Consider the following 67,605-nt stretch of genomic DNA (forward strand, 5'->3'; position numbering starts at 1 on the left):
GACTCCTAACTCTGGGGTGTGAGTGAAATCTCTTCCCTGTTTTAGTCTTTGTGAGAAGTTAGGGTAGAGTCCCAGCAGTAAACATCAGTTTTCTCTGATTCTTATTTTTATTATCTTTTTAAGTTTATTTATTTATTGTGTGCGTGAGAGAGAGATAAAGGATAAATAGCAATACCTCAAGCATTAAGATGAGGAAGAACACTGAAAGCTGAGGAAATAGTACGCCAAGAGTGCAGAGGTAATGGACACTAAAAGGACAGCCAAGAAACCGGGGACAGATCAGCAGCAGTGACATGAAGACTACGTGACAAATTGATGACAGACCCCATGGAGAAGGTTGTCTTGGGCCCACTCAGTACATCCTAAGATGCTGAGGCTCATTCTGTAGGTCACAGATTCTCATTAGAAGAATCCCCATGTGCCCCAGCCCTCCAGGGGAACATCCATGTTCACGTATAATTCCAGGGGCACGTGGGTGGCTCAGTCGGTTAAGCGTCCGACTCCTGCTCAGGTCATGCGTGGTCTCATGGTTAGTGGGTTCAAGCCCTACATCAGGCTCCGCGCTGACATCGCGGAGCCTGCTTCGGATTCTCTCTCTCTTCCTCTTTCTCTGCCCCTCCTCCAAGTGCACACACACATACACACACACACACACTCTCTCTCTCTCAAAATAAATAGACTTTTTAAAAAAGTATAATTGCAGGTGAACTACCTGCAGTTTCATCCCATTTTCTCCTTCCTAGGAAACATGTGTCTGAATCCCAGGGAGTCGAGGTAAACAGAGGGATACCAGAATCCTGTTTTCGTCATCAGAAAGACCCCTCAAAATTCGCCAGTGAGATCTAGCTCTCTGTCTCCATCAGACGACCATGGAATAGCTTTCCTCGTACCACTGTGCCGTGATAGCAAGGTTAAGAACTATTCTGAGAGAACGATAAAAGCAATAAGCTGATAGCATCAAGAGAGGGACGTGCTCGGTTCGCATTCTGGCAAGAGTGGCCGATTGATAATGAGGGGATGGACTGAAGAAGGGGTAGCGTGGAGGTAAGGTGCATCAGAGGTAATTTCAATAATCTAGAAGAGGATCCGCAACTGTGCCAGTCTGAATGGAGAGAAGAGGAAGACGCACGTGGTGTGGAAGGGGAAAGACTCGCTCACCAAGGGGTACAGATGGTGAGGGAGAAGGAGGGTAGGAGCCTGCCTAACTGTCAAAAGGACAGCAGAGGACTATCAGAAATGGGAGGAAGGGGTGTACATTTATTCGAGAAACGTTGAGACTTGGGAAGCCATACGTTCATCTTTTCCAACCTTTGGTTCTCTGGAGACTAATGAAAGAAGGCAGGTAAAGTCTGAGATCAAATAACGTAATCATAAACGCCAGGTTTGCACAGTTTAGGGTTCGCAAACTTTTTCCGCAAAAGGCAAGGTAGTAAGTATTTTAGCCGTTGCAAGCCTTATACTCTCTGTTATAGCTGTTAAAGATTTATAGTTATAAATCTGCCCTTGCAGTGTGAAAGCAGCCATGGACAGTATGTAAATAAATGGGCCTGGCTGTGTTCCAATAAAGCTTTATTTACGAAAGCAGGCAGTGGGTCTGATTTGGCTGACCGTCCATAGTTGGCCAGGCCCTGATATAGAGACACCCTGCTATAAAAAAATGCTATTGCATGAAATGCTTTCTCTTGCGTTTTCCTGTCATTAAATCAGATAATGCTTAAATTGTCTAAATACCAAGGGCATGGTCCAAGTTATCCCCCTCCCCAACTATGTTTTTCGTCAGTGCTGAGTCCTATAACATACATATATATATTTTCCTAATTAAAGACTATGGCAGGCTTCAAAGACATAGCAGTTACCAGTTTACAGCAGGCGTGTATTAAGAAACATGAGAGTAAAAAGGAACAATTGTTTTCCACTGAGAATTACGTATGTATACCCATACGTGTGTGTTTGCATGCGCATGGGTGTGTGTAGGTATGTATGTATGTATAAAATAGCATCCTCTTAAAAAATAGAAAACGCTCAACTACAAATTCTGGTGGAGAATCTTTGTAGGCTAGCTGGCTTCTAATATTCAGAGGCCAAAAATATTAATAAGGTTTTAATGTCTTACAAAAATGATTTCTAATAAAAAGACTGTCAATGAAATCTCCAGAGATGGCAGACAAAACTGTTATTACTCTGTAGTGACTGACATTTACTTTTGAAAGCCCAGAAATCTTTCCTTGTGTACCAGGTAGGAAAAACCTGATTTAGTCATTAAAACAGTACATGAGGCAACCTTTCTTAATAAGTAGCCAAAAATAAGTTGCCTAATGGAATATCATGTTGAAACTATATTCCCACTAGTTACATCCTTAATGGGCTCCTGTCAAAAGATGGAATAAAAATAAAGAGTAGATACCTATATTTCTCTTCTCATCCTTGCATAGCTTTTTATTTTTTTGTAACCAAAAAAAAAAAAAAAGGTGCCATATAAAGTAAAGGAATGCAGAATTGTATGGAGATGTAAGCTGAGCCCATAATTCCAACTTTCATAAGATCCATTTAAAATTATTAAAGCAGAGTGAAGGAAAATGCTAAATAGACCTCCAGTTCACTTTCAGTGATATATTTCACTGCTTTGGTTTTAAAGTTGTTCTTTTGATCTGTTGTTGTATCTGTCGCCATGGCAATGGTGCTCTCCATAAATATCCTTGCTGCTGCTTTATCTGATTTTAGCACGTGCAATTAAAAAGTTTCTCTTGACCATTTATCATTTCTGCCTGGTACAAAACTTTTCCATTTTGTTTCCTTCATCATTAGGAATGTGGTCATTCCAGAGTCTGGTGATGTGTTGGCTTCTTGAGGGAGGTCCTGTTAACCTAGGAGTGTTTTCTTTCTTTCTCCCTCCCTTCCAATGTCTGTTTTCCAGTCCTCTTAACTCACCAGTTTCTTGTTTATTTGAAAATGTCTCACTCAGTTATCTGAAAAAGAGAATTTAACATTAAAACACACACACACACACACACACGCGTGCGCGCACACACACAGTTAATTAGATATAAGATTATTAACTTGGTAACTCAAAGGGTAAAAAGGGATCTCTAAGTCAGAAATCTGCAAATGTTCTCTATAAAGGGCCAGCTTAAATCGTTTGGGTTTTCCAGGTCATCACAATTACTGAACTCTCCTGCAGAAACAAGAAAGCAGCAGCCTCCATACAATGGGTGAGCCTGGGTGTGTCCCAATAAAACTATATTTACGAAACAATTAGCAAAGGATTCAGGATTCAGCCTCCACGCTGTCGTTTGCCAACCCCTGCTGTCAGGTATCATTGCGGTAGTAGCTGCAGGAATCAGCTTCCGGCAGGAGAGAGAGAGGAAGAGGCAAGACTGGATTGTTGCAGTTTGGAAACTTACAAGAGGGGCCTCATGGGCCTGGGACCCAGAGCCCCCAGGATGGGGTACCGGCTGGCTGCTGGGGGCCTGATGACGTTGGTTCTGCAAATATTGGAAAGATGGCACACCGGATCCAACGACACAGAACGGCTGCTCCCCAGCGAGGAGGCGTTGATGGAGTGATGTTCAGGGCGAGCTGTCTGAAAGCCCACAGGCTGCTCAGGGGACACAGACAGGAAGACACAAACTGGTTTTTCCCTCTGTAGCCTTGTGTCTCCCCTTAGCGCCCCCTATTGGCTGCTCAAGCTAGCAAAGCAGAAACCCAGTTTGCAGAGAGCCCCGCGGACATTCCCCAAGTATGGAAGCGCAGTTTGGAGCTGAAAGGCAATAACTTAATTGGCACCTCACATCAAAACCCAAGATTCTCTTTTAGCTGATGTTTTAGGGTTGAATTATGATTGGAAAAGGTTTCACATTATCACCCTATCGGCATATAGGGGACTATTTCAGATCGGGATTATGTCAGACTCCCCTCCCTAGTCTGCTAAATTCTGTCACAATGACTGTTGGTATAGAGTCCATAAAGGAAGAGAACAGTTGTATGTATGTATGTATGTAAGTCTGTGTGTGTCCATGAATAAACACCTAAGTGTAAGGTCCCGACTCTTCATTCTTGAAAAAGACTAGGCTTTAATCTGAAACATATTCATATTTCTTTTTTGGTGTTAAAATACCATTTCTTTTGTTGAGTACTAGTAATAACAAATGGTACTCGTTGTTTCTGTTATTTAAATTCCTGCTTGGAAAAAAAAATGTCAGCAATTCTATGTCAATTCTCAATTTGTAATTTTTTGAAAAATTTCACTGCTTGATGAAATGCAAAAGCCCTGGAGTGATTGTTCACGAGAATCTCCAGTTCCGATGGATTGATTGATTGATCGCGTGATTAACTGATTGACAAGTGGTGACGGATCCATCAGGCAGGCTATTCTCAGCAACATCCTTTGAAGATGTTTTAAAAGTTAGACAGTTACTCGGGAGAAAAACCTCCAGAATGATGCACTGAAGTTCAGTGCTCAGCACTGTCAAAATGCCTCTCTGTGTCGATGACCCCACGTGTTTGTGTATACTTAGACAATAAATAATCTATGACATGTGAGTGACATCGATTTCAGTGTGTAAATATCGACTAGTCTTGCATAAGAATAGAGCTTTTTCTCAGCTCTGCCATCTGTGCTGTATTTTATAGTTTTGACATTTTTCTCCCCCGACAGTTTGTTATTTTAACATCTTGCACACTAGTTGGGTCTTAGCTCTCCCTTGAATAATGTTCTCTTAATGCAGCATACCTGTACGACGTAACTGACACTCACTGTCACGATGGCAGGGGAAATGCCAGAGTTGGACTCCAAAAACACTTCAAGCCCTGTATTATATGATGTGCCGAGTGACGGCTCGCAGGTACCTATTTATATTTCCCTCTAAATATTTCATATCTCCTCTATTACTGATACGAGTTAATCCCTAAGTTTCCTGAGGGCCTTTCACAAGTGTGCATGGGATCTCGCTGCTGGTATTCGGAACCACCCCGCATTAATTTTATTAAAGAAGTCTGGCGGATTCTCAAGAAGTTACCCGGTGAAGAAATAATCAAGAAGATTCATAACGAGCCCTTCGGTGCGACGACACTGAATGACGTTCAGTGAACGACGTTCACTGAATAACGACACGTTATCACTGTGGCCCTTGTGGGAGTGGTGGACCCAGTCTTAGGACACCGGTTCTGACTTCTGGATGTAGAAGGCTCCCAGCTTGTCTGGCCCTAAGGACACTGAGGACATTAATGGCTTAATATTTGCAAGCCACTCTCTATATGTTCACAGCAAGGGACAGCCTCGCTCATTTGTACGACATAGCCTGAAGAAACAGAACTACGTCCAGAACGAGCCAGGCCAAACCTACTTTTTATTTTCTACCATAAGAAAGAGAACATTTTGCATTATTAACTAGCTTCCAGATTGCTGATCGGTACCAACTCGCCGACTGCTTGGCCACGGGAAGACTTTAAAAAGACATTTTGATCCCGGAGTCTCCTTTCGGGAGAAGCCGAGGGCTTCCTCCATGAGTGAGTGGTTTTAAAATCCCACAAAACGGACACATTTTTAGAAGTCTGTTCGACACACGCAAGTGCTCGAAATTGTGAAGATTTGGGAAATCGTGGTTTTCCCAGCCGGGCGAAGCGGAGAGTGGTAAGAGGCCTCATAGATCGTCACGCGTTGTCATTTATTATCATGTTTTAACACTCTACAGAACCCGTGTTTTCAAGACCACTGGGTGGGGTGAGGTATCGGCGAGGATTGGTTATATGACTAATGGCGCAGATGGCTTGAATTTTGGAAGGGGGTCGATTCTGGTCCCTGAGCAAGAAGGACTAACTGCCGAGTTGCCGAGAAACAAAGGGGCCTTCACTTAGCAAAGACTTATTTACCTGCCTCATGTGGACAACATTCCAGAGGTAGTTTTTGTGTCCTTCAAACACATGCTTTAAACTCTCTCTCTCTCTCTCTCTTTTTCTGCCTCTGGAGCAGTGGGCATTTTATGTGTGCGAAATGTTTTCTGCAGCAGAGCTAACTTTTGTCAGCTCTCCCGTGGGACAGTGTGGACCGTGATTCTCTTTAGTTTCTTGCTCCGAGGACCAAAACCGTGACCTTGCCTGCAAGGCTTTTTGCCGCCGAACGTCCAGAGCTCTGACGTTGGCACAGACTTCCAGCGAGTTCCTGTAGGCGAACAGCTGGAAGCCATCACCTACACATGCCCAGCAGGCCCCACGCTCCCCTGCGCAGCAGTGCGGGCACCCGCGGAGAGGCGTTGACCCCCAAGGTGAGACAAAAACAGGACAGACACCAGATTGTCTCACGCACGAAATGACACGGCCTCTCCAGAGCTGATCATGATTATTCAGCAATTCAGATGAGGAGCAAACGAGCCCAGAATAATACACAACTCAATCGTGCCTCTTCTTCCCGGGCGATATATACACATACACGCAGAGGCTTCTCCTCGGACCCTCAATGACAAGCCAGCCAGTCTCTCCTGACGCTCGTTCTGTTCACTCAAAGGTGGGATTCTGGACCCCGGGACCTTGGGCTTTACCATCTTCCATTAACAGCCAGTAATCTTGCACTGGACCCTTTACTCTTAGTGGCTCACGGGTTACAATTAAAGCGTCTAAATATTAATAAAGTGACAGTGACATCCCCTGGGTAGAGGGAGATCAGACTCTAATTTGAAGAAGTCTTGACATATTGTGACGTTTGAGGCTGGCTGCATGTGGTTTGCCCCGAAATATTTTGCTTAAAGCAGTGGGTCACCTATGAACTAAGGATTTATTCTTCAAGTTCATTTATAGAAATAAAGGAAAGCCGTCATAGGTGTGCTGAGTAATTGAAAGTTGGTCTATCACCTGATAAATGTCTTCTTATCAAAGAAAGAACAAAGGGCTCATCTCTATGGATGGACAAAGGACTTGAGAAGTTTCCCTAATGGAGAACATCTCCCTTAATGAACGGGGTTCTACGGGTCTGCTGTTGTACATAATCGTTTTTCTGCACTGATGTCTATTCTGGGCACATTTGCAAGGCTCCACTTAAAAGCTTTTTCTTCTTCTTCTATGCACAACAGGGACGATAAACACACACCTCGCTTTGAAGTAGAGTGAAGGGCGACTATGAAGTCAAGGGGCCCTGCAAAAGAATGCAAAGCCAAAGTTGAAAAACTTGACTCACAACCACTTGGGGATGAAAATGTGTTTCAGTGAGGATTCCATTAACTGATCAAAGAGTGATGTGTGCGCACACACATTTATACAGGCTGTTACACTAGAAGTTTAAATTTGTTTTTCCATGTGCTTTATCAAATGGGCTTGGCCAACATCTTATTGCCACCAGTGCTCCAATGTCACATCAAAGCAGATTTGTTCAATGCATCTCTGTAACTCATTACCTGAATTTCCTATCTTGTACGTTCCATTTGCTCCATGGCTGATGTTTATTTCTTCCTAAGAGAAGCATTCTATTTGAAGAAGGAGCTGACTGGTTCGTTCAGGGTCAGATGTGGACAATCACTTCCATTTCTGAAGCCAGACCAAAAAAAAAAAAAAAAAGTGTTTCTTTCTCAAGGCAAGAGAAGCTGGTCCGCAGACTTGTATCTGAGATCTGGTTCTAGATATTTTTAGTGCTTTATTGAGCTTAAAATCTGGGTCTACTTGACTCAATGTTCACGACTAGCAAAAGACTAGTTATTGTTGAGTAACGTCGTAGCATGTTGGATGGCTTAATGATAATTAATTATTGAACCCCTACCCTCCACCTTTTACTGAGTTAGACTCTATAAATGTAGTGAAAGATGTTGTAGACATAGTGCCTGCCCTTGTGATATTGGAGGTGGTAGGGAGGCATCTATTTGTTCTCAGGTCTCCACATCTAGATATGTTTGTAATCACTCAAGTTGTTTTCCACCTTCAGCCAGCTATATCTACATGGCCCCATATTCAAGATGGGGGTGGGAGAAGAATGAAAGGAGCAGAGGGAAAGATCAATTGGCCTGAAACTATTTCTGATACCCTGCCCCCCGTTTTCATGTCCACTCCTACCCAATGTACACCATTCTATTCTAAATCCTAGCTGAACTACAATCCGTAGCATCACATCTTTTCCGTGGCCCAGGTATCAGTGTTGGAAAAACAGAGGTACATCAATGCCACACTGCCCCTATCGGAGCAGGTGTGTGAGACCACACTCTGGGAGACATGATAGGGTCAGCACAGATGGTGTTTTTCATCACATGACTCGGCGAGCTAAGATACATTTCATTCCCCTAGCACTGTTCCTTTTTGATTTAGGATATAGGTGCCTTTCTTCTACCGTCTGATCAGCTGGAAAAGTAGTTGTTGGTCAAGACATGCTACGTAAATTCTGTAATCGTTTAGAGTCTAAAAGTCAGTGTGTAAACGTGATTATACACCCGATACTTTGCCTCCAAAAAAAGAAAAGAATTTTTTAAAGTTTGTTTCTGTTTTTGCGCCTTCACACATGGGAGCTTTGGGGGTCTTGTTTTATAAGCATAATGAATCAAAAACTGTCAGGGCTCTACTGCAGTGAGGCGCTCATATGGTGAGCATTATCTAGAGACCCGGATCTTTACACCGCGAATTTCAATAGGTGAAATAGAAAATGATCAGCAAGCAATGAGGACTATTATAAGGAAAACATCATTTAAAATGAAGGCTTCGACATCTGTTTCGCTTTCTAATTACAAATGCAACTCTCCCTCCTGACACCCAGTCTCACCAACACTGCCATGAATCACAACCATAAAAAGGCTAAAAAATGAAGTGATTTATGTGGTTTTATGTGTTTTGTATTCAGAACCGCATGCATGCTTCAATTATGTTGCTATCATGCACCAGATGAAATCAGGTGGGATGGAGGGAGGGGAAACAGAGCCCTTACACTAACCATGCAATTCTTTCTTCCATGGATTTTCACTCAAGTCTCATGTAAATAAGAGTGGTCCTGGAAGGGAACGCACGCACACACACGCACACACACACACACACACACACACGAGAAGAAATCAACCTTGGAAAGTTCCTTCAGTCATCTATCAATAAATATTTAATGGGGATCCTGGATGATTCGGTGGGTTAAGCATCCAACTCTTGGTTTTGGCTCAGGTCACGATCTCAATGTTCATGAGCTGGAGCCCACATCGGGCTCTGTGTTGACAGTGTGGAGCCTGCTTGGGATTCTCAAATCTCTCCCTCTCTCTCTGCCCCTCCCCCACTCACACTCTGTCTCTGTCTCTCTCAAAAGTAAATAAACATTAAAAAAAAGAAAAGTTCTCCAAGTGACAACCTAATTGTTGAAGGAGACATTTAAAAAATACAATTGCACGCTTAAGTATATAATTACTATCATGATGTTTCAGTGAAGGCAAATTTCATGGTTCTCTGACAGTGAAATTTTCCACAAAAATCCCAAGAAGATAGCAAAACCCTAAGGAGACAGCAAAAAGACCACGGGAAGCATTCAGCTGACTCTTAGGAAATACAACCAGAGTCCTCTTTCCAGGATTTTTCCGTTTCTGGTCATTCGGCAATTAGAAGACAGCTATGGGTAATTTAAATAGAATATTAAAGATACGATTTATAGGGGCGCCTGGGTGGCGCAGTCGGTTAAGCGTCCGACTTCAGCCAGGTCACGATCTCGCGGTCCGTGAGTTCGAGCCCCGCCTCAGGCTCTGGGCTGATGGCTCGGAGCCTGGAGCCTGTTTCCGATTCTGTGTCTCCCTCTCTCTCTGCCCCTCCCCCGTTCATGCTCTGTCTCTCTCTGTCCCAAAAATAAATAAAAACGTTGAAAAAAAAAATAAATAAAGATACGATTTATAGATTTAAGTTTCCAAAATTAGAGGCTTAAAGAACGAGAACACTATGTAACCCATGTGTCAGCCATTCTCCCAAGAAGTAATAAGTCTAAGGTTGATTAGTACGGAAGAGTCTGGTACGCGGAAATAGAGCTGTGAAGTGTCCTGAACTTGCTGACTACAGAAGTGGGTATAGACAGGAGCCAGGGCAAATACATCCCTGTGCTGACACAGACACGTGCCCAACTTGCAACGGTTCCATTTACGGGTTTTGACTTCACAATGGGGCGAAAGCCATACAACTTCCATAGAAACCGGACACTGAATTTTGAACTTGGAGCTTTGCCAGGGCCAGCGATGTGCCGTAAGATCCCCTCCCGTGATGCTGAGCAGTGGTGGTGGTTCCAGGCAGGCAGTGATAGCGAGGGCAGACAACCTATACCTTACGGCCATTCTGTCCCCATACAACCATTCTGCTGTTCACTTTCGGTACAGTATCCGCTGCCTCACATGAGACATTCAACATTTTATTATCAAACAGGCCTTGTATTGGATGCTTTTTGCCTAGATTTAAGCTAATGTAAGTGTTCCAAGCAAGAAGGCTAGGCTAGGCGAGGCTATGTAGGTCAGGGGTATTAAATGCATTTTTGACTTCCTATACTTTCAACATAAGATAGGTTTCTCAGGTCATAACCCCCTGGTAACTTAAGGATGATCTATATAGGGTTACACCAGTTCCTTGGAGAGAAGAAAATTGCCATTGAATCAGCAATATAGGAGTACGTATACATTGGTGCATATCGTGGCACTTCATGTACGTTTTCAAATACATGCATATTACCTGCTGTCTTGCACTTACTGCCCAACCTAAGCCTATAATATATTAGATTAGTAAAAGAGAGGCTATGTTGCTGTAGCAAACAATTCCTGACTCTTAACGGCTTAAAACTCACTAACGCCACATGTTCATTTTGGTCCCGTGAAAAGCCGGTTCCATATCCTCAAATAAGAACTCACGATTGTGGAATTTGCAACAGCTGAAACATTTGTGATTGCTGTTAAAGTGGAAGGGGCTGATGAGGAGTTGCCCACTGGTTCTCAAATGCTTCCACCTAGATGTTATGTTCTTTTAAATTTCGTTGACTGCAACAGAGCTTATCACTACGCCAATTCTCCCATTTGCCCAAAAGTACAGAGGAAGCAGATCTTCTTTTCTGCCTCATAAAACATATACACTGCATTTAACATACATGCATAATTAAATTATAGAATTATATATAAATATGTAATAAATAAATATATATATAAAACTATATGAGTGTATTTCATTCTGTCATTTTTTCAGTAACATGTTAATTGTTGTTATCTGCCCTGGATTCATCTGATTATTTACAATTGAAATACAGAAACTTGGGGCACCTGGGTGGCCCAGTCTGTTAAGCATCCTACTTCAGCTCAGGTCATGATCTCACAGGTTGTGAGTTCAAGCCCCACGTCAGGCTCTGTGCTGATGGTTCATACCCTGGAGCCTGCTTTGGATTCTGTTTCTCCCTCTCTCTTCGCTCCTCCCCTGATTGCTCTCTCTCTCTCTCTCTCTCTCTCTCTCTCAAAAATAAATAAATGTTAAAAATATTTTAAAATTTTTGAAAAAAAAAACTTTTATGAAAAAATCTGATGAATAACCTTTGCTTTCCACCTCTTTTTTATAAATGGCATCTAAACAAGTGAACTTAGCTTACCTCTACATGAAAACACAAGCCATTATGTCCACTGAGTAGAAGTAGGAATACTAAAGACATCTCTGCAAGAGGGGCAAGGCTCCTAAAAACTCCACTCATGACGGCAAATGAGATTTGACAAATTGTGTGCTTATAAGATGGAGATAGCAATTGGGAACCCGCAGTTACTGAAATTTGAAAGAGCAGAATTAGATGGGAACATAAGCCACACTGGTGAAAATCTAATTAATATAGACCCAGTTTGTTCATTAAAAAAATTTTTTCCCAAGGGGCGCCTGGGTGGCAGTTAAGCGTCTGACTCAGGCTCGGGTCATGATCTAGTCATTTGTGAGGACAAGTCTCACATCGGGGTCTGCTGACAGCAGGGAGCCTACTTGGGATTCTCTCTCCGCCCCCCCTCTTTGACCCATTCACTCTCTCTGTCTTCCTCTCTCTCTCTCTCTCTCTCTCAAAGATAAAATTTATAAGACAATTTTTTCCCTTAAAACTATGTTATGCATGTTATGCAGGAATTAATCAACAGTCAGAAACAAGTATTTGTTCAGTGTGTTATACAAGGAATAAAACATTTTAGCCTTCTTCTTTAAGGAAGTGAAATATTCATTTCACAGAAGAGGTCTTTTATGTATACGAAAACTTTTTTGCTTATAAATCTATATTTTAAAACTGTGCATATCTTGTTGAATGGTTCCTTTTCTCTCCTTCTTCCAAAACATACATACATAATCCATGCTCTAGGAAATCACTAAAGGTTTCATTTCAATAGTAGAGCATAAATATTAAAACAATAGCTAAGTAAACAGGAGGATTTCAAAGACACTGACAATTCCTACTTTTACAGATATCGTAATGTCTTTTTCTGTGATTGCAGGATATGAACCTTGAACATGTTTTTATTTTCCCTGCTTCCAGTCCCTCCCCTGCTTCTAGAACTGTCTCTAAAATAACTAGTATCTTACAGCGTGGATAAGAAACAACAATTGGAAGAGTTCAGTGTCGGCTAAGTATGTTTGAGTATCTTTTTGTTACATTTCCTTAACATCCTAAAAAGTTATCTCATTATCTGATTAAATGAGTGATCAAATTCTTTTCATATACATTTATTTTTTATTGTGGTAAAACATACATAACATAACATTGCTCATTTTAACCAACTTAAAGTGTAAATTCAATGGCACTGAAAACATCCACAATGCTGTGAAACTACCACCACTATCTAGTTCCAGAATAGTTTCATCATCCCAAAAGGAAACCTCATATCCATTCAAGAATCTCCTTCCCTTCCTCCCCATCCACAACCCTTGTTAATCACCAGTCTTCTCTCTGTCCCTATCAGTTCGCCTATTGTGGATATTTCATATTATGAGAATCACAGAATATGTAGCCTCTTGTGTCTACACAACAGCAAAATATTTTCAGTTAGCAAAATATTTTCAAAGCTCATCCATGCTTGTAGCTATATCAGAACCTCATTCCTCTTGATGGCTAACTAATATCCCACTGAATGGATATACCACATTTTGCTTATCCATCATTGATGGACATTGGGTTGTTTTACCTTTTGGCCATCGTGATGAGTGCTGTTATGAACATTTGCATATAACTGCTTCTCTGAACACGCATTTTTAATCCTTTGGGGTAATCCCTAAAAGTGGAATTGGTGAATCATATGGTAGTTCTGGTTTGGCTCTTCAAGGAACTGCCAAACTGTTTTCCTCAGAAGCTGCCCAATTTCACATTCCCACGAGCAATACCTGAAGATTCTAATTTCTCCACATTGTCACCAACACTTGCTATTTGTTCTTAATATTTTTATGGTCACCCCAGTGATATATTTTAATATTTCTGGTCACCCCAGTAGGTCTGAAGTAGCATTGATCTGCATTACTCTGATGACTAATGATGGTGACAGCTTTGCATGAGCTTGGTAGCCATTTGTGCGTCTTCTTTGGAGAAGAAATATCTATTCATGTCTTTTGCCCATGTTTGGTCATTTCTCATTTTGTTGTTGAATTGTCAGAGTTTTTTATATAATCCGGATACTAAACACCTATGATTTCCCTTAGGTGTTTAGGGGTTACTAAACACCTAAATAACTATGATTTCCAAGTATTTTCTTCCACCCCATTTGTTGTCTCTCTACTCTCTTGCTAATGTTCACCAATTAAACAAAATTTTAAATTTTATGAAATTCAGTTTGTTTTCTTTTGTTGCTGGTGCTTTTGATGTCACATCTAAGAAACCACTGTCAAATACAAGGTCATGAAGTTTCCCTCCTATGTTTTCTTCTCACAGTTTTCTAGTTTTCACTTTTATACTTAGCTCTTAGGTCTGTTTTGAGTTTATTTTTGTACATGGTATAAGGTAAGAATCCAGCTTCATTCTTTGGCATCTGGCTATTTCGTTGGCCCAGTATCATTTATTGAAGACACTATTTGTATCCATTGAATGGTCTCAGAACCCTCATCAAAATCACTTGGCCGTAGATGTATAAGCTTATTTATGGATTTTTTTTTTAATTTTTTTTTTCAATGTTTTTTATTTATTTTTGGGACAGAGAGAGACAGAGCATGAACGGGGGAGGGTCAGAGAGAGAGGGAGACACAGAATCGGAAACAGGCTCCAGGCTCCGAGCCATCAGCCCAGAGCCTGACGCGGGGCTCGAACTCATGGACCGCGAGATCCTGACCTGGCTGAAGTCGGACGCTCAACCGACTGCGCCACCCAGGCGCCCCTATTTATGGATTTTCAATTCCATTCCTTTGAATGTATGTCCATCCTTATGCCAACACCACACCTTCTTAAAATTATCACCAGAGCTCTGCATTAAGTTATAAAATCAGGAAGTGTGAGTTCTCCTTTTTTCAAGACTGTTTAGGCTCTTCAGGTTCCCTTGCAATTCCATATGAATTTCAGGATCAGCTTTTTCATTTCTGTAGAAAGAGCCATTAAGATTGTGATAGGGATTGCACCGCATCTGTAGATTGCTTGGAGAGTGTAACCATCCCGATAATATTAACTCTTTCAATCCATGAAGAAAGGATGTCTTTCTCATACCTATTAATTTTTATGTTATATCAAAGATCTTTACTTCCATTGTATTTTAATGATAGATAATATTATTCCTATCATGGACAATACTAGATATTTTGAGTCTTTTTGCTTAATTATCATGTAATTCCTTACATGATGATAAAAGTGATTATAAAAGTAAAAAAATAGTGTATAAAAAGATATGATAAATACGTGAAACATGATCAAAACTGTTACCTACCGTGTATAAATGAATTTAGAAGGTTATCCCTTTTAGAGAATTAAAATAAAGAATCAATTATTGTGATTCAATAAGAGATATAAAGGGAAAAGTACCTTGAGAAACTTCCAAAGAAACAAGTTTCAGAATATCTGATCACAGTTGATTTATGGTGGAATTGTCACTGCTAATGTGTTAGCATTTTAAAAGTGAATAAATACTTCTTTCTTCTCTTTCCAAGTTAAAAAAAAAAGACCTAAGGAAATCAAACTTATAAAGCTCATATTATCAATTTAATTGATAATATAACCTGAGTTAGACAGTCTTTAATGGGTTTCCGATTAATCTCTCTCTGAATAGAATTTATTCCCTAAAATTTCAGATGAACACCCCAAGTAAGACACTGCCCTCCCTGTAGACAGGCAGACGTAAAAGGGAGGGAGAGAGAAAGAGAAAGAGGTCTGAACGCAACACCGCACTCGATTCTTACTCCCAAATTCACCGATCAATCATCATTTCTTCCAGACCCGGGGACCCATGAAGGAACCGAGAGTAACTGATTATCCCATACTGTTTTTTCCTGAGAAGGCAGTGTAAATTCTCTCCTTCCTGTGGAAATATGAGGAGTGGGGAATAAGTGTGACTCTCAACTGTCCCAGTGCTCACACAAAGGGTTAACCAACCAACTTTGACCTTGCATTGACATTGTATTTTAATCTGATAAGTAAGCGTTGCACAAGCATGTAATCAATCCATTTACAGTTAGTGTATCTTCCTTCATATAGGATTATTATTGATTCATTTATGACACAGATCAAATCCTCACAAATGCCAATTTATATCCTTCATTCAAACTTCTAACTTTGGTCTAGAATGATCATATTCTTATATCTCTCTACTTCTCTTCACCTCATTGGTTGCATATAAGAACACGAGATTTTAAAGCATAGCTATTGATTTTGAAATATGGATAAAATGCCCAGATGATAATTCCAATGGCAATCAGATATATGTTCCTCGAGTTCAGAAGAGACAACGAGGGGAGTGGAAAGTTTTAGGAGCCATTGACCTCTCTGTGGCTATTGAGATCAATAGATTGGAAAAGATGACTGAGGACACCATAAGAAGGAAAGGAGAAAGACGAAAACCAAAGACAGAATCTGGAGGTGCCCTAAAATCTAAGAGTAAAGGAGAGAAAAAGGAGCTGAAACTAGAGGCTAATAAAGAGCAGTCTGAGATGTCAGAAACAAATGAGAAAGTGGAATCAGGGAATCCATGTCCCAAAAAGGAAGGAATGTCAAATACCACCGAGAAATCATGCCAGGTGAGGTTTGAAAGTAGCCACCGGATTGGGCATCGAGGAAGATGTTGTTAATGTTAAAATGAATGGTTTCAGTAGATGGACAAGAAAACAACACAGATTACATCGAGCCGAGGTGAGGAGAATGAGAGTGAAGACAGTAGACACAATAAAATAATTTTTGGAAGGTTGATTAAAACAAAAGAGTATTGCTCCGAGAAAGAGAAGCAGTCTTCTAAAGAATAGGGGTGACACTTCACCGTGTTTATGTGCCAAGGGAAAAGAGAAGTGAAGGACGAGGGAATACCTGGTACAATACGGGGTTAGTTGCTAGAGCAAGGTCGCTAATAAGGAAGGCAGTTATGGGATTCCATGCCCAGGCAGAAGGTTCCATTCTAGAGTAGACAAGTGTCACTCTTCCTTGGAGACAAAAGATTCTTGCAAATGCAGATTTAGAGTCTCCAATGTGACTCTTTTATTTTTTAATAAAATCCTTTCCTTTTAAAACCTTATTTATTATTATTCTTTTTAATAAAATCGGGCGAAGGACAGTTATCTGCTCAGAGAGATAAAGTAGCCAGGGTGAGGAAGGAGGCCATCAGAATTGTGTGTGTTTTCAGTAGCAGCCAAGGACAACGAAAGAAGCTGCTTATCAGGGACAATTGGTAATTCTGCTAAGTAACATTAAAGACACCGATGATTCTGGATATGATGTGAGTGTTCGACCTGCATACCAGCAGTACTGATCCAGAGTAGTTCTGGGGGTACTTCAAACTGGTTGCCACAGGAGCAAGGTAATGAAAAACATTAGGAGAGGTGGCTCAATTTTTCAGTAGATTTGTATTCCAAGGGACAAGACTAAGATGAAGGGGATATTAGGAAAGTCACAGGTAAGCCAATGGAAATCAGATGGATGAAGGTTCAGTGCCACTGAAGGCTTGAGTAAGCTCTCTTATGTGATGTGCTGTGACGTGACGCTCATCTTACGTGATATGAACAGACCTGGCAACCATCAACAATTCAGCTGTTAGGTATGCCCTTCGCCCATGCCCGTGGCCTCGTTTCCTTTCAGTTTTACCCAAACAACCTCCCGTAATATTCTTGGGCACTGGCCGCTGGACCTCACACCCTGGGTCCGATTTGCTGAGTTGCTCTGCATTATTTGTCCTGATTCTCTAGCTTGGATTTCTGGCGGGAGGGTGCCCTGGTGCCAAGCACACAAACACAGACTCAAAGCACAGCCTCGGAATGAGGAAGTCTGCGCAATGTGCAATTTGGAACACACGTCTGCACCCTGTATGAGGTGGGCTACCTTATGCTGAGCCCAGGCCCTGGCACACCTCCTACTAGACCTTCTGGGTTCTTCCCAGGAGGGTAGTCAGAACACCATAAAAGTATTGCCAACATCGACAACCATTCCAAGTCTACGTGGGCTCCCAAACTTCACTGACGCTATCCACAGTGTGTACACATATATTTTAGGGGCTTAGCACTTTCCCAATATAAAATATAGTGATATAGTGAAGATCTATATAGCAATTCTAATGTTACACTCCTCTCTCCTCTCTCTCTCTCTCTCTCTCTCTCTCTCTCTCTGATTTACCTACCTTGTATCAGACTCTCAACGTCAGATACAGTCAGATACAGCTGTACAAACCCATAGAAATTTTCATGGCGATGTTACGTGTAGCTTAAATTTACTTAGACCTTGTACAAAGAGGGAATATTGACTTTCAGGGACTTACATAAGAATATCTCTCTGAGCAACTTCATCTGCTTCTATACATTCATGAAGCACTCAAGGCTCTCTTGTTACAGAGCCTGACTCTCAGGACCCGTGCTTCCGATACAGTCCCATCTTCAGTGTCTTCACTGGTAAGGCCAGTAAAAGTCAAGGCAAAGTGACGGGTGGTCATGAAGACTCCAGAGAACACAAGCTGCAACCCCCAGAACCACATGGAACAAGCCACTGGAGTGGGCTCTTCCTCCGTAAGATCACACTTGCCCCTCGGGTCAAGAAAAAAGGCAAAACTACTAACTTCTTTAAATATCCTTTGAGCTACTTATTAGAGTAAATCTGCATTCTAAATTATCGTTGAGACTCCAACTCAACAACATATGAACTGACCTAAACAGGGAAACGGCACAACAGGGGGGAAAGTTGTACATCAAGGTGCTCAGGGACATGGCTTTTAAACTCACATGGACCTCAGTTTGGAAACTGACTCCACTAAATATCCATGGTAGTTAATATCTAAAAGCCTTATTGACCATATCCATAAAATGGGGATAAAAATACAATTCCCAAAAAGTTCATATGAAAATTCAATGACATAGTGTATATAACATGCCCAATATGGTACATGGCCCATAAAAAGAATGTAACAAAGGTTAACATTATTAGTTATTCTTTGGTCAAGTACCCTTGGAAACTACCTTTATGACCTAATCAAATGGTAAGTAACTGCAGTCAACGTTTGGAAACATCAGATAAGAAAACTATTCCCCGCATCTAAAAGGAGTCCTCACGGCTAACACATGAGCACATTTTTCTCTTGATCCTTTCTCACAGGCAATGGAGAATAGTGGGTCACCTTTATCTGTTTAATAACACTTCACGTGATAGAAATCACTATTCACTGACCCCCTCTACTTTGCCTGGCTTAAAAAAAAATCCGTCTCATTTAACCTTTTCAAATTGGGCTTGTTTTCCAACTCCTTAATCTTTGTGGCTCACTTTTGGATGTTTCACATTTTCTCTCTCTCTCTCTCTCTCTCTCTCTTTAACGTTTATTTGTTATTGAGAGACAGACACAGAATGTGAGCAGGGGAGGGGTTGAAAGAGGGGGAGACACAGAATCCGAAGCAGGCTCCAGGCTCTGAGCGGTCAGCACAGAGCCCGATGCGGGGCTCGAACCCACAAACCGTGAGATCATGACCTGAGCTGAAGTCAGATGCTTAACCGACTGAGCCACCCAGGCACCCCTGTAGAGACCATTTCTAACCTATCCCCTCCATGTCTCCTCTGCATGTATTTCCTAAAGACATGTTGCTGCGAATGTTGCTGGAGGAAACATGTATTAAATGCTTGTTCTTTGGCTGTAGGCTAGAGACTACGGTCTTTGATCTGTCTTTGAATATGTATTTGTGTAGTCAGGCTTACTGGTTTCAAGTCCTGCTAACATGTGAGGACATGAGAAAGCATGAGGTCACCACAAAGTCATAAAATACCCCAAATGTTGATCAATATTAACTTACGAGTGCATGTGTAATGCACACATCTCATTTTTCAGCTGGTGATTCCTATCACCAGAAAGAGCCTCATGGAAGAGAATTACACAAGTTCTTTCCCATCAGACTGGAAACGTAAAGCCATGGGAAGCATCCATTTTGAGAAAGAGGTCACTTTTCATTATTGTGCGTGACCCGGGGCACGTGTCTTCATTTCCACCCTGAAGAATAACGCGTTTGAAACATCACGTTGAGACCCTCACGTAACAGATGAGAGCAGTGTCCTATCGAAACCTGAATAAGAAAGAGCTTGAGAATTGATTTTCTATGTTGCTGTGACCAATCTGCTTTTCATTAGTTCCACTACCATCAGTACTGAATATATAAAAATGAGTCGTGTGTGGGCAGGGGATGGCGTGTGTTGTTCTGTTTCTGTTTTATCTTAACATCACCCACAATGCTGTTGCCTTCCGATGAAGGGGAAGAGACAGGCAGCCCTCATCCTTCCCTTATGTGCCTCCAAGACCAAAATCACCCCATTTTCCCAAGTCAGCAAATGCCGCGTACATCCGAAGCACTAAACTGGGTTCCTGAAAACGTTGCCTGCTTGTTACATCACCCACACTGGATAGGCCCTTGATGAGCCGGACACGCCTTGAAATTTACTGCCACGAGTGTATAGATCTTTCTAAGGCCTGCAGTTCTCTGGAGTCTTTTCCCCAGACAAGGCTCCTGCTGTTCATCCCTGCAGAGGGCAACGGAGAGCCACGCTGCCGGCCAGATCCATCCTTGCACCCTGAAGAAACAGTGAGCACGGATTCCATGGCTGGGGCCTTTGTAGCGCCTCAGCAGCTAATCAGAGTCATGTGAATGGCTTTACGCTGACCCATCTTTTCTTTTCAATTTAGCAGTCTGAGCAATGACTTGGGAAAGACCAATTAGGCTGACCCGTCTTTCCTTCAAAGGACCGATTGTTCCACTGCTTGGTCAAGTACACATACTGCACAGAGATAGGCTGGAGAAGCCAGAGTCATAACACAAATCTACAGGATTCCAACTTTTCCTGACTCCAGCCCACTCCTTCTCTTGTGTAGGCAGATGTGGTCTTGTTTGGCACCTCAAAGGTTGGCTCAACCCATCACGCTTCCTTTAGACCATCTCAGAGCAGGCTTGTTTCATTAATTAACCTCCCTTTGTGGAGTCTAACAGCCATAAGCCCGAATGATATTGGCTTGGTAGCAAAGAGTTCCATAGCTACGTAGCGGCGTAAATTCATTTTCCAGTTAAAATTGTCTCGCGTGCTCTCTGCATTACCATTTATAGCACCACAAGTGTGTTTCGAGGCTGACAGTGTCCTGTTCCTCTTCATTACGGTATCCCAGGATTGCACCATTAAGCGTGCATGCAGCGAGAAGACGGGCGGGAGACCCCTACGTGGTTGCCCCAATCTGGCATATCCCACTTCGGTTCAGGGATAAGACTGACCACTTCCATAGTCCCCAAAAGTAAACTCAATGATTATCTGAGAAAACACGAGGTTTAAAATAAAATGTCTTAGAGCCTTGTGGAGCTTATGAGATGGTTTTCTGCTGCTTCGGGATCCCATTTGGTAGGTACTTTATAAAGACCTACACTCCTGGCCAATTTTCAAATTACTCTTACTACACTTTACCTTTACCGATGGCGTCTTGGGGTTTTAGATCCACAAGGAGCCATAGAAAGCAGATGACGACTGAGAAAGTAAAATATTATAACACCTTAGACCAGTGTTCTCAGAGTGTGATCCCGAGAATAGCGACATCAACATCAACAGTACCTGGAAACTTGCTCAAAAAGCAAACTCCCGGTCCCTCCTCCGGGCCTGCTGAATCACAAATCCCGGGGCCAGCAAGCCGTGTTTAATAAGTACTCCAGGTGAGTCTGATGCCAGCTACATTTTGAGAACCACCGCCTTAGACATTTTTGAGGCTTCCGAGGTTTACAAATTATTTTGACATATAGCAGTTTCACTTTGTTTCATAATAACGTCATCCAGTAAGCAGAGCAGATATGAGCGTTTTCAACTCCCTGAAGAAGAAACTGTACTTTAGAAAAGGAATTCGTTCAAGGGCATCCTGTTGCAAATGCTAAAGCCAGACTAGATCGCGGGGTTTCGAGTTCAACATTCATTCCACTGCATCCTGTTACCCAGGTAGTAGCATGTTACGACTGAATGGACGGACCAAGAAGCCAAGGGAGGGTCATCTGGCCCTAGTGACTGTCTTGGCTGGACTGTCCAGGTAGAGCCTTTGATGGCCGAGCACCACAAAAATTAAAAAAATAAAATAAAATAAAATAAAAAGTTAGAAAATAGGATTAAGGGGGACAAAACTAAGGAATGAGGAGACTCCATATACTTCTAAAAAGAGGCATATGAGGTGAGAGCAAGCAATCAGGCCATGAAAAGTAAGAAAGAGAAGGAGAGCCCGTTTAAAACATGGAAGAGAGCATAGCTTGGATATTCTTCTTAGGCCTCGTGGCAGGAGAAAAATCGCTCAGATTCAGAACAATGTCTGCGACAAATATGGAGGCCACAAAAAGTTGTTCTGTCCCCAAACCCTTTCAAGACAATTTTTTTCCCCTTATTTGTCTTTGCATCTTAGTTGCTAACATCAGTGTTTCTAACAGTGACAGTAGACCACCCATAACAGACATATTAAATTGTTTTAAATGCAGATTTCTGAGCAACGCATTTAAATTTACCAGATCTGGAGTTGGGACACAGGATCACTCTCTGCCATGTCTCAGGTGAGCTTTCTAGGTTAAGGTCAATTGCTAGACGAATGAGTTCATGGTCTGCACTAGGGGTGTGTGTGTGTGTGTGTGTGTGTGTGCTTGCATGCACACGTGTGTGTGTTAACTAGCATTTTGTAATTAAAAAGGGGGGCGGGAGGACCGTCCTTCTCAATATCCAAGGAAGACCAAGGGAAAGATCTCTGGTTTGAACACAAAGTGGAAGAAAAAAGTGTGACCCTGGACATAATGGAAAAACCCTTTGTATGAATAATCCCTATCTGAATTGAATAACAAGGAAATAGTATTTATAATGGATCTATGTGGTCATGCCTGCTCTGACACATCACCACATTATGGCAAAAATAAATATTATTTGTTCTCTAAGTACAATATTGCACAAATATACTAGTATATTATATAGAAAATATTCATAGGTGGCATGATTCCGTGGGAAAAATAAAGAGTAATTTATAGGTCCAAAGATACAGTGTCTGGAAATTCATCTTCCATGCCATATCCCAAGCCCTTAATTCTACCCACAGGATACAAAGTGCTTATGCAGAAACACAATTGAATAGATTTCTGTTTGTGTGAGAGGACCTGGCCCTGTTTCCTCATGCCAATTCTCCATTGCTTACAAATTAGGAAGTAAAAAATCATGAAAAAAAAACCGTAAAATAAATAAATGAATTGACCTAACCCATCTCAAGTCAATTCAATCTGCTCCAAGTAATACTCGTTTTTTTTTCTTTGTTCCTAAACCAACGTTCCCCAACATACGCTCCCAGAGATTGTGATTTAATTGGTCTGGGACGTGGTCTGGGCTTTGAAATATGCAAAAGATCCCCAGAGGATTCCAAATGTTCAGATAAATTTGGGAACTGAGACTCTAATCACATCAAGCAAAAGTAAAGTGAGCACTGAGTATAGTACTGAAATGCAATTATTTTCCCCAGTTCCACTTTGTGTATCCTATTTTTCACATCCTACAGAATAAATCTCAAGTGTTCAGCAGGAAAAGGCAGTCCTTCCATGGCCTGGCCACTGCAGATCTTTCCACTTTAATTTCTGTCTTGCCACCCAGCAATTCACACTCAAAGAATGTGAAGCTTTCTCAAATCTAGATAGTCAACAATTATCTGTTGAATTGGGTAAATAAAACAGAGAATATTTCCAGAAGGATGTCTAAAACCACTGTAACATGCACAAGAATAAAAGTTAGAAGTACCATGTGGATTTGGGGAGCAACGCAGTATATTCTTTATTTTCATTTAACAGCTGGTTTGCTCTCATTTTTAATCATCAATTACCAAATATACGTGCCAGAGCTGGTAAGTAAGCTGTGAGCTCTCATGATTCTCCTTCCAACTGCATTTCATTCTAAAGGGTTCCTCCTCTTCTGGTCCTACTTTCGGGTTTCTGCAGCCTGAGGCCATGCCTGTGCACATGCTTCCTGGGAGAGGTGTATCTTCAAGACACAAGATAGAAGAATAAGATACAAGATACAAGGTACAAGAACATACCATAGCCCATCACTGTGTATAATGAAAATGAAACTTGAACAGGAGTGAGGGGTGAAAACCACATTTCCTTTCCATTATACACACACTTTCATAGATTAACACTTCAAATCGTCAGGGACACAGGAATGTTCATCTAAAGGACTCTCCTGCATTTCTGTCATCCCCTTTCCTGGTTTGGTTGCTTTTCCAGAGAAGCCACATCTTTGTCACACCCAGTCATATCCTGTCCAGCCTATCCGTAAATCTCAGAATAGCCACTCACGTATGTCCAAAATAACAGTCTAGAAATATCTTTCCCAGCAATTTGAGCAGCAATTCCAACCAAAAATGTGGTCACTGTCTCACCCACATTCTCCCTGACCTGTAGCTCAGGGTTTGCTTGTTTCCATGATTGATTGATTGATCACTCTGTCCACATGAAAATCTGCTTCTATCTTTTCAAATGACATTAGATTGAAGGCAATCAACCTGAATTATTCCAAACTACCCGAGAATACATCATTGCTCCAAAAGGACTGAATCTGTTGGATTCTACAATAGAGATTTATTGTGACTTTTTAACTTAATAAAGTTACTTTGAGGGCAAATAAACAGTCTTGGGAAAAAGCATCAGAAATTGCTACCCCTGTGGGGAGCTGGCAGCCAGCCCACCTGTCTATCCAAATATTTAATTACCATTGCCAAACACGAGATAGTACATTTATATCAGATCCATAAACTTTCTCGCAACTCAACTGTGTGAATCTACTCAAATGCATGGCAAAACATGGGTTTGAAATTATAGGCACACCTCCAGCCACTGAATATTATATCACACAAAAACGTAAGCCAAGGTAAATTTAGAAATTGTACAACAGGGCATGCTGGACTTAGGCCATGTCGTTTGACATTTTCCAAAAGAGTTCAGAAGCTAATGTATTTGCTCCTGGTGACACTTGTGGATAATGTATTCGTCTTTAATGAAGACACTTTAAAAAAACGGATCTGGAGCTGGTACATTTCAGAAGATTAAATGGCTTAATATGATATTTCAGGGAAGATGTGTTTAGTTTTGTTGTAAAAGGAACTAATACTAAAGATGAACAAACCTTTGTGCTTAGACACAAGATAAACAAGCCTACTGGGACAACACTGATATTTAAAAGTATCTGGACAGGGAAAAATCAGATGAATCAAAAAAATTTTTTGAGTGTCTATTATGTACCTGGCTTTGTGTAAAATGTTTATAGCACAAACTCCAGACGCTGAGTTTACATTTCTAACTGGTTTCACCTTCATTCTTGAGAACCACACCAGAAGGGCTTTGGTTAATACTTAAGGTATATTTTAATATTTTTAATATATAAATGCCAACTTATTTTTTCCAGTGAAGTTTTTAATTTCCTTTGGGTTTGGGGGTTTTGTTTTGGGTAGCAGGGCTGAGTAAGGAGAGAGGAAGAGACAGTAAGGATGTAGGGAACTTCTTAGCTGGTAGTAAAGTCACTAACACCATCGGCCAACTTAAACACGCCCAACTGAGGCTCTACATAAACTTGTTTCTGAGGTTATGAAAATTAACGATTTTCCTCTCAGGTTAACATTCTGCATCCAGTGTCTTTTTTCTTAAACAGGCTGATTTTTGTCAACGAGACTAAGTATAGATATGAGAACATTTTTTTTTATAAAAAGAAAGTCCCAAATAAGGAAGAGTTTCTGAGACTCAAGAGTGTGAATATTTGATTCTTCAGGAGTAGGGATAAGATTACTTATTAATTTGAACCTGGGATCTGAAAGGCCTTTGAAAATAAGCAGTGATGCAAACAGGTTATTGATTATCTCTCATACTACAATTTGAGAATTCAAAGTTTGGGTTCCCCCTTTGCCAGAAGGAAGGGATGGATGTTTTTCTTCAAAATGGAAACAAGTTCACAGTTTTGTAAGTTATAATGGTAATAGTGTTTTATTATACAAGTTCAAAACAAAGAAAGGCTACCCCACATAACGTTAGATTATCAACGGATTAAATGAATATCATCAAGAAGCCATAGCAATAACCATTATTCTCCATAAATGTGGAAAAACACGTTCTGAGGGTTAAAGGAAAATCAGAGCATATGAAAGTACAGGAAGAGGGACACCGGGATGGCTCAGTCGGTTAAGCATCCGACTTCAGCTCAGGTCATGATCTCACAGTTCGTTGGTTCAAGCCCCGCATCAGGCTCCATGTTGACAGCCCAGAGCCTGGAGCCTGCTTCGGATTCTGTGTCTCCCTCTCTCTCTGCCCCTCCCTGTTTATGTTCTGTCTCTGTTTCTCTCTTAAAAATAAATAAACATTACATTTTTTTTAATTTAAAAAAAGTATAGGAAGAGAAGAGGGAATAGAAAATTGGATGGATTCTATGCATAAATATATAAATTTTACCATTCGTTAAAAATATCTACCACAAATGGCTGTTAAAATAATTAATTGAGATAGCACAGGCCATGTCCATACAACATAAGGGGTACTAAGTAAACATTAGTCCTCTCTTTTCACCTTCTTTTTCACTGCCAAGAAACTGACATTATGCCCACCCTTCTTAAGCAACTTTTGAAACTGATCTTTCAGATCCTTATGGTTATGAAAGTATTAGGGCAATAAACAAATGCCCAACATAATTATTCATCATAAAAAATACCAATTAGGGTACGACATCACTAACAACCTGAAGAATGACTGCAATTAAGTATAAAAGGGCTGGGGGTGCCTGGGTGGTTCAGTCAGTTGAGCCTGCAGCTCTTAATTTTGGCTCAGGTCATGGTCCCAAGGTCATGGGAAGAACCCCTGTGTCAGGCTCCCTGCTGAGTGTGAGGTCTGCTTAAGATTCTCTCTCCCTCTGCCCTTCTCCCCAGCTGTCTGTCTCCCGGTCCCTCCCTCCCTCTCTCTCTCTCTCTCTCTCTGTCTCTCTCTCTGTCTCTTTCTCAAATAAAAACAAAGAATATAAAGGGTTGAGGAGAATGAAAACTCTTGAATTGTTGGTGGGACTAACTGTACAATGACTTTAAAAAAATATTTGATGACACCTACTGAATCTACATACTCTATGACCCTCACCTCCACCGGTGAATACACGTACATCAGGAATGAATGCTTTTGTCCTCCAAATTACGTACACAACAGTTGTCATATAATAGCCCCTTGCTAGAAAAAAGAAAACAGATATTCATCAACAGAACCCTCTACATCCATAAAAAAAAGAATGAAAGAAAGATACACATGATAATGTAGGTGACCCTTACAGACATGATGATACGGAAAGAAGTCAGGTACAAAAACATACATTCTGTACATTTCTTTTATGTAATATTCAAAAAGAGCTAAAACAGAATAATGGCTCCCCTTGGCGTGTATACTGACTGCAGGGTGGGTGGGAGCCTTGTAGAGTGCTAGAAATGTTCTAGGTCCTACACTGTGTGGTGTTGAAAGATGTTTGTACAGGGGCACCTGGGTAGGTCAGTCGGTTAGGTGTCTGACTTCAGCTCAGGTCATGATCTCTCGGTTCATCGGTTTGAGCCCCACGTTGGGCTCTTTGCTGACAGCTCAGAGCCTGGAGCCTGCTTCGGGTTGTGTCCCCCTCTCTCTCTGCCCCTCCCCTGCTCGTGCTTTGGTCCTTCTGTCTCAAAAATAAATAAACATTAAAAAAAATAAAGATGTTTGTGCATTGTGTAAAAATTCACGACAATCTTCATTTCAAATCTGTGCATTTTGATACATAATTATATTGAATTATAATATAATTCAATTAACAAAATTAAGCAGTTCAACGCCAAACCTAATATCCAACTAAAGAAACACACACACACGCACGCACACACGCACACACACACACACACACACACACACACAGAAGTCTGAGTCCAAATATCTTTCATCAAGTTTTTGTTATAGTTAAATGTTGTTCTGTGTTTATATATCTCTTCATTTTATAGATTTGAGAAAACTGTAGCCTAGGAACTAGTAGTTTCATACCCCTGATATATCTAATTATTTTTATAAAACTGAAAGGGATCCCTACTATAATAACAGAAAATACTTATTTTTTATGAAAGAACGGACATTGCTCTCAATAATTCATGCACAGTATTCTGTTTTATTCTCAAATCAGACTTATATGGCAAATTCTACTATTATCATTCTTTTACAGATAAGAAAACTGAGGCGTAGAGAGGCTAAGGAGCTTACATAAGATTATCTAGAAAATGATGAAGACAATAGCAGACTTTTAGAATCTATGGCTCTCTCAATCCAAAGATGATATAATTAAGCGGTACACAAAACCTCCAGTTGCCTGCCATAACTGTTCAGAATTTATGTTACACAACACAAAGACTAAGCAGACTATACTCCACTCCATAGGTATTATTTTCTTCAGGAAGGTAAAAGTGTGATGCATTCTATCTTTAAGAGGTGAAATTCTTTTCTGGCTTCTAGATCACTCTCCTATCAGCTTGTTAACTCTTTCCTCAACAACTCTCTCTCCAATGGTAGAATTAGGCTTCTTTGTTACCTCAGCAACAGAGAACTTTTACGCACAATCATTCCGCTGACCGACGACTTTTTCTACTCTCGCTCTGCTTCGTTTCTTTGGGAAAACATCTAAGATCAAATTAAAACTGTTTTCAGCACCTCTTCTGTCAGTATTTGAACACATTGATGAGTATTTCCCAAGAGAAAAGGCTGATTTCTCCTGGAAGAATGAGAAATATTGAGGAACTGAAGGTATGGCATGATTGTGCTAGACCTGATGATATGGGACATTAGGCTAACACTTTTTTTAGTTTATTTATTTCTTTTGAGAGAGAGAGAGAGACAGAGAGTGAGCGCAAGCACTACTGGGGGGAGGGGTTGAGGGAGAAGAGACAGAGAATCCCAAGTAGGCTCCATGCTATGAGCATGGAGCCCGACGCAGGGCTCGAACTCACAAACCGTGAGCTCATGATCTGAGCCAAAGTCAAGAGTCGGATGCTAGACCAACTGAGCCACGTAGGCACCCCTAGACTAACATTTTAAAGCATACTCCTTCCCCCTTCCGCAGAAAAGGAAAAAAAAATTAAGCAGTTTGTTTTTTACTGTTTGTAATATGCATGCATATTTATTTCGGTCAACAGTCTCAATATTAATATTGTATTTGATTAATTTTTAAATCGGTTGCTCTTTGTTTAGTAGCTTTCCTTAAATGTTTCAGTACATAAATACTATTTTCAGGGGGAATTCTAGTGTCCTAGCATACTTATAAGAGGTGATGTGCCCCGCAGACCAGACAAATGAGGGGAAGTCTATTCATGGGTTTAAGAGCCAAGGCGACTGAAATTTAAATGAAGCCAGTGGGTTACTTCCACTATGGTTTCACCAGTACCAGAACAGAGTCAGACAGCAACAAAGACTCAATAGAAACAGGGCTGACAGTAAGATTTTTCTTGTTTCTATTTAATGGATGTGACAGTGTTTTTCTTCTCCAATTCTCACTTCTCGCTTCTAAATGATTTTTAAAAAAAAAAGCTTTTTTTTAAAGAAATTTCTTTTTAGAGTATTGTTAGTTTTATAACAAAATTGAGAGAAGGTACAGGGATTTCCTGTATATCCTCCTTCCCCGGGTATGCACAGACTCCCCCAGTATCCCCAGCCCCCACCAGCGTGGTACATTTGTTATAATGGATGGACCTACCTTGATGCATTGTAATCACCCAAAGTCAACAGCGTACATTGTAATCCCCTCTTGGTTTTGTTCATTGCATGGGTTTGCACCGATGTGTAATGACACGTATTCATCATTATAATATCGTCACTGCCCTGAAACTCTCCTGTGCTCTCTCTCTTCGTCTTTCTCCCCACCCCATCCACCAGCTCTGGCAATCCCTGATCTTTTTACTGTCTCCATAGTTCTGTCTCTTCCAGAATACCACGGAGTTGAAATGATACAGTATGTAGCCTTTTCAGATTGGCTTCTTTCACTTAGTAAAATGCACCTTAGATCCCTGCGTGTCTTTTGTTGGTTTGATGTTCATTTCTTTTTAGCGCTGAATAATAGCCCATTGTGTGGATGGATCACAGTTTATTTGCCTGTTCACCTACTGAAGGACATCTTGGGCCCCTCCAAGTTTTAGGAATTGGGAGTTGAGCTGCTGTAGGCATTTGGGTGCAGGTTTTCGTGTGGCCATACAGTTTCAACTCCTTTGGGTAAATACCAAGAAGAGTGATTGCTGGGCCCTACAGTAAGAATATGTTCAGTGTTGTAAAAAACTGACAAACTCTCTTCCCAGGTGACTGAAACTTCTTGCACTCCCACCAGCAATTAATAGGTATTCCTGTTGCTCTAGTAAGTGATTCCCAGTGGAGGAAAATGTCTATGCATTTTAGGCCTTCTTGAGTAACCTGGGTCTCCTTTTAAGAGCACCCCTCTTGGCTTTGTTCTTGTACTCATCGAACCATGAACGTCTCTACTATTGATCACGATTCGTGGACCATGTTTATTTTGACCCTGTTACATGCAATAGTTCTATGTCTCTCCTCTGAGGGAATCAATTCACTCTGAAGATTAGAAACAGAAGACCATCTCACTTTGGCCAAAAACAACGTTTCGGGAAAAACGAAAGTAAAAAAACAGAAATAATTCAAGAATCAAGCATTAAGGAGGATGACCTGTTTTCCTGATTTTTGTAGCACGAACGCCTTGGACTTGAACATTAACTCAGCAGGGGCCTTCTCTGCAGGTGACACGTGTTGTTAATCTTCACAACAAATGCTAGACATCCAGGAGGAAGGAATGATTGCAACCTCAACTTTAAAAAGAGGGAGAGAGACTCATGCAGCAAAACACAAAAACGATCAATACTCTGGAATTAAAAAGAGGTGTTAGTTTCATTTTTGGAGTACAGTCTGAGGACCTTGGTAAAATCCGAACATGCTTATCAAACACAGAGGCTTGCTAAGGGACCACGGCTTTTCCAGTCCAGACGCTTCTGTTCTACTCTGTGTCTCCCGCTAGTTCAAGGTTAGATGTCAGGACTCCATTTACTCGAACACCATGAACCATAAACAGCTCTAGCCTTGGATCATTAGAAGCATCTTGAAAGTTTTGAAGAATGAGAGCAAATGGCCATTTAGGCTTCCAAGTTGGCCTGCACCCTCCTTCCCCTATGTTTGTGCATCTGTTTCGTTTTGTCCTTTCGTTTTGTCACTTAGTCCTTCAGGTTGACCTGTGACCTGTGACCCCAAGCCGCTTCTCATGTGGGAGAAGTCCAGATCCGCTTCCAGCTTGCAACCTAAATGCCCCGACCTCCTTGTCACTCGGTGCCTACCACCTTTCACGTGCAAGTTACAAAAGCCAGAGCAATCTCCAGCCCCCATCAAGGGCAGAGCTCCAATTTAAGAGTCATGGCTGGAGTAGGTGTTATTTGTACCCCGTGTCAAGCGGTGATTGTTCACATCTGGCTGCAAGTGGAATCGGGCTTCGGATTCTTCAGAGCAGTGCAGAAAACTGGCGCTGAGGGGGTTGGGGGCTGGGAAGGTGGTTTGGACTTATCTTGTGGATTTGAGGCAAGTAACGAAGGGACCTCGTTAGTACAGAAGCATAACCAAATATGTTCCCTTTAACGGTAAGTGACCGCATGGACGTATCTCCATACATACCGGTGCCACAAATTCAAAAGAAGTAGCCTATCAAGGCATCAAAGTGGAATCGGCATTCTTGCCCGTAAGCTTTTCTGAGAACGGGATTATGATCCAACCAAGCGGTTGCCACTCCCAGACGCCACACACACACACAGGTGCACACACACGTTACCATCAGCTATGGGTGCACATCTGATTTCTTCACACCAGGAAAGCAAGGACATTTAAAAACCTTATTTCTACCCTTCTTTCCTTTTTCTCCTCCTTGGCCCTTTTGTGTCGTGTATACAAAGAACACATGTTTACGGCTCAATTCTCATACCCGAGGATTAGAATGAAGCCACATGTAAAAGCTGTGTGAATACTGATGGACTCAAAGACGTCCTGGCCACTGTTTTTTTTTTTCCTGAGAGAAGTCTCTTGGGGCGAAAGCCACACACGACATCCGCTGCTATTCAAATATTTCATTTCCTGCACTGATGCAGAGCAGCATAAAAATGTACATTGGATACATACCATTCTGTGTGACAGAAAGATAGAAATGTGGATTATAATTAGGGAGAACCTAAAAAAAATCCACTGTATGGGAGGCTAGGCACAGATTTCAAAAATTAAAACAATACAGACAATATAATTGAAAGCCAAGAAAACTATTCACTAATAAACACGAAGATCCGCTTAGGGTTTTCTTTCTCCCTGAAACGTTCCTTGCTACCTCTTCCAATATTAATTAACAAAACTGAGTTAGTCCTAGGGCAACAGATCATTAAATATACAAAAAAAAATATGAATTGCCCTGTCATTCTTTTAATATCATACAATGAGATAATCTAAATTAATCAGATAGGGAGATGATTAAACATGTCTCTTTCTTTTTTAAACGACACAATTGAACATCAAAGAAATAATGCAGAACAGATTATTTTTAAGCTGTCATTTTGACAGCTGCCCTTTAATTCCTATTTTGGCAGGACCTTGAATAATACATAAAACAACAGGATAACAGAAGTGTAAACGGAGGTCTTCCGACGTCCAAGATTGCTTCCGATACCTGTCTTCCTCTGCAGGGCTGTGGCCCTGAGCTAAAATACCTAAGGTTTGGTAGGGATAGCACGCCCCTTTTGTTTTGTTTCCTTTTACTTTATAAGTCTTTACAAGACATCAGCATCAAGAATAAGAACTTTTCAGGAACGCATTCACTCCTGAAACAGATGATTTCTACATCCAGAGTCTGATTTTTCTAAAGCATAATTCACAGCAGTTGTGATAAAATTCATTCTCTTCTATGATACTGCAACGGATGAGTTCAGTCAAAACAATGAATGTTCCAGATGACAACTGGGATAGTCTTCCTTCCTCCAGGGGCCCTCTTTTCCTACTTAGTCCGTCCTTGGGAGACTAGCATCCGTCATTACACAGCCATCTTCCTTTCTTGACATCTCCACATTTTGCACGAGCCACATGAGTGTTCTGCAAGCTTTGTTTTTAGACTTGCTGCTTCCGTCTGCAGGCACTGAGGATTGCACTTTGTAGTCCCTTACAGTGGCGTGCCAAGAGAAACCACACCCCCTGGTATTTACACCTCTGTGTAGTGCCTGCTCCTTAAATCTGGGCTGGGCCTGAAACTTGCATCGAACAACAAAACGATGGAAGCAATGTTGTCCCAGCTCCAGGCCTGAGGCTGGAGAAGGCCTGACAGCTCTGGCTTTTTGCATTTTCTGGGAGCCCAGCTTCCCTGTGAGAAGTACGGCCACCCTGCCAGAGAGACCATGAGGTGAGACTGTGTGCAGAATGCATCGGAGAAGCAGAAACCCTGAGGCTACCACAGGAAAGCGGATTCCCCAGCTGGAAGAGAAAATGGAAGTCCCGGACATACGACCCCACTTGGGCCATTTTGAGTCATACACTGCTACACCCCTAACAAGCCACTCCCTTGTGCATGATGAGAAAGGTAAGAGGGTGGTTGTTTTAAGTCATAGAGTTTTAAAGTTGTTTGTTCACAGTGGTATATACCAAACTGTCTCTATTGCTTTGACTGCTTATACATTTCAAAAAGTCAAATAGCATTCAACCAATAATACCCACGGCCCCCCTCGGTTGTGATGCTGTCTTTATCCAGCATCACCGGCCTCTACTCGGTCTCCTAGATTGAGAGTCTCTAAGAGACAAGTTAGTGCAATCGGAGACGAAAGAACTCTTCAATGGGTGAGGCCTTTAAAAATACGACATCACATGATTATCTGGAGAAGCTTGCTATTTCCTTCCTCAGTAAAGGTACTTTTTCATGTTGCCTCTCTTCTTGGTAACTCCTAGGTAAAGGAGAACAATTTTCTAATCTGCAACCCCCCCCTAAGGGAAACCGGGAGAAAGACAAACACAACTTCAACTCAGTGGAACGCGTTCCAATCTAGAGAACGAAATTTCCCTGAACTGCCTTGATCTCCCTGAGCGTAGAGTGAACCCCAAGATGATATTCCATTTACCCATCTCATCTGTTCATTCACGGAGCACTAAACAAACTTACGAGGAACTCGACAATGTGTCAGAATGCTATTTTCCTTTGCTCTAGTTACTTTTTTAACTTTTTAGTAACTAGAAAATTTAAGCTGATAAAGTTCAAGAATAATCTATTTCTCACAGATCTTTTGAAGCCAAATATATTTGTTTTTAAATATGCATCACAGCTGGGACATTACTCTCTATTTTCATGTTTGTTTCAATATTTAGTTTAGAGTTACTCAGAAAGGATAAGCATAGGAAACAGGGGGATGGGAAGATGGAGACACATAAGTGAACGTGTGAATCAATGAACAATATTGAATTAAGTAGAGTGTGGGAAGGTGAAATGCTACAAATATACCTCATGTTGAATGTTTACTCAGGTTTACCATTAGAAGATAAAAGAATAAAATAGAGCCATATTTTAGAAGGCAGGAAGAATGCTAACTTAGTCCTGGGAAAAGAAAACTGGACGTTCAGTAGACATGAAAAAAAAAACAAGAAAGGCAAAACTGCCAGTTGTCGGAACTGGAGAAGGCAGGAGAGAGGCCAGCAGTATCCTGGAGGCACCACAGGATCACTCCTGGGAGCCGTTCCCGCATCCTTCAAGTCTAGGAAAATACGCAGAGAGGACACAGAGGCTCCGAAGCTCGCCATCATCACCGTACCAGACAGACTTCAACACGTCTCAGTAGGATCCATTTGGCTCATTTCTGTGAGGAGATTTTGAAGTCCCATCTTAGATATATTACACAGAAGCAGAAAAAAGTTAATGAATGACTGTAAATGTGTCCACTAACTGTTAACAAGCAATGAACAAAAAGCAGAAGGGTGGGGGTTGAGAATATGGAGAAAATTGCCTCTATCATCCAGAAAAAAACCTCATAAATGTGCAAAAGAGAATAAGAATCCTAGAAGGCAAAATTACCCACAATACAGATGGAAAGGGTAAAGGGATGGGGTGGTAGTTTTTAGGGTGAACCCTAATCTGTCTTTGTTCTAAAGGTACAACATTTCAAATATCAGTATCAAATATCAATATTCAATATCAATCAACAATTCAATCAGGGACATTTGAAAGAAGTTTGCTGCATACCAAACCACCCTAAACCTTACAGGTTAAAAAAACACTGATTTAGGGGTGCTTGGGGGGCTCAATCAGTTGTGTCCAACTCTTGATTTCAGCTCAGGTCATGATCTCACGGTTTGTGAGATTGAGCCCCATGTTGGGCTCTGCACTGACAGCAAGGAGCCTGCTTGGGATTCTCTCTCTCTCTCTCTCTCTCTCTCTGCCCCTCTCCCACTTGTATGCATACACTCTCTCTCTCTCTCTCAAAATAAATGAGTAAACTTTAAAACAACAACAACTCTGATTTATGTGCTCATAATTCTGCAGTTTGTGCTGAATTGTCTTTGACATGGTGGCCGTTGGGGTGGCTCAGCTGGGGCTAAAGGATGTCCTTCCGCAATGGCTCACTCGGTTGTCCTGCAAGCTGAAGCCAGTTGTCAGCTTGAAGCCCAGGGGCTGCCGGCAAGGGCATTCGTGCCTTCTCAGCTGGCCCCTCCCTACAGTTTGGTTCATCTGCCCTCTGGCCCTCAATGATTTATGTCCTTTCCCCATGCAAAATATATGTACTTCTTCCCATGACCCCGAAACCTCATCTCATTCCAGCATGGCCTTATGCTTGAATTCCAGGTATTCACCCCCTAAATCTAGGTGCAGAGGACATTCATCAGGCACCCTCCCACTTGATGTGGAGACCTGTGAGCATATGAGATAGACTTTCTCTCCCTCATCTCCCCAACATACAATTGTACACCAGGAACAGGAAAACCGTAATAGAAACTCCCATTCAAAGACAGGGAATATGGAAGCCACATGGTAATCATTGGTCAAAGAAACTCTGGAATCTGTTGGGGTAAACACAAACAGTTCCTTGATTAGGGCCTGGCATGGTTTTCCCATGACTACTGGCTCCATCCTCTGACCTGCCCTTCCTTTTCCATAATAAATAACCAATATTTGTAGATGAGTAGCTTTCTTCACTACTTCCTGCCAATAGGAATCCAAGGGTCCAAAGGCCTCTGTTATTTGGAACTGTGTCTGTCCCTTTTAATCCAAATTGGAAGTCCTTCTGTTAATATAATTGCCTTCAAAGTCCCATAGATTTCCAACGAATCTCATTGTAATTCATCCCCTTACAAAACATATAAAGGTCACAAAAGCAGATCTCTTTGAAAAAGAGTCCTCTGTAATTTTGGCCACGGCACAATGTCTTATAATTCTTAGATGGCTTTTGTTTAGCTGAAGGGCTCAATGTGGTACACCTTTAAGATGCTCAGAAACCCAGGGTTCCCCGGGTGGCTCAGGCTAAGGTTAGGCATCCGACTTTGGCTCAGGTCATGGTCTCACAGTTCGTGGGTTCGAGCCCCGCGTCCGGCTCCGTGCTGACAGCTCAGAGCCTGGAACCTGCTTCAGATTCTGTGTCTCCCTCTCTGTCTGCCCCTCCCCTCCTTGCACTCTGTCTCTCTCTCTCTCTCTCTCTCTCTCTCAAAAATAAACGTTAAAAAATATTTTTAAAAAAGATTCTCAGAAACCCTATTGTCTAGCAGAGAGGGTCTAGGAAACATCACCTTATGTCCTTCAAAGGAAGTAACAAATGGTCTTAAGACCTGACCCTAACCCAGACACCGCCTTTTACCTACAATGACAGCCTTGGTCCTTCCCTGACAGCCGTTCTTTACTTTGAGAATTATTTAACACATGGAAAAAGTGTGAATGAGAAGCAACCATATTTGAATGAGGCCAACCCTGGTGTCTTTACATTTCTTTTTAATTTTGCCTGACGACCAAACTTTCCTCGTTAGTGCATCTCATGCCTTTTATCCCTTATCGGAGGAAGTACATTTGCGCTCTCAAATCCTGCTGGGAGGTCTCCATCCCCAGGGCCACGACCTGATTAAGTACCTTCCTCCTCACCTGCCTTACAGGGAAGTCCGCACTCACTCCTCTGCCGGCCCCATTCCCTCCAGCCACCAACATAACTTCCTTCCATTTGCCCATTCGTAGGAAAAGTCTCCTTGAGTCCCTTCAGAGTTCTGCCTGCCACCTAATCCCAAAACCAATTAGTAGCACGTGATGAAGCTTTCTGTCACAGGGACATCCCATCTGCGGGTACCAATCTGTTTGTTTGTTTTTCCATTTTCTATTGCTGCCTTAAAAAAACACCCCAAGACTAACAGCTTATGACCTCTCACAATCATCAGTTGACTTGGCTGTTTTTCTGCTTTACCTGGTGTTGACTGATGACTGGGGGGTTTAAAACGCCCTCACTCGTGAGATAAGTTGGTGCTGGCTGGCTGTGGGGAGCCCAGCTGAGGCTGTCTGCCTGGGACCTTTGGTCTCTTTGCCGGCTGGGTTCCTCGGTTCTTTTCCATTTTCGCTCTCCATGTGCTGATCTCGAACATTCCCAAATGTGAGGTTCTCAGGGAAGTTAGGCTCCTTACACAGTGGCAGATTTCCACAAGCACAAAATGCAAAAGCTGCCAGGCTCAGGTCCAGAAACGGCACAACAGCATTGCCGTCTCATTCCCTTGTTGAAGGCAAGTCACGTGCACCGGGAGTCGGCCCCGGGAGGTGTGACTTACAGGGGCCGCAGAAGTCAACAGTCTGTCACAATAAAATGCAGTTCCCTTTGTTACAAGGGGATGATAGGACGGTGGTTCTTAAAGTGTGGTCCCCACACTGGCAGCATCAGCATAGCCAGAAAACTGTTTCCAAACACAGATTCTTGGGCAGCATCCCAAATCTACTGAATCAGAAGTTCCGGGGACAGGTGCACAAATCTATGTTTATCGAGCCTTCCGGGCAATACTGTTGTCGACAGAAGTTTGAGAATTCAAGGGCAAAAGAAATGCATTAAATTGCATTTGCATCTTATGTGGAAAATGTGAAAGCGTAACCCACTTGTCAACTCTAAATATGGTTTAGTTAGCTCGTACTTTTTGACAAGACATTAGTTATTAAAAACTCCATTCTGCTAGCAGCGTTCCTTGACTATTAGAATAAACCATCCTCTCTAATATGAACATGGTTGATAAATAGTTAACAATTGTCCTTGCTTCTACACACACGCTTTTTTCTCTTTCTTTTCACTCTTCGGTCGTTGCTGTTGTTGCTCTCGCTGCTGTTGTTTTTATAATATTTCGTGTTCGAATGATAAGTATTTTTGTCACACACAGTTGCTTATTCCCGGGATGTGAGCAAGGAGGTGGACAATGGTAAAGAAAGAAGTTAGCACACATGGTAAATATCGTCAGGGCCATGAACGACTTTTTTCTGTGACATTATTTTTGAAAACAACCTGAACGTGGCAATTTAAGACAAAGACACTCAGTTGGTAGGGGATTATCATCTTGTCCAAGAACATCTGCTAGGGAAATGATTATCTGTACATCCTGGTCATTCTCTCTTTGGTCCAATGAGGTTATGCATGTGCCAGTAGCTCAGTCTGCTCCACGATCCTCCAAAGTGTTCAGGTGTTTGCAGAATTAACCTCTCAAAATATTGCAACTGGAAATGGCCTATGGAATTTCATTAATTGATTAAATTCTCCGTGCCATTAAAGCAGCGCGTTTGGTTGCCAATAAAAATGTATCACGGGAAGTGGTTTGTTGGGGATGAAAAGGCAAAAAATAAAAAGGCTTCCAACATCTCATTGGAACCAAAAAGAAACTTGTAGTGCTGATCTCTGGGCAACAACTCTGCGATCAAATGGCATTTGTAGCCATTAGACGAGGGCACTAACGAGAGCAGTCGTGGCCACAAAAGCCTTGAGCACGTTTTATTGTATTTCAGCAAATGCTCATGGAGCACATTATACGTACCAAGCACCAGTCTCCATCACGGAGTCCCTATACCAATCTTGTGCTGTAGGCAGTAGTCTTACCCCCATTTTACAAATCGGGAAACAAAGCCAAATAGCAAGGTCGGGATCTGAACTCATACAGACTTGCTGCAGAGTTCGTGCTCCTATCCAGTGTGGAATGGGTTCTTTACGTTGATCTTAGACTCTCACTCTGCAAATACTTGGTTGTGTACCAATACGGTGAATCGTGAAGAAGTTAAAACCAATTCTTAGAGTCTAACCATCTCAAATGGAAGTAGGGGCCAGCATCATAGAGCAGATAATAACCTTCTGCATGCACAATGGCTTGATTTTAAAAGGCCCTGGACACACTCCATCTCATATGATTTACAAAATTCTCCAAAGGGCTTTGCTCCAATCTGCCCTTATGGAAAAAAAGAAAAAAGAAAAAAAAAAAAAAAAAACAGGCTTCAGAGGATTAACTGCTTTTGACAGTTTGTACAACTAGTAGGGGTCACAGCCAGAATTATTTGCCAGTATACTGGTCTCAAGTCCCATACGTTTCCTGGAAACGCCAGAAATTCTCAAAAGTCAAGTAACAATTCACAAAGAAAGAGAAGCAGGGGTGATTATAACCAATACCCTCACCTGAACAGCAAAATCCCCAAGATATGTGGCCTTTAAAATGAAGTAAAGGTTTTCATTTTGCTTTATTTCAAATAAATTTCAAAGTTACACTTCTAACGTATCTCCTACTCTTACATTTCAATCTCTTTCTTTCTTTCAGTGGGAGAGACAGAAATGAAAATAGAGACCAACATCCGGGGTCACCCAGTCCCTGCTCTCTGGGTATACACACCCACGCAAGCATGCAATATGAAAGACAGTGGTCTTTCCCAAGTATGTCCCAGGAGGCAACTGGTTGAGAGTCATAACCGGGTGACATGGCATGGTTTTTCTTTCCTTAGAATACATAGACTGGCACATAAGATGGGTGATGCTTGGTGGCTCTCCCTACTGGGTCGGTGTGCATTTGAAATAAATAATCACTTCCAGGACCCCATTCCCACTCTGCCTCCCTTCCGCAAACTTCCCGAGGAGCCACTAAGTGTTAAGAAAGTTTGAGCACAAGGATAGAAAGAAGAGAAGGTGCACACAAATGGAAGGTTGGATATTTGGGGACAGCCTCCAGCAAAAGAAACCAAGCAGGAAGCAACGTGGGTTACAGAGAAGTAGGCACGGGTGGGTGGGTTGGAAGAAGGGCAGGGCTTGAGAAGATTCAGATGGCGCGGCATCCAAGGAGACGAACTACTCCCCACTCTGCTCTGACTCCGTCTATTGGCGTGACCTACCGCAGTCCTGCCGAACTCGGGCTGAAGCCAAGTGGACGCTTAATACCATTCGTCGTGTGAATTTACGTCTGCAACTTCTGTGTCCCGGGCATTCAGGGCAAACATTGTTTCCGTTTCTTGCCCATTTCATGCCTCATTTCAGAGTGGCATAGTCACCATGTGGAAACTAGGGCTGCCAATTTTAACAAGTAGAGACCCAAGAATCGCGAAGCCTGCGTTGCCTACATCAGGCGTCTCCTGTTTCCAAACCGGAGGATGGAGGTAGGGAGAGCAGCCGAAGTTAACAACAGTGCATCCCGTGTTTGCGTAAGTGGCCTGTTTTCACTGGGAGGCGAGTGTGCATTGCATAATCCCTTGAGAGAATCAGATCGCTGGTTGGTGGGCCTCCGGGGCCAGGACACCTGTGCGGTGGAGACGCTCCATGCTCTGTGAAGGGCCTTCCCACGTCACATGCTTAGCATCTGGCCCAGGACGGTAGCTGTTTTCTGAGGGCCAGTTGCTTGCAGAAAATAACTGGAGCTCTGTGGAGACTCTATTTCTGTCTGCTTTTCTCTCTGAAGCTGACTACTCTCTTTCACACTCTGCCCTATCTTGGGCGGCTTTGAAGCCGAAGCCTGACACACTGAACTGGTTTATCAATGTCCAGTACAGACAGTCAGTCCCGGACACATTAGGAAAGTGGGATGGATAATAAAAGTTGGATGGCACTACATGGAGGTCATTTCACTGAGAGTCCAATATTTCCAAGCGTGCTAAGGGTCGTGTGTCTCCTGTAGTTTCAAACCACTGCCTTATATGGCAAGGTCATTTCTATCCCGCTCCTGGGAGTGCTTAACCGTGCCTGGCAGAATGAGCGAGTGTCAGAACTGACAAAGAGGTGAATGCTAATTTATGTAAATGGGATGAGATTTGGACATTTATGTTGCTTTTATAATTTACCTACTTGGATAACTTTCAGAAAGTAGCGTATTTTTAAACACTCTGCCTTTCTTCCTCCCCTTTTTCTTCCTTCTGTCCTTCCTACCTTCCATCCACCCTCTTTCCCTTCTCGTTTTTTGTTTGCTGGTTCTTTCTTCTTTCTTTTGTCTTTAATGTAATGTGAGAAGTCAAATCTGTAGGTAACAGACCTTATTTGCCTGGGCGAACAGAGTACTTATTTTCTGAAGGCACATCAGGGGCCATTGTGTCTAAATTGACGCCTGCCATTTAAAAAAAAAAAACAAACCTGCATTTCCTGGGATGCCTGGGTGGCTCAGTCGGTTAATGACCGACATTGGATGTTGGCTCAGGTCATGATCTCAGTCGTGACATGGAGCCCGTGTTGAGCGTGGACCCTGCTTAGGATTCTCTCTCTCCCCCTCCCCCAAAGTAAAGAAATAAACAGTTTTTGAAATGTACATTTCCTTCAAAAAGAAGGAAATCATGCCATTTGTGGCAACAGGAATAGAAATAGAAGGCATTATATTAAGGGAAATAAGTCACAGCAAAACAAACACTTTATGGCATCACTTATATGCAGAATCTAAAAAGGAAAAGAAAAGAAATAAAGTTGAACTCATAGCAAGAAAGAGTAGAATGGGGGTTGCCAGGGGCTGGGGGTGGGGGCAAGAGGGAAGGTGAAGTGTATACACTTACAGTTTTAAGAATAATGTCTGAGGAGCTCATGTAAAACATGGTGACTGTAGTCGATAACACTATATTGTATAATTGAAATCTGCTAAGAGAGTAAAACTTAAATGTTCTCACCAAAAGAAACCCCCAAAAACAAGAAAAAAAAGCAAAAAAAAAAACCCACCAAAAACAAAGATAAAGATGTAGAGGTGATGAATATGTTGTTAGTTCAGTTGTGGGATGTGGGAGTCCCTTGATAACATACATGTATGTTGAGTCATCGCATTGTACCCTTTAAAGGTCTTACAATCTTATTGTCAATTATATCTCAATAAATCTGAAAAAAAATTAAAGCTGAAAACAAAAATAACGGCCCCCCCCCCCAAAAGGTGCGTGTCCTTTCTAGTGGCAATTTGCCTTCTCTTCCATTTATTCAACTTCCTGGGAAGTAAAAGATGGTCCCATCACGCTGCTTCTTTGCTGCGGCTCCAAACCAAAATTATAGGCATGAAAGGGTCCTGCACAAGTAACTCCGCAGAAGTCTGGGTCTTCCGACTGTCAACCAGCCTGAGATAAGAGTGCAGATGAGAGCCATACCCACCAAGACTGCTGAAGCCAGTACCTGTCATGGAACATTCACCAGGTGGCACGAGCTGGCCAGTCAGCTGTGTATCCTCACCCCCTATCAAACGTACCTGTGAGTGTATTAGAAGAGAGAGGACCATGTTACTTATTGTATGGCAGCCTGAATTAAATATGTCCCTTTCTGGAAAATTCTCAATAGTGTGAGATTGGACAACAGCTTACCTGGTACCCATGCTGTCAATGTAGGCACAGGATATTATTTTAGATGCAGGTGCTTTCAAGCTGTGGTTCCTGGTGCAGGCGACTCAAGACACTAGTGATCAACTAACAAATAGAATGCCCAGGCTTACCAGTGAACTTTTAAACCCATGTAACAGTGATATTACCCCACATTTTTATGCAGAATATTTAAAATTAAAAAGAAAACTCACTTCGTGCTTTTTGGCTGATCTCTAGAAGTTGTGACAGCAATTCCCATGACCTCCATGTTGTTGGTTCATCACTTCCCTTGGAAATGTCCATCTCTCCCCCCCCAACACACAGGGCATCCACATTTTCTTCCATTATCCCGCCAATCACTTTGCTGGACTTTACTTATCTTACTTAGGATGATGCTATCCTTAGTATCATAAGACTCAGAATGAATCAAATTGAGGAAATGGTAGAGGGAAATGGCTAAGCTTCTTCTCTTTTGGAAATGCTGGTTCAATTTTTCCCATGAAGATAGAAGTCGGGAGGGTAAGTATATTTTGCACTAAAACCAAACTGATTCTGTAAATTTCACAAGAATAATGAGAGAAATTTACCAGTGACTAACACAACTATTTACACTCAGCGGAGGGGTTAACAGGTTGATCAGGTGTGATAAAATAGCAAAGAAATTCAGGTCATAAGAACTGAAACTCTTAACACTCAGTCAATGTTAGGAACTTCCTGCTTGCCTTCTCTCTAGTGAGAAGCAAGGTTTTATTTTACAGTTGTGAATACGCGATTAATGCTAGGAGATTATTTTTTTTAATCTCACCCACTCCTACTTGGCATGAAAATCCTTCAAGACAAATTAGCTCACAAGACATTCTTTAGAAACGCCAGCTACCAAAGCAATCATGGCATATTTAATGATCTGATTAGAACTATTTTTTTTGTGATTAGAACTATTTTGATATTTTAAATATAGATGGCAAGAAGTAAAATCTTTCATGTTTATGGCACCTTCTATTCTGGATAAAATTCAGTAAACTTGGTATCTGGAATACTAATCAGAATATTTGCTACCCATGAAAACAGCAAGCCAGCCATGAAAATGCCTGTCTTATTAACTGTGAAAACTGAAACACAGAGGGAAAATATAATCTGTTTTAAATATATTCTAGCATGCAGAGAAATGGAATGTATTTGGAAGGTTATAACTGGAATATCTCCTTGCTGTTTTCCAGGATGTGTTTATGTTTTACGAAGAATTAGCAGAGGCACAAGATGAGGCATAGAAAGTGACCTGATATTCTTATCTGGAAAGCCTGGAAGAGGGTATGTCAATATAATATTTTATTTATATTCCTAGGTGCTAAGGAATTATCTATTTTTTTTAGAAAATAGATTTTCTCCAAGAATATATGCAAAAGGGTTACAATTAAACTTCCTCCCTACAGAAGTGTGTAAAATTTTCCACCCTTGAAGCTATAGCATATGTATTTCTCAAAAAGACAAAAAAAAAATATTAGCAAACCACAAACACATGTGCACACACTGGGAAAATTGGATTGCTTTACTCAACCGAGTGAATAGATTCATTTATTGACTTCTGAGTCTCTATTTGAATATAAATGTGTGTGAAGTGATTATTTTTATTAACAACAAACAAACCAAATCTACAGAAATGGGAGCGGGTTGAACCTAGCATCACCAGCCAGGTCAGGTCCTGCTGCTGCCAATGACCTTGATTAGGGTAACAACTTTCTGCCTCTTTTCATGAGCAAAAACTCCATAATGTATTCCCACCCATTGACTGGGAAAGCTGTCTTTCCAATGTGAGTTGTTCCTATTAACCAGAACAGGAATATTTGCGATCTTAACATTTTCCCATAATTTTCCATAAAATTAAGGATGCGACAAGGATGTTGGCTCAGCGTAATCGTTTTGGTTTTTACGTTTAGGTGTCCATCGATACAGAAATCATCCAACAGAGATGAACTCTAAACTTATGAACTCTCATAGAACTCTACGATCCATCAACTTCAAGAGCGAACTCCTACATACCTGTATAATCATTTAATTTTTCCAGTCTATGCTTTGTCTTTAAAAATATTTGTAAAGCTCCTTGATGACAGAAACCGAAACTCTTCTGTGAACATCAGGACATTTGTGTTCTTGACAGATTTGGCAATTTCCCATCTTCCCCTCCTGGGGTCTTTCACTTGCTTCCTTTTCCTTTTCCTCTCTTTCTCATAGTTAGGCAATCTGAGACTCCACCCCACTGTGCTAATCCCACCTGCTGGGGACAAGTACTTGTTGACTTAATGGGTGCCAAAGTGCCAGTGGGTACAAGCTTTTCCCGCCCAAAGGAATGCTTTCAAGGACCGTGGAGCTCCCCGTGCTCAAAGGAGACAAATGTTTTTGTGTTAGGATAGGCAAACCCAAGTCCAGAGAAGGAAATATTCTGGAAAAGAGTTTCCAGAAACATAAAACCTAAGAGCAGTGAGCAATCAAACCTGCATTAGGAGAGAAGCATCGTCCAAGTTACATTACAGAAGTGTGAGTACGTTCAGGATGTTGGAAGGTGGAAAGTACCAGGTGGACGAGTCAAATCCAGGGCAAAATCTGACAAGATGGATGTTCAGAGAATCCAATTATGAATGCTCCAGTTCCTAGAAATTTGACTTGCTTTAGGTAGAGCTGGCTGATGTATGAAGCCAGCTGGATTCTAGGTACCCCAAGATCACTATTTTATTCTATACATTGTTTCAGATCATGTGAATTTCTCTACACTGAGGACTATCCTCAATCATATAACACAGCAGGCCAATTTGTCTCAGTAATTGTTTAGAAAGAAAGAGAGTGAGCGAGTGAGCGAGCGAGCGAGAGAGAGAGAGAGTTGATAGATAATAGATAGATACAAGGAGACAGAGAGGAAGAGAGATTTTTGAACAGAGAACACTTCCCCTACCCCAAAGTGAATCTCCTATGGAACAGGAAAATGCAACACATACAGTAGAGCTGTAGAGCTGTAGAGGGTTTTTTTTTTGTTTTTTTTCCAAAAAGGACATATTAGGGACACCTGGGTGGCTCAGTCGTTTAAGTGACTGACCCTTGATTTTGGCTCAGGTCATGATCTCACGGTTCATGAGATCGAGCCTCGCGTCGGGCTCTGCTGACAGCGTGGAGCCTGCTTGGAAATCTCCCTCCCCCCGCCCCTCCCCTGCACAAGATCTCTCTCTCTCTCTTTCTCTCTCTTCCAAAATAAATAAACATTAAAAACTAATAATAAACTGATGTGATGTCAGCACAGAGCCTGCTTGGGATTCTCCCACCCCCTCCCCCTGCACAAGAGCTCTCTCTCTCTCTCTCAAAATAGATAAACACTAAAAACTAATAATAATAAACAAATCAAAAAGGACATATTATAATCTTCTATTAGTATTAAGTGTAGAACTGTTACAAAGCCATTTTGGCCTAATCAATTCTATTTACAAATGAAGGGCACTAAGGCCCTGGGGAAAATTCATGCAAATCCACCCAGGAATTTCTAAAGCTGAGGTAGGAAGCTATGTCCCCTGACTTGGGCCTAGTGTTCTTTCTAGTACATTATACAGATTATTTACATACCTCTTTCCTTTTCTTTCTGTTTGCTTGTTTACTTGATTGCCTTTGGTTTAAATATCTTCAAGTTCGAACATTGATAAGGTATGACTGCACTTCCTTATTTAGTACTTTTACCAGTCTTTTTGTTCCTAAAATCTACTTTATGTTATTACCAACACACTTTTGGTTCAAATGTAGAACAAATTCACCCAGTATAGTTGATCTGATCATAAGTTCAAACTAATGAGGTTTCATTAATCACACCAAACCATGGAGTCATGGTCAATTTTGAAGATAAAAATCCTATAAAAGCAATTTACTTAAAATGTTTTATACTTGGTTTCATTGTTTTATAAGATTGAAGTCAATAATAGCAAAGTTATCTTTTTGTAATTAATTACAAGCTACAATAAATTGGTGGTTTTCTAATGTAGGATCTATCAATAATGAAAGAAACAAAAAGGACCTCATTTATCTAAAGGAAATTTTAAAGATAGAATGGTGGGCATGGGTGGAAAACATGAAATTTTTTAAAAACTATAGAAGTAATTAAAACAACAAAAATGTTCTTTTTTGTTGTTATTAAAAAAACTTGTTAATTACTAAAAGGAACTTCTAGAAGAGTTCATCTTCACATTTCCAAACTAAAGGCTTGAACGAATATCTTCTCACCTGAGTGAATTCAAATTTGATACTCAAAGAAACTTCACATTTTGGGGATTGTTGTGAAACATCAAAGCCCTAAGCACAGCGCTGTTTTAAATCATTACTGCATATATTTTATCACTGAGCTTTGAAATGTTATTACAGTCAAGAAGCTGGTTGCTTTTGCTCGCCATTCAATTTACTGTAATACGGCAACATGAATAGATATTTAAAAATTAAAAGTTCTGTAAACGAAACTGAAATATTCCCATTTCCAAAGGCTGAAACATATATTTATCTAAATATATATTAATTATTATATACGATATATGATATATATATGTGATAAACTATATTTTTCAGAGAGCCATATGATTAAAATAATTAGGCAGGTATCAAATTAAAACAAATTCCGGGGGCGCCTGTGTGGCTCAGTCAGTTAAGCAACCAGCTCTTGATTTCAGTTCAGGTGGTGATCTCAGGGTTTCATGAGTTCGAGCCCCACATCGGGCTCTGGGCTGACAGCACAGAGCCTGCTAAGGATTCTCTCTCCCTCCTTCTCTGCCCCTCCCCTGCTCACTCAGCCTCTGTCTCTCTCAAAAATAAAGAAATAAACTTTAAACAACAAAGAGTTAAGGAAAAAAAAAAAGCCCCCCAAACCAAATTCTAGTTCTTTGACTCAAGCGAGTCGATAAGCAATGAGAATAAGATCATGGAGTCAGGAAGCAGAGAACCTGGTTTGGACCTCATTTCTATCGGGGTGACCCTAGCCTACTTGCTGAATCCTCTTACCTCACGGACTCCTTGCTTATGTATTGAGGACATTATCAACTAGCCGATAGACTCACTACAAGTGCGGAAAGTATATTCTTGGTAGAATGAAGGGATTGTGATATTCATCATCACTATTTTAAGAGAATTTGGTTCCCAGAATAACATCTACTACCTGTAGAATGGGCTGTATGATCGGAAGTACCATCACTTGATCATTCGATTTGAATTTCAAAACAACCCATGAAGTAGGATGATAGAGTATTCTATTCTGTATTTTATTTTGACGTGTTTTACTTTTGTAAACTGAAGATTATCGATTCATGTGAAAGGTCAAACTAAATACTGAATCATCCATAGTGAAAGACCCGCCCCAAGGCCTTCTGTCGTTGTTATTCTTCCCCGTGTGCATGACATGAAATGTTCCTATTTCAATCCACCACACCACCTCCATCATCTGCCCAGGGCCAAGTGATAGCAGAAGCGGAGGCTGCAGGACAAGAGTGAGGCACAGAGGCACATGCTGACCCAGCCAGCAGGGATAAGTCTTCTCCCACGCCCTCACCCCTCAGACATTTCTCCAGCAAATACTGGAAGGAGATGGCACTCGATCCCCACATGGTGGGAAATGCAGCAGAGCTCTCAGTGCTTCTGCCCACAGCAGGAGCATGGCTGGTCCACAGGCCACAGCCATGACTTCCAAAGGGGGCAACACATGGAATCTGACCAGCAGTCACAGAGGCACCGTTTTTGAAAAGGCCACTGCCATGAAAATGAAGTATGAGAAGAGAAACATCTTGATTCTCACGGGAAATAGCTTGGTAAACATTCCAGCATATTTCACAGCAAGGATACCCCACCTGCTCGCACAGAACACTTGTCTGCTCTGGCTATTACAGCTTAAAAAAAAAAAAAAAAGAAAGAAAGAAAGAAAGAAAAGAAAGACAGAAATTTTTAAAAAAAGGAGTAAAAATAAAAGAAAATAACAGTCTTTCTTTCTTTTGAAATTTTCACATGGCTAGCTAGGGTTTCTTTTAATATTTCTAGCCCCATTAAACCCAGTAATATTAACGGAAAAACAGCCAGTCCCATTTCTGGAACAGGTAAAGTTCAATTCACTAAATAATGCTTTCAAGCCACGAGGGGGAAGAAAAAAATCAAGTTATTACTAGAAAGTCAGGCAAATCCCTTTGTATTCATTCCAACAGCTGTTTAACATGATTGGAGGCCAAGTAAGGAAAGTTCAGGTAAATATCCCAATTTCGTAGAGTTATCCAGGGGTCAAAAAGGAGCTATGTGCTTTTGGGGGGATGGTGTTACATTTACCCTTAAAAGGCAATTTTTAATGGAAAAAGTGAAGCCCCTTGTTTTACAGACCTTAACATATTTTAGACACAGAAACATGTGACCATTTTATGCTTACGTTACACTGCCGAATGCAGGGCTAAATTAAGAGCCTTGCTCGGGGTCCCAACCAGCCAACGTCCGGATCAAAATCAGAGCCCTGGTCCCTTTGTGAACACCTTTCTCCCTGCCTTCCTACACATCGAAGGCCACTTGCAGGGCTGAAATTCTATGTCCCCAAATAACATGTTTAACAGCGCAGGGCTTCCTTCTTGATTGCATAGATTATCCATAGCTATGTACCCTTCTCTACTCAAAAATCATCCTATTGGCCTATTTAAGAATTGGATTTTTGAAGACACAAGGAGTGGTGTCTGAATGTAACAACAGATCCCTTCCTCCCCCCACCTCAATAAAAATACAATTTTCTCCAGCCAAAGCAATCATTACCTGAAAAAGTCTTGTTTCTGGCAGAAAAAAAAAATCAATTTAATTATACGAGATGTGTCTTACGTTTTAATTGTTGTTAAGCATAGTACGGTATTGACAAAGTCTCCCTGGATCTCAGTTTACGAGCTTTCCCATTACTCAGATAACTTGCTGAGGAGGGGAAAAAAAAAAAAAAATCCATCATGTTACTTACAAGAACTGAAGCAGCTTTGTGCCCGAGTCATTAGGCCCCTTGACGGCACTCATAATGATGAATGTATCATTTTTCTTGCATGAAACACTGGTAACAAATAGCACAGCCAACTCTTTTCCAGCACTGTTATTCTGTTTTAAAAAACACTGACATTTTCTTAAACAGACATAATTTACAATTTTAAGGAGCACAACAGTGCCTTGGTGTTTGAGGGCCAGAGAGCAAACAACACCTCTTTCAGTAGGGACTTTTTTTCGAAAAGGGATCTCGTGCTCAGTGAGTTCACTGTAGCTCAAGGCCAGGGAGACACGGCGGCAGAAACATAGACCATCGCTGCAGCATGTGGAGGTCACGACTAATGGGGTGAAGGTCATGACGAGCGGGGTCACAATACAGTAGGGGTTGTCCGGAGAAAGGAGCCCGGGGAACAGCAGAGCTCAGCACACCCAGCATGGGAGTCCTCAGAGGCATCCCAGAGGGGCCACCCCCTTCGCCGGGGTTGAAGTGGCCACAGATCCTTCCCTCCCCGCCCCATGAGGGGAAGTCACAGCCTCCAAGACGCTTCTGCCCATCAGAGCTCTCTTTAACAGGCTTTTCTGTAAATTTCACACAAAGGGAGCCTCGCCGCTGCCCATGTGACCGGATCAATATCCAGAGCCATGTTCGATTGCTAGTGGGGTCAGCTCAGCCCGAGCGGGTAAGTGGAAGTCTGTGCACGATGCCGCGGGTCTGTTGTTTGGATGAGACCTTAGAAGCCAAGGTCATGTGTAAAGATTACAATTCCCAAGGTGTTCTTTCTAAAATGGCTGATGTGCCTCAGTGTCCTTGGGAAGCTTCTCTTCCTAATAGTCCTTTACATACGTGACTTTTCTGTACTTTCTGCTCAGTTTTCCTTTAAACCTAAAAATGCTCCTAAAAAATAGTCCAGTTCGAAAGAAGAAACGAAGCCACTCTCACCGTGGGCATTTGGCTGCCTCCTCCCTGCACCACCAGGCCTGGTCAGAGCCTCTGTTCTCTGCGCCATGGAGCCCTTCAGGACCCCCAGACAGGCCTCGGCTAACAGCTGTCCTGTGTCCCTCTCAGTAAAGGGACTGGGGACAAGCTGCTCACGACAGAGTCCCCGGTGGTAGACAAGGAGGCCCTGAGTGGGGTCTGCCCGAGAGACACCAGAGTGTGAGATATGGTTTAATGAAGTAAAAGGTGGTAAACTGAGCCCAAAGAAGGACCGCCTCCCCAGAGGCCCACTTCTCAAAGATGACTCCTGGACTGGGGACCCTCCCCGAGGCCATCTTGGGAGGCACAGGCTCAAGATGGAGGGCCACATGAGGGAAGGAACCCGGTCACTCTGTCACCTCTGGAGCAGAGTCACCCCTTCTAGGAACGCTGGGTCGAACAGGGGCTACTGGCTCCACAGAAAGTCCAGGAAATCATAAGACCTGCCAGCTGTGATTGATTTCTCCTGAGTTGTTAGGGTTGGAATCCAGGTCTCTTAGTTAATACCTTTGGGGACATCCGTCCGCCCGGGGCCCCTGCCTGCCCACACTGGCCACATACAGAGGAGAGAAGAAGACTCAGAAGGGTGGGATCCCCGGGATCTCGTGGGCAGCACCAGGCTTCCTGCAGCAGAAGAAAACCTTAAATCAGGAAAATGAGCCTCACCCAAGGACAGGGAGAGGGGCCCCACCACTCTGTCCTAACTTGCTCTGGTGTGAGAAAAGGGACATGGCCTGGACCTGCTTTGAGCCCCCTAGGTCTGCTGTAGGGCCAGGTGGGCCTGGAGTAGCAGGGGCTCCAAGCTGCCATCAGCCTTTTGCACTTGCGCCCGTGCCTGTGTAAGTGACATCCCTTTCTGTTTCAGGGCCAAGTTAGGGAGAACTCCTTTCTGGCCCCTGGCTGGCCTCCCCTTCCCCCGGCCCGGCTACTCTGCCCTGGTTGTCGGGCAGTTGTTTATCTTAGAGGCAGAACATTCCCCGGGGTTCTGAGCCATCGGTAGAGACCCACAGGACGCTGGCACTTGGAGACAGCGCTGTGGAGCGCGATGCAGCCATGGAGGGCCTGCCGCCCGTCACCAGATCCACGTTCCAGCTGGCCTTGGAGCACCTGGGTGGTGGTGGGGGGGGGGGGGGGGGGCGCCCTGTGGGTGATTTCTGAAAGCTGGAGCCATGTCCCGGGCCTCTGTGTGTTTCCCTGGGAGATCCCGGTCTGTACTGCAGTGCTGGTTCAGGTGTAAAGAGACTACGGACTTTAAGAAGTGTGAAGGTTCTAGGCAAACCGTGTTCTGCCTGCAACAAAGTCTGTGGCGAACGTGGTGAGAATTTTGCACCAGTGACACAGGCCGATGAGGCCCTCAGGCACCTGGGGCGGAGGCCGGTCCTCTCACGTACAGACCTTGTGCTTGTCGGCGATGAAAACAAACCTGAGCAGGACGTCACTCCAAGACGTCACCGTCAACTCCCTGAAAAAGGCACAGGGGAGCCAGCCCCCTAAATTTTCCCAAGCAACTGATGAAAATCCCATCTTCAAGGCATCAGAGAAGGACAGAGGACAACTTCAGGAGGAAATAATGGGTGGTTTGAAGGAAAGTCCAGAACCGTCCAAACAAGAAGTTGCAAGACGGAGGCAGAGAGTCCAGGAAAAGGAGGAGGAGAGAGAAGGGCTGGAGCAGCCGAACGCAGGGATGCGGCAGGTCTCGAGGGAGAAACTCAGCCAGTTGATATCAAGGGCAGAAAACCTGCTGACGACCTTCCCCTTCTCTGATCTCCTTAGAGAGAGGGGCAGTCAAGCAAAAGAGAAGATGGCAATGGCCCCATCCACCGGTCAGTAGTTGATCTGAAGAGTGTCGACCATGCTGACTTCAGGGTGTCCCTTCAAAGTACGAAGAGGAAAATCAAGAAATAGCCAGACAACTGTGGGAAGGAAAACAAACGAATGAACAGCTCGCAGGACAAATAACAAGACTCCAAACCGAAGAAGCACCTTTGTAGCGTGAACATTCACAGCTTGAAAGTGAGATTCTGCGGTTGAAGCTGAAGCTTCCAATTCTGCCTGGATTACATCAAGAACACATCGTGCAACGTCACAGACAGTCGTTTGAGGAGGAAACAGGCTGCTTGGGAGTCGAGAAGAAACTTCCCAGCGTGCGTAGAAGCACGAACTGCACAAATCAGATTCCCAGCCTCTAGAGGAAGACGGCCGAAGACATGGGCAAAGAATGGAGAGAAGCACTGCCTCCAATCGAAAGAGATCCGTGGGGCGCCTGGGTGGCTCAGTTGGTTGAGCGTCTGACCCTTGGTTCCGGCTCGGGTCGTGACCTCCTGGTTCAGGAGACTGAGCCCCGCCTCAGGCTCTGCACCGACAGTGAGGAGCCTGCCTGGGAATCTCTCTCTCCCTCTCTCTCTGCCCCTCCCCCACTCTCCTCTCTCCCCAAACAAATAAATCCTCTTCCCTGAGGACAGAGCTGGAGAAAGCTGGACGGCAGCTGTGTTGACTGGAGGAAGCTCGAGGAGCTGAGAGATGGAAAGGATCGCCACAGGCAAATGCTGGTCAACGCCACGTCCGACTCCCAGCCTTTCCCAAGTGGCCCGTTGGCTCCCGGTGCTCCACCCACAGCCCACAGAGGCCGCAAGTGTCCGGGGGGGTCCCCTGGGCCACCAGCCCCCCAGGGAAGAGGAGGGTCACGTGCTGAGGGCTCAGGGATCGAGGCTCCCCTGCAGGTGTGGCCCGGCCCACGGCAGCCGGGTCCTGGTCACCCACAGCCTCGGCGCATCTGCAAGTGTTTTCTGTCTTCACAGTCGTTTTCACTGACCTCTTCTTGGTTTGGTTGCTGTCATTTAATTGCCGCTACGGTCGTTCTTATTCAAGTAGATATAACATAATTTTGGGATAGTGTTTTTCAAATAAAGATTCATTTGCTATAATTCTTGTGAATACATTATTTTCACATCATTGGACACTGCAGAATTAGATAATGTAAGTATTGTATTTTGATTTAAATAAAAAGTCCACTATTACTTTATCCATCATTAAAATTTGGCACGCATACTGAGATTTAAAACAATGAAGACCATTTTTGTATGGCATCAGCATTTTTATCTGCCACCTTGAAATATATGAGCATGTATTAACCAGTCTGTACAAGAAATTTAGTATTTACCAGAATAAATTTTGATTGTTTTTCTTTTAATGGGGGAAACCCTAAGTAGCAGCAATACTCATTCAAACTTCATGATTTTTCTATTAGATTAGCCCTGAGTTCATAAACTAATATTGAATTATTTTTTTAACGTTTATTTATTTATTTATTTTTTTGAGACAGAGAGAGACAGAGCATGAACGGGGGAGGGTCAGAGAGAGAGGGAGACACAGAATCGGAAGCAGGCTCCAGGCTCTGAGCCATCAGCCCAGAGCCTGACGGGGGGCTCGAACTCAGAGTGCGAGATCGTGACCTGAGCCGAAGTTGGACACTTAACCGACTGAGCCACCCAGGCGCCCATCATAAACCAATTTTGGAGAGCTTAAATTTTGTGACTTATGTTTTTGTTATTTGTTTAAACGTTTTTCTCATTTGGTTTGAGATATTGGTTGTTTAAATATTTTTTAACTTTCATACAGTTAAAAGTTCTTTTAAAGATTTTATTTTAAAATAATAAAAAGTGGGGTGCCTGGGTGGCTCAGTTGGTTAAGCGTCCGACTTCGGCTCAGGTCATGATCTTGCGGTCCGTGAGTTCGAGCCCCGCGTTGGGCTCTGTGCTGACAGCTCGGAGCCTGGAGCCTGCTTCCAATTCTGTGTTTCCCTCTCTCTCTCACCCTCCCCCATTCATGCTCTGTCTCTGTCTCAAAAGTAAATAAATGTTAAAAAAAATTAAAAATAAAATAAAATAATAAAAAGTAAAAATTATTAATTTTCATTAATAAATATGTGATTTTATTGTCTATATTTTATTAATTTTATTAGTAAATATGATATGTAATAAAATATATTAAAATTTATTAAAAATAAAAACAGTAACCTCTACACCCAGCGTGGGGCTCAAACTCCCAAGCCCAAGGTCAGGTGTCCCAAAATAAAAGTTTTCCCTTGATGGCAAACACACACACGCAAACACACACACACACACACACACACCACAATATAGATATGAGTCACCTTCAGTTAGGATGTCAGTAACAGAGGATAATCTAAAAATAAAGAAAGCAGAAAAATTAAAAAAGACAATTAAAGAAAAAGGAATGGACAGTTATGTTTACAGTTTGTATATACACAAAAAAATATCTAACTCACATGCACACAAGAGGAGATATGGGACAAGATTCCAGCTGGAGACACTTCATCCCAAGTGGTGCAGGTGCAGAGGCTGTACTCGGTTTGCCAGCTGTGGCACCGACGGGGGAGGAGAGGGACGCGGAGACTTCCAGAAGCTGGCAGTAGGGGAAGCTGTGCCCGTCCCTGGGCCTGGAGGGAGGAGGGGTCGCCTGGGCCCAGTAAGGAGCTGTCCTCCTGATGGCAACGCAGGAGGGAACAAGGCAAACGGGCCCCACTTTCCCTCCTCACGTCCTCCCATTTACAGCTGGTGCCGGAATGGGCGGTGAGGCCGGGAGTCAGCCTCGGGCACAGAGCCGGCCAGGAAAGGGCGCAGAACTGATTCGGAGAATGACCAGCAGCACGCTTGAGTCTGTTCCATCAACAGTATGCACGGGTTTTATTGCATTCATTCTCATCTATTTATTTAGTGCAGGCAACTTCAGAGATATTATGGGTTCCATTCCAGACCGCCGCAATAAAGTGAATGTTGCAATAAAGCGAATCGAATGAATGTTTTGGCTTCCCAATACACATAAAAGTTATGTTTACACTATACAGTCTAAGTGTGCAATAGCATTATGCTTAAAAGAAAGGTACACCCTTAATTTAAAAATGCTTTGTAGCTGGGGGGCTTGGGTGGCTCATTCGGTTAAGCATCTGACTTTGGCTCAGGTCGTGATCTCACGGCTCATGAGTTCGAGCCCCACATCGGGCTCTGTGCTCACAGTTCAGAACCTAGAGCCTGCTTGGGATTCTCTGTCTCCTTCTCTCTCTGCCTCTCCCCCACTTGCACTCTGTCTCTCTCACTGTGTCTGAAAAATAAATAAACATTAAAAAAAAACACACTTTACTGTTAAAATTGCTAACCATCATCTGAGCTTGCTGGTGGAGGGTCTTGCCTCCGTGCTGATGGCTGCTGATTAGGTACTGGTTGCTGAAGAAGGTTGGAGTGGCCATGGCAACTTTTTTTTTTTTTTTTTTTTTTTTTAAGAGAGAGAGAGAGCTTGAGCAGAGGAGAGGTAAAGAGGGAGATAGAGAATTTTCAGCAGGCTCCATGCTAAGCATCGAGCGTGATTCGAGGCTTTATCCCACGACCTTGGGATCGTTCGGACACTCAACTGACTGAGCCACCCAGGTGCCCCGGCCATGGCAACTTTTTGAAATACCACAACAATAAAATTTGCCATATTGGTTGAACCTTCCTTTCACAAATGATTACTCTGTAGCATGCAATGCTGTTTGATAGCATTTTATCCACAGTAGAATCTATTTCGAAATTGGAGTCAATCTTCACAGATCCCGCTTCTGCTAGATCAACTAAGTTTACATACTATTCTAAATCCTTTGTTGTCATTTCAACAATCCTAACAGCATCCTCACTGGGAGTAGATTCCATCTCAAGAAACCACTTTCTTTGCTCATCCATAAGAAGCAATATCTGTTCAAGTTTGATCATGAGATTGTAGCCATTCGGTCACATCTGCAGACTCTGCTTTGAACTCTAGTTCTCTTGCTGTTTCCACGACATCTGCACTGACTTCCTCCACTGGAGCCATGAACCCCTCAAAGTCATCCATGAGGGTTGGAATCAACTTCTTCCAAACTCTTCTTCATGTTGTCACGTTGATATTTTGACCTCTTCCCATGAATCACAAATGTTCTTAATGACATCTAGAAGCGTGAATCTTTTCCAGAAGGCTTTCAATTGACTCTTCCCAGATGCATCAGAGGAATCACTCTCTATAGCTTTACAAAATGAATTTCTTAAACTATAAGACTTGAAAGTGAAAATGACTCCTTGATCCATGGGCTACAAAATGGGTGTTGTGTCAGCGGCACGAAAACAACGTTCATCTCATTGTCCGCCTCCGTCAGAGCTCTTGGGTGACCAGGTGCATTGTCAATGAGCAGTGATATTTTGAAAGGAATCTTATTTTTTTCTGAGCAGTACTCAACAGCGGGCTTAAAATATTCAGCAAGCCATGTTGTAAACAGATGTGCTGTCACCCCGGCTCTGTTCTTCCATTTGTACAGCACAGGCAGACTAAATCCAGTATCGTTCTTAAGGGCCCTAAGATTTTTGGAATGGTAACTGAGTGTTGGCCTCAACTTCAAGTCAGCAGCTGCATTAGCCCCTGACAAGAGAGTCAGCCTGTCCTTTGAAACCAGTTATTGATTGCTCTCTAGCTCTGAAAGTCCTCTATGGCATCTTCTTCCAATAGAAAGCTGTTTGACCTACACTGAAACTATGTTGTTTAGTGTAGCCACCTTCATTAGCTAGATCTTAGCTAGATCGTCTGGAGAACTTGCCGAAGCTTCTCTGTCAGCACTTACTGCTTCATCTTGTATTTTGGTGTTACGGAGATGGCTCCTTTCCTTAAACTGCATGACCCGACCTCTGTTGGTTTCACACTTTCCTTCTGTAGCTTCCTCACCCCTGTCAGCCTTCATGAAACTGAAGGGAGTCAGGCCCTTGCTCTGGATGAGGCTTTGGCTTCAGGGAATGGTGGGGCTGGTTTGATCTTCTATCCAGGCCACTCCATCTCCATATCAGCAATAAGATCTTTTGCTTCCTTATCACTCGTGTGTTCATGGGAGTAACACTTTTCATTTCCTTAAAGAACTTCTCCTTTGCGTTTGTAACTTGCCCAACTGTTCATGGCAAGAAGCCGAGATCTGGGCCTACTTCGGCTTTCGACATGTCTCCCTCACGGAGCTTAGTCAGTTCTAGCATTTTTAAAATATTTTTTAAAGATTTATTTATTTGCTAATCTATTTTGAGAGAGAAAGAAAGCAAGGGAGAGGCAGAGAAAGAGGGAGAGAGAGAGAATCCCAAGCAAGCTCTGCACTGTCAGCACAGAGCTCCACAGGGGGCTCGAATGCAGGCATCGAAATCAAGAGTCAGATGCTTAACCCATTTAGCCACCCAGGCACCCCCGCTTTTGATTTAAAGTCTGATGTGCAACACTTCCTTCACTTGAACACTTGGAAGCCAGTGTAGGGTTATTATTTGGCCTCATTGCAATATTGTTATGTCTCAGGGACTAGGGAGGCCTGAGGAGAGGGACAGAGATGGGGAATGGCCAGTTTGTGGAGCAGTCAGAACACACACAACATTTATCAATTAATTTTGCTGTCTTAAATGAGTGTGGTTCACGGTGCCCCCAAACAATTACAGTAGTAAGGTCAAAGTCACGGATCGCCATGACAAATATACTGGTCATTAAAAAGATTGAAACGTTGTGAGGATTATGTTTGTCATACCAAAATATGACACAGAGACATGAAGGGAGCAAATGCTGTTGGAAAAATGATGCCAATAGACTGGCTTGACGTAAGAACCTTCGATGTGTAAAACACACAATGCCTGCAAAACATAATAAAGCCAAACACAATAAAACAAGGTCTGTCTATAGTAAATAGCCATGTTTTATGACTTGGAGAAAACGATGTCCGTGAAGGCAAAGGTGTCTTGTGTGTCCCCTATATGCATAAAGCTATCTGTTTACGTATTATGCATGTATATGTATATATGCAGATTTATATACACATATCTCGTGAGTTATCATTTCCCTATGAGAACATGTTTGCTCTTATTTCTTGATGTACATGGCTTCTCTAACTTAAATATATCCAAATGAATAGAAGTTCAGAATCCCAAGTGATGTTACCACTGCATGACGTGTGGCCACTCATTTGTTTCACCAACATCTTGTAAGCTCCTACCACGTTCCAGGCATGATGCTAAAAACTAACCACATGCACAGAGTTGACCTCCCTCATCCATTAACTCACAGCCACTTGAATACATTAGACCCCAAAACACAATGATAAACCAGCATCTGAATTCAAGCAAAGTAAGAAGGAGGGAACAAGGCGTGGTGGTAGCTCTGAGGAGCAGGGAGTCCCTCTAATGAGCATGAGTCAGGAAAGAATTCTCCAGGTTGGGGGAGGCTTCTACTGTGGATTTGCACAGAAAGGGGAGGGCGAGTTTGCCAGGCAGACAAGGGGAGGAAAAACTCTGGGCAGAGGAATGAGCAAGTGCGAAAGCACAGAGGAAGAGCCCCGCATCCGTGTTCAGGTGGAATATAAAAGGGCAAGGCTCCCGGGGGCAGAAAGTCAGTCTGGACAAGCAGACAGGAAACAGCACATCACACTGTGCCCAGTGCAACAAAGTTAAGCAGCTTGATTTTCTTCCCAGAAAGCATCACCCTTGGGTCTCCGTGGAAACTAGTACTGTCGATATTTAGTAGGGAAAACTTGAAAAGGAATTCCGTGATCAACTATGTTGAGAAAATTCTGGATTGAACATGTCTCCTTGCTGTAGGATCCTTCAGAACCATTACTGCTCTGAATTATGAATGCATATGGGGTCTCCACGAGGGATTTTGGCTACATCAGTTTTTAAATGTATAGTCAACCGTTTATTCGTTTGCTGGAGTTTCTCTCTGAGTCTTTGTCATTTTTGTTTTTGTTTTTGTTTCAGAAAATGCTGATGTAATTGCTGGATAGACAGTGAAATATTTTAAACAGCAGAGCAAGAGAGAGACCATATCGGTCTTGTATTCTGACATTTTTGACATTATCCTCTGGTCGCAACGTGAAAGGCCTGGGCCTGACAGCAAAAGAACTAAGAGGTAATTAGTGATCAGGAAGAAGGTCATCTCGGGCGGAGGGAAGAGAGACAGGAAGCGAACAATAGTTTAAGGAAATAATAGTTTGTCGAATCATCTGTCCCCTCTGTCTCCGCACCATATAGATTTCTTCAGCTATGGATCCTGGGCGACATGCGTTGCAACTTAGAGAAGCATAATGTGTCCCAGGCCTGTCCTGAAGATGAATATGATTAACATTAACTCATTGTTAGTTTGAGTCCTGTCAGCCCTTCTGGAGAAATCAGATTTGGGGCTGAGAACACATACCCTATAGTATCCCCCCTAAATGTTGAGCGCGAGGGATGGAAGGGGATGAGCCTCCCTCCCGCCTCGAAGGAGAGACCAATGAGTCCAGCAAAGAGCAGAGTCCTGAGGCCAGAGCCTCAGGTCCAGAGAACAGGTCACTGCCTCTGACAAGTTAGCCGAGAAGCCTCAATGGTGCACACTCACCAAAAGTCACCAAATGTAGAGCAGAGAGCATTGTTGCTCCATGGCAAAGCAGGAGCACCCCAGGGACACCTGGGGGGCTCAGTCCATTAAGCGTCCAACTCTGGATCTCGGATCAGGTCACGATCTCACAGTTCATGGGTTTGAGGCCCACATCTGGCTCCGTGCTGACAGCGTGGAGCCTGCTTGGGATTCTCTCTCCCTCCCTTTGCTCCTCCCCCACTTGCTGTCTCTCTCAAGATAAATAAATAAACTTAAAGGAAGAAGAAGAAGAAGAAGAAGAAGAAGAAGAAGAAGAAGAAGGAGGGCAGGAGTACCAAATTGTACAACAAAGCAAATGGGAGATGGGCCGGTCCCCTGGTGTCAAAGGTGAAAAAGCAGAGAAAGGGTGTCTTATTTCCTACGCAGCCCCTTGAAACAGTGTGAAAGTGCTGCCAGTGCATATAAACATATCCCCCTGTAGCCCTAATGTAGATAAATCCCTCGAATTATCAAGGACGGGGAGGGGGGAGGCGGGACGGTTGAGCGTGAATCTGGAGGAGGTGATGGGGTGAGAGGTGGGAAAGACTCGCGTGAGGAGGGATTTCAGGAAGACCCCGGAAGCGAACACGAGCCAAGGACAAACACTGCTCACCACACCAGGCCTTTTATTTCTATTTTTTAACCAAAAACAGGGCTGCACGTTTTTCAGCAGTCTTACGAGACAGCCTGATATTTAGACACGTATGGCTACTTTGTTCTGAGTTGCACAGTCTCCGGGGACCCCCATAAACCCGTGGCAGGCGTGTCCGCACCAGGTGTGGGTCAGAAGCCCCGGGCTAGATGGACCAGGGCACACATCCAGTATTCTGCTGGTTTCTCCCAGGATTTCCAGTCTTTCCCTGCGGCCTCCAGGGCTCCGTTTGACCCGAGGGCCTCATGGACACAGGAGAGGCACCTCCCTGTCCCTTTCTTGCTCTCCAGCTATCTCCCGCCTAGTGTCAGGATTATATGGAATTTGAATCTAAATGAGAATTTAAAAAGTGGCTACAGCTGGTCCAGGCTGGAGTCTCCTTCACGGGACCGTCAGTAGTGAGTTCACCCGGTCCAAGCGACAGTCTGCGTTCCGTAGGCGCTTTTGAAGACTATTTAGAATAAAACAAGCGGAGGAAAAATCTGCCTTGTGCCGGACGGCGGGCTGCTGCTGAGACACACATCGAGGCAGAACCCGAAAGCTCTGTGAGCCCAGATCCCGGGCTGAGAGCCGCAGCCTCGTCTTGAATTTTGTTTTAAATCCTTTCCTTCCCAAGAGGAATGAGGTCGCCAACCCCAAGGTTGCACCTGATCCTTTCCATTCCCTTTCAAGATGCTGGCTTACCCAGTGTATGTTGCAGTCATCTTTGGAGCTCCAGGGTGAGGCGGTGTGGGATGGGCAGGGGGGGTTAGGAATGACTTAGGAGCGGGAGAAAATGCTTCAGGCTGGAGCTCTGTGCTCCCCAGGGAAGGGAGAGCAAAGGGAGGGAAGACGAGGGAGGTGTTTCACCAAGAACCTCTGTGATGGCGACCCCACCCCTCACGCCAGGGCGTGCACAGGATGTGCTCTCCCTGGGGTGTCTTCTAGCCCCCCAGGGATTAGAGAATCCAACAGGGTTATAGGCAGTGTGCCTTCTCAGTGCCCTCCAGATGAAATGTAGACTTAAGAAAAATTTGTTGAGACATTTTTCAAATCAAAACTCCGGACGTTCTGTTCTGCCGCAGTGCAGGTCCTGGTAGCTGAAATTAGTAACCGGTTCTGAAACGCAGTGTTGTAGTTGGAATTAAGTCAGTGAAGCACAGGAAAGTTGGGCTTAGAGGTGATCCCTGCCCTCCCCAGCCCCAAGGTGAGGGAGGGTATAAATTCGAATTACGATCTGCAGGAGGAGAGGCAGAAAATCAGTTGAACTTCCATCTCAAAATCTTCCAGCTTGGCAAGAGCTGACTCTACTACTGGAAGGTATTTCGGAGGCACAGCCAGCCTTGTGGGGCTCTTCACTCCAGCTGCCCTGCACCGCCCACCCCCCTGGCCCATCCTAACAGCAACCCACCAGACCACTCCACACTCCCTTTGCCCACCACCACTCTAATCAACGTGCTCCCAGAATTGCTACAGAACTCTCTTTTGCTTATTTTTAACATCCATGGAGGCGATTTTCAGCAATGCTGAGCCATCTGCCTGGGCCATCGGAATTAACTCCCCAGATACAAATTCTTTTCCTTCCTTCCTCCTTCCTTCCTTCTTTCCTTCCTTCCTTCCTTCCTTCCTCTCTCCCTCCCTTCCTTCCTTGTACTTTGATTGCAAAAAATGCATTGGACAAGCCTGTTTCTCTAAACCCTATTATTTTTAATGTGCAATGTTTAAAGGAACATACACAGCACTTGAGAAGACATGCCTGTATTCTCTTTCCACTCAATTTCCTACCATCACATTTATGCTCATTGCTATCAAAACAATCAGCAACCATAAACATACAACAGGTACCATGCTAAGCACTTTACATACATTATTTCACTTAATCTTACGTAACAACCTCAAAAAGGAAGCAGTAACGAGTGAATTTCCTCAAGATCACTCTGCTTGAGTAAACGGTAAAAGCCAGGATTCAGAGTAAGCCGGGGAACTACACTATAAATTATCCACATGGAAGAGTATCAAGCTTGGATACAGATACGAGGGGAAACTCGTGATAAGACAAAATTTGAACCCGGGAGATGCTTTATTGCTGCTCAAAATGTGATCTGTAAAGTGGCAGCATTAACATCACCTCATCATCTGGTAAAAATGCAGCTTCTTGGGCCCTAACCAGACCTATTGAATCACTTTATTTAAAACAAAAAAATTTCTTTTAATGTTTGTATTTATTTTTGAGACAAAGAGAGACAGAGCATGAGCAGGGAAGGGGCAAAGAGAGAGGGAGACACAGAATCGGAAGCAGGCTCTAGGCTCTGAGCTGTCAGCACAGAGTCCCATGCGGGGCTCGAACTCACGGACTGTGAGATCATGACCTGAGCCGAAGTCGGACGCTTAACAGACTGAGCCACCCAGGATCCCCTCACATGTTATTTTTAAATGTATATATTTATTTTGAGAGAGAGAGAGACAGCCTGAGCAGGGGAGGGGCAGAGAGAGAGGGAGAGAGACAGAATTCCAAGCAGACTCTGCTGCACCAGCACAGAGACTGATGCAGGGCTCGAACTCACAAACCTTGAGATCATGACCTGAGCTGAAGTCAGATGCTTTACCAAATGAGCCACCCAGGAACCCCTGAATCATATATATATATATATATATATATATATATGTGTGTGTGTATATATATATATACACACATATATATTTGTATGTATTTGTATATATACATATATTTTTGTATGTATATATACATATATATTTGTATGTATATGTACTATATATATATATATATATATATAGTTTTTTTTTTTGAGAGAGAGAGAGCGAGAGCACTTAAGCACAAGTCTGGGAGAAGGGCAGCGGGAGAGGGAGGGTCTTAAGCAGACTCTCTGCTCAGCACAGAGCCTGACACGGGGCTCAATCTCACAGCCCTGGGATCATGACCTGAGCCAAAACCAAGAGTCGATGCTCAACCAACGGAGACACCCAGATGCCTCACGAATCATATTTTTATTATCCTGTTCAGTCTCCACGTGAACTGTGGAAACATGAGAGGTCATGAAGTTATTCACAGGAGTTATGAATCCAAAAGAGCAGGAGGCATTGTCTCTGGGATAAATAGGTCTTGAGAACTTAAGTTTTGCAAAATAAAAAGATGCTTTTGAGCCATCTCAAATATCTCTATATGGCAATAGTTCTGGACCCAAATAAATGTTTTTGTGTTAGTATATATACCTTCTCATGTAACTGGTCGAAGTATTAGTATATGAAGACCCGTGGAATTTTTTCTTAATTAAAAGGAATCTTCATAAAGATAGGGGAAAACCAATACATTTCAAACTCGCACCTGATGCCGGAAATTCTTTTCCAACATCCCTGATAAGTGGCCACTTAGTTTGTGTCTGAGGATCGCTGTGGAGAAGAACCACACTTCTCATTATCCAGCTCAATCATTTCTTTAGAAGATATAATTTTTTTTAATTAAAAAATTTTTTATGGACGGAGTACTAGATGAAACTTAGAAGACCTAATTTTTAGAAGTTATTTCAATATTGAGTTGAATCGCACCTCACTGCACTAATTTCAGCTTCTCAAGCTAAAGAAAATTAGAGGCCTAATCTCATCGTTTCTTCAAATATTTGAAGACATAACATGTCTTCTCTGGCCTAAACACTGTAATTAGATCCTTCAACTTTTACTCGTTTGGCATAATTTCCAGATCCCGAGAGTTTCCTTTCTTTTAGTTTTTGTCCCTTTAAAATAGAGTACCCACCCAAAAGACAACTCAATGCTCAAAATGAGATCTTTGCCAGTGCAGGTAAAGCTGTTTTCTTTCTCGTCTGAGGTGACCCATGTTTCTGAAGGCAAACCAACTTATACCCTTGGGTATTTCCCTTTCCCTTTTTTCAAAAAGACTTTATTTTTAAGTAAGTTCTACACCCAGTGTGGGGCTCGAACCTGTAACCCTGAGATCAAGGGTCCCACACTCCACTGACTGGGCCAGCCAAGTGCCACTTGGGTATTTCTTTTAAACATAAAATCAGCCAAGTACACAAGACTGGTCACTCTAACTGCTATAAGGCTGGATCCTCAACATTCTCCCATTTGTCTCGTTTGTTTGTTTGTTTGTTTTTAAACCTAAACATAGGACTTTCCATCTGCCCCTGTATATTTCACTTTATCTGGGTCTATTATTCCCAAATGAGAATACCCGTTCTATTTTTATCCTGCCCCCGTGAATTAGCTTCCTCCAAACTTTGTGTGCTCTCAACAATAATGCCATAAATGAAATAAACATGCAATGACTTCCCATTTGTGCATTTCTGTTCATTGCTTCATGTGACTGTTGTCCAAACACAGACGACTTGACAGAGTAGCCCATTCCAGAATTTGTCAGGAATCAAACAGAAGATCACCACCCTGGACTCTGTCATTTAGGTGCTTGCTTGTCTTCCAGTTCTGCATACTGGTACTCTACCAGTTCTGCATAACTCCTCGGAGATTATGAGTAATGGCTCTTTGACAGCATCTGCAAATTAATTCACTAGTCTGGAATAATCTAAGCCGGAAGACAGGAACTCCTTCAAAGCAAAAAGATATTCTTTAAGTTTCTCTCTCATCTTTCTTTGGATCCATATGCGCATTTTCAGGTGAAAGGCCATTCTTTTGTGAAGACACAGGAAAATCACTGTAAGCCCTGGTCCTTAGATATTATAGCCCGTGCCCTTCGTTTGTATTCTCTCCACTCTACATACACATTACAGAGTGATTTCAGTGACACTTAACATTTTTGTAAATGCACTGGCTTCTTCCTTCTTGACATTATTCACACTGTTCTGTGCCCTGTCTCCTGATCCCCTGGGCCATTAGCCCCTTCCATATACCCCATCTCATTCTGAGAGAACTTCTTCATCTAGCTAAGCTAAGATCATAATTTGGAGGGTTTATTTTAAACGGAAAAGTCAACCGAATATCCCAGATCTTTTCACTTCAATTGCTGTAAAGACGGATCTTCAACCTCCTCCCACAAGCACTTAGGTCAACCTACTCAAGGTGAAAGGAATTATCTTCCTCTCCATCCTTGCTCATCCTCTCGTAATCCTTGCCCTGGTTCGTGGTGCCACAGTCTAACCAGTTACCCCAGGCAGAAGCCAGGAGTGATTCCATGACTCTTATTCCCTCGACTTTCTGCAGTCAAACCTCAGCAACTCCTTCCAGCCATCCTTTGGTATTTCTCTTGATCCACCCTTCTCCCCATCATCTCCACCACAGAGTTCACTGAATGCCTGTAACATCCACTTTCCTGGAATGTTGCAATCATCTCCCCGGTGACGTGTCCTATTCTAGATGAATTCCTCCAGAAATTCTCCTCTACATTGTCAATATAAAAACCCACCTAACACACATATTGGATATCATATCTACCATGCTCAAAACCCATAAATGACTTCTCTTTGCACCCAGGATAAAATTCCAAGTTCTGAGCATCATCGAGCACTTGCTTCTGCTCACCATTGCAACTACATAGCACCCCTTCCTCTTGTAAGAGAGTGCAGTGCACTTCATCCTTGCCTTGAATCTCCACCTACCTGAAATCTCTGCAGAACTTTTCTTCCCATTTTTCAAAACTCAAGTCAATTCCCCCCGTCTCTCTTAAATGTTTTTATGATCTAACAAAACTGACTTTGCTACTCCATCAGTGGGCCCTACAGACTCCTCTATTATACCACTTATCAAACGGTATGAGAAGGATTTATTTGCACTTTTGTCTCTTGGCATAGGCTATCGAATCACTGAAGGTAGGATCGGGGCTTGGTCATACCTGAATCTACTCCCCATCCACAAACACCAACGTGGTAGGCAGAGCAATGCTTTCCTCCCCCAAGACAGCCACGTCCTAATTCCTAGAACTGGTGAATATGTTGTCCTTTTGGCAAAGAGGGATTAAGTTTTCTAAGGCTCTGGATTTAAGGAAAGGGAGATTTGACTGGATTATCTGGTGTGCCCAAAGTAATCACGAGGATCCTAAAAGTGGAAGAGAGAAGCTGGAGACAAGATCAGAGTGATGCACGTGAGGAAGTCTCAGCCTGCTCTTGCTGTCCCAGAAGACAGAGGAGGGAAGGGACAAAGTACAGATGTGCAGGTGGATTCCAGCAGCCAGAAAGGCAAGGGCAAGGATGATCCCCCACGGCCTCCAGAGAGGAGCACAGCCCTACTGACACCTTGACCTTAACCAGTGAGACCCGCACTGGACTTCTAAGACAATAGATTCATGTGGTTTGAAGCCACCAGGTTTGGCTTAATTTGTTACAGCAGCCAGAGGAAACTAATACAAGGAGCACTTGCCACAGAGTCTGTTTGAGACCAGTTTATGGTGAACGCCTGTCTCCTAAACCTCCACTCAGTAGACATAAGCATCTCAGAATGTAGAGTCAGGGACCCTCTCACATTTCCAAGAATATGCTGATATTTGTCCTAATGCAGACATATTCCCCCAAGGCACTACTGCTTTTCCAGGCCCCATCCCTTCTAGAGAAAGAAGAAGCAGCCCCCCAGTTTCTGGATTGTTCCTGATCGTGTGTCGTTCCTTAAAGTACCACTGTCATTGATGGTGACCGGGGTCCCCTACCATTGTGGAGAACGATGAACCACTCTTGATTCAAATTTGCTTTCTTCTCCTCAGTGAGGCCTTCTTAAGAAAATATATTCACCTTAAAATAGATACCCTCTATCTCCTCAAGCTAGAACTTGTTCACCTAATTGAAGTGAACAAGGCAGACTTTTATTTGTCATGTGCACTGTCATGCTGGGCTCACTAGGACCTGAGACCAATATGGCAGAGTCAACCCACTGGGATTCCCCGAAGGGTCCACAGGAACAGAGAAAAGCAATGGTAGATATGGGAAGACGTTACTGGATGTACTCCCAGCCTTGTTCTCTGCTCCACAGAGAAAAATAAACATAATCAACAAGAAATGGAAACTGCTGGATATGGCTAGTCAGTAGTCTGAGACCCTCATCCCCTACTCCAGACTCTGAGGTTCCACATGAGGCTCTGACTTCCTAGCCCTATGCGGTCTTAATTTTGTGACCAGCCATGTTCCTAGAGTCACCAGTCTGAGACCCTGATCCCCCACCCCAGACTCTGAGGTCCATGTGAGGCTCTGACTTCCTAGCCCTATG

General features: G+C 42.8%; 1 long non-coding RNA gene across 1 annotated transcript; it reads left to right on the forward strand.

Moving 5' to 3' along the window:
• Nucleotides 1-28,115: 28,115 nt before the first annotated feature.
• LOC125939511 (uncharacterized) lies at nt 28,116-45,579 on the forward strand. The gene is made up of 3 exons (XR_007463075.1): nt 28,116-28,362; nt 43,606-43,696; nt 44,323-45,579. It is a non-coding gene; the product is annotated as an uncharacterized LOC125939511 (long non-coding RNA).
• Nucleotides 45,580-67,605: the final 22,026 nt, after the last annotated feature.

The sequence above is a fragment of the Panthera uncia genome, assembly GCF_023721935.1.
Source record: "Panthera uncia isolate 11264 chromosome B2 unlocalized genomic scaffold, Puncia_PCG_1.0 HiC_scaffold_25, whole genome shotgun sequence".
In the NCBI taxonomy this organism is placed as follows: domain Eukaryota; kingdom Metazoa; phylum Chordata; class Mammalia; order Carnivora; family Felidae; genus Panthera; species Panthera uncia.